Source organism: Saimiri boliviensis, chromosome 16 (genome assembly GCF_048565385.1).
Source record: "Saimiri boliviensis isolate mSaiBol1 chromosome 16, mSaiBol1.pri, whole genome shotgun sequence".
Lineage (NCBI taxonomy): Eukaryota > Metazoa > Chordata > Mammalia > Primates > Cebidae > Saimiri > Saimiri boliviensis.
In genome coordinates, this window is record NC_133464.1 from 70,260,174 (window position 1) to 70,332,262 (window position 72,089).

The following is a 72,089-nucleotide window of genomic DNA, read 5'->3' on the forward strand; positions in this document are numbered from 1 at the left end:
CATGGTGGTGCGTGCCTATAATCCCAGCTACTCAGGAGGCTGAGGCAGGAGAATTGCCTGAACCCAGGAGGCGGAGGTTGCGGTGAGCCGAGATCGCGCCATTGCACTCCAGCCTGGGTAACAAAAGCGAAACTCCGTCTCAAAAAAAAAAAAAAAAAAAATCTCATTTATAAGTATGGGATTTTTAGATCTCTGCTCAAGAAGAAATGAACTTTAGGTGGATTTACCAGTGGTAGGGTTATTCCATTCCACTTTTCTGAGATGACTAGTTGTGGCTAAGGATGTGATTTGTGACTTTGTAGTATGACAGGCTGTTTAATTGGCCTTTTTGGTGTTATCTGCCAATCAGTTGAAGTGTACAGTAAAGACAAGGCAATAATTTCTAGAGAAAATATTATGTGTATTTTCATGGAGGAGGCTCTCAATTATAGCTCTGAATAATAGCCAGAAATAGCTAATTCAGATGGGATTCATAAGCAAATTGACTCTCACGATCTCATCTAGTCCCAGTTGGTTCCATCTTAGAATACTATCAAATTGGGGTTAAGACTTCAACATGTGAATTATAGGGCACACAAATTAGTCCATAGCAGAGAGCAAGAAATATATAAGTGCACTCCTAGTTACTTACATTCTTCTTCATTTAGCAATTATTTTTGAACACTGCTATGGACATACAAAAATGCAAAAATGATTAAGACACACATTTCCTAACCTTAGGTAGCTCATAACTCAGTGAGGAAGTTAGAGAAATCGAAAATTGAAATAAGGTTTGATTATTATAATAAAGATTTGTAAGAGGAAATGTGTCAAGGCTTTATTACAGTTCAGTAGTTCATCAGCAGTCTCTCTGAATTTATTGAGTACCAACTACATACCAGGTAATGTGCTTGGCACTCAGAATATAAAGAAAAATAGAAACATAGAGTACTAGCTCAGCCCAAAGCATCCAGGAAAGATTTTCTAAAGAAAATGGTGGCATGTGCTCACCTGAAATGATGGGGAAAACTTAGCCAGGTTGGTAAGAGGTGAATGGGCATCCCTAGCAATGAGAGGCAAGTGTGCAAACACACAGTGGTATGAAGTACTGGCAGAGAAATAGGCAGTGTGGTGTGGAACATAAAAACGTGTGAGACTGGCCTGGATCAGGGAGGTGGGGATGGGAGTGAGATAAGAAATGGCCAGATTCTGTGTATGTTCTGAAGCTAGAGCTATCCATTACGGTATGTCAGAGAAAAGAGTCAAGCTGACTCAAAGATACCAATTGGAGAAACTGGAAGCATAGATGTATCATTTACAAACATAAAGACTGGTGGAAGGAATGGACGTGTGGGAAGAGGCTGATTCAGAATCAGGAGCTTGGTGACTGTGGAGATTCATTTGCTTCACAAGTTTTGTTTTGTTTTAAGTGGGCTTCCAAGTGAAAGAGAATAAAAGCTTAAGAGTGCTATGAGAGGTAGAACTGACAGAATGTGTGGACTAATTAGATGTAGGCAGGGGAAAAAAAAGGAACAGAGTGGAGTCTTAGATGACTGTCAATGGATCACGAGGTAGACAGTGGGTCATTCACTGTGACAGGCAGTACAGGCAGGAAAGGGCAGTTACCGTAGGGTGATAACAAACTCCAATTTTTCACATTTCATTTAAAGTCCTCTGATACATCAAGGGGAAATGCCACCAGGGTCTCTGGAGCTAGGGAGGGAAAAGTGCTAGAAATGTATCACCCTTTAGCGGCAGAAATTGAAGCTATAGGGTGAATGAGAAAGCATATAAAGATGAGGTACAATGCAAAGAGAAGCAATATAAAGACAAATTTATTGAATGATATTTAAGGAGAAGAGCCCAAAGAACATCAATCCTGACTTAGTTCCAACTTTCCTATTAAGAAAAATACATGCCAGGCGCGGTGGCTCAAGCCTGTAATCCCAGCATTTTGGGAGGCCGAGGTGGGTGGATCACGAGGTCAAGAGATCGAGACCATCCTGGTCAACATGGTGAAACCCCGTCTCTACTAAAAATACAAAAAATTAGCTGGGCATGGTGGTGCGTGCCTGTAATCCCAGCTACTCAGGAGGCTGAGGCAGGAGAATTGCCTGAACCCAGGAGGCAGAGGTTGCGGTGAGCCGAGATCGAGCCATTGCACTCCAGCCTGGGTAACAAGAGCGAAACTCCGTCTCAAAAAAAAAAAAAAAAAGAAAAAAGAAAAATATATGTGATCTGTACAGAAAAGCCATTAGAGCCTTACAGACTAAGTCAGATTTTCATAATCATGGTAAGATAAAGAACTGTGTTTCAAAGATCACAAGCAAGACCAATGAAATAAATTATTATACTCAAGAAATCTAGGCTATCATAATTGGAGAAAATATTTTAAAAAAATTTTAACCTATAGTATGCCTACAGAAAAGTGCACATATCATAGAAGTACAATTAGATTATTTTTCATAGAATGAACACAGTCATTAATCAGAACCAACAAGAAGAAATAGTATATCACCAACACCTCAGATGATGCATTTATCAATTTTAATGTCAGGGACATTTGGGTAGCTTCTAGTGTGAGACTACAAAGGACTGCTAGAAAGATCCTAGAACCTAGCGTTTGGTAAATATATATAGAAGTGGACTAGTTGGATCACAGAATAGCCTATGTTTAGCTTTACTTTTTCAAAGTGGCAGTCCCAGTTTACACTTAAGCAGAAGTGTGTGAGTTCCAGTTGGACTGAAAGTTTTCAAACAGAGGGAAAACTGTTGCAAAGGAGCTCTTCGATGAGAGGAAAATGCCCAAATCTTATAACTGGTTAATATTATATTTTTTTCTCATTTTAATTTTATATGGTGGAAAAGACTAGTGATGGAAATAGAATTTCTCTAGTACTACATATATGCATTTTACTTAGACACTAGTAAGCCACACTCCCCTTGCCTCTCACCTTAAAGCAGGCTTTCTCAAAGCCAAACTCAAATGCAGCCACTGTCCATACAGTTTTCCTTTTCCTCTCAACTAGCAGTAATGTCATTGATTAAAACGTTTTTCCACTTTACACTATTAATGTCCCAATTTGTATCTTGGCCACATTGTGTATCTTACCTCTTCTGACTTATTAGTGGCTTGAGGGTTAAGGACTGTATATATGCATGTCATTATCTATTCCATCTAGGCTTTTTCCATTTACCCATAGAAAGTTTTTCATATAGTTCTTCATAGAATAAATAATTTTCACATTTATTGTGAAGACTCCCGCTCTATTTCCAGTACCACAATGTGTTAGTATCCTTTGGCTTTAGGTAACAAATGACTAAAGAAAGACTTGATTTTAGAAAATTAAACTTTGAAGCTCATCTCTAACTTACGCTGGGGAGCAGGGAGTAGGAAGGAATTTGGAGAGGAGGCAGAAAGTCAAGCAATTTTTATTGTTCAAAGGAATGCAATGCAATATGCTCTCTTGGAGCTCTGGGGATTTAAATATCAGAGGCATTGCTGGCAGCTTGGGTTTGCATATGCAGCACTGTTTGGGAATGCTCATATGGTGTGTGATTGTGCCGTGCCTAGAACTGACAGCGCCATCTGTCCCTTGCTTTATTGAGCAATGGGAATTAGCCTGCCCTCTCCAAATGAGCACATGTGCGAGTGCACACACACACACACACACACACACACGCATAGCCCCGACTCCCACCCCAGCCTAAACAGAATACTTGATCAACTCTCCATTTTAAGCTTTAATCTCAGCAGGAAATTCAGATGAGTCAAGTATCAGAGTATGGCCATGGTGAGATCCTACTCTTTCATGGAGAACTGTGAGGTTCAAGTGACAAGGAAACCGGTAATCATCAGATGCAAAGCTATTCAGTATGGAAGATGAGCTATAATGACAGATGGTACTGGTCAAAAAAAATAGCTCTATGGAAAAAGCATGCTGACAGGGTACCAGGGTATAAGTCAAATATGGACAATGTAATAAAATAGCAATAAGGGATGACAGAACCATTATTAAAGAAATGTTCACAAGAACTGTTTTGTTAAGTATACCTGTACATCTGTTCTCTATTCATCATTTAGAAATAGTAGTTATTTCCTAATATTGTCTTCATCATCATCATCATCTTCATCAAATAAAAGAGTAGAACTCAGTGTCTATAAATGTAGCTGCACTGCAGAAAATATGTGCCCTGAACAGAAATGGAGAAGTTGAGCTATGTGATTCATGTGCTGTAGATGCAAACAACATATGCCCAGGACTTTCTGTGATTGTCTTAATTTTATTCTTTAAAAAAAAATGACAGTGATTGACTAAAGGTGTAACAAGAATTTAATTTTTACACCATTGTCTTTTCGCATGAAAAAGCTGACAAATCAAGAAAAGTTTAGAAAACATAAATATCACAATGATGGCCTTGAGAAAATAAATAATGTTGGTGTCAATGTACACAGGTGGGTAAAGCAATAATCATTTTCAGCACGTTGTTAGAAGAGTTAATCTGAAAAGATAATCCCCATTACAAAACGGAGAGAAATGCTGGATAAAATATAACAAGCACTCCATTCAGTGTTTTAACTGAGTTTATAAGACAGTAAGAAGTAATTCATATGGATCTGAAACGGAAAGGAAACTGGAACCTTGCCAGCAACACTCTAAGCTGACCTTGTGAAAGACGTTTGTTTTAGATAAAGGGGGAGGGTGCTTGATAGTTTAGGTAACCTAAGAACATCAGTTTTATATTCATGGAAGACTAGGCCTTGGGTAGCCTGACGTAAAAGTTTAAGTCCAAATAGGGCATTTGTGTAGTCTCAATGTATCTCCCTTGAAATATGTGGTAATTACAAATGGAAGAATAGTTTACATTAGACATCATCTAAGCCAACGTATCGTGACTAACATTGTAAGTCATACATACACATTGACACGCACCCCTGATAGGACGCATTAAGAAGGACCCATCACTTTTCCAGTATCCTTCCCATTGGTGCGTACCTTCAGCATAATCATGAGAAAACAATAAACAAACCCAAATTGAGGTTGTTTATTGTTTTCTGATAACTGAGCAGTACTCTTGGCAAGTGTCAAGGTTATGAAAGACAAGGAGAGAATGAGGACCTGTTCCAAATTAGAGGAGACTAAGGAGATGTGATAGCTGAACCTAATGTGAGATCTCAGACTGGGTCACAGAACAGAAAAAACAGCATTAGGTGAAATCTAAGTGATTGTAGTTTATTAACTTTAAAAAGCTAATAGTGTTATAACAAGATGCACTTCTTTGTTTTGATCAAGGTATGTGGCTAGAGATGTTAATGCAATGCTGTAAACAGTTGTGGAAGATATTAATATAATGGAAGGATGTATAGGAAATCTATAGTTTTTGCACTGAAGAGTACATTTATGTCAAAAAAAATTAACTGTTCAAAAAAACAGGTACTAGTGACCTCATTGTGGCTATAAAGGGAATCAAGAGAAAGAATAAAGTCAGAAAAAAAAAGGTCATTTAATCATGGCTAGACAATTTATTAAATTCAAACATAATGAGTTAGCAGGGCCTCTTTTTCTTCTTTAACTATTATAAACTGTGTAAGAGGATGTGTGGGCACCGTGCCTATTCACTCCTTCCCACCTACTGAAGGTGGGAAGTGACAAGTCACTGCTCAAGGCAATGTAAACCCCAAAAAGAAGCTGTCAGAGAAGCAGGTGGCTTTAATGTCCCAGGTGGCTTGAAACTTCCTGGAGGCACCTCCTACCTCTTTCAACAAAACGGTGGGCTGAGCATTGTGACTTTAATGAAACTGTAAAAGTAACAAGGCATTCAACAAGCCTGAGAATGAAAAGACGGGAAAAGTGAGAGTGTGGGAATATTTGATGTGAATGAATCAAATCCGACAATTGATACCTACAATCACTGTAAATCAGTTACTCCGGGTTGTATGTTCTTTCATGTCCCTAAGACTTTTTCCTACATTCTAAAAAGACGTTTGAAGCTGGGTGTAGTAGATCATGCCTATAATCCCAGCACTTTGGGAGGCCGAAGTGAAAGGGTTGCTGAAAGCCAGGAACAAAGCAAGACATCATCCATGAGAAAAAAAAAAAATGTTTTTTTAATTACCCTGGTGCAGTGACATGTGCCTGTTGAGGTAGGAGGATTGCTTGAACCCTTGGGCCCTGGAGTTTAGGGCTGCAGTCAGCTATGATGATGCCATTGCACTCTAGCCTGGACAACAGAGCAAGGCCCTGAATCTAAAATAAAATAAAGAAGTTTGAGAAATGGTGAATAAAATTGTGATTATTCTAGAAAGTGCTAATACTTTCCTTGCAATTTATGGGTGAAAAATGAGTGTTAGGGATGGAATTTGGGAACAATCTGACTTCTCATTACAAATATAAATAAGCTCTTCACAATTTTGTGCAATAGTATTTAACATAATGGATACAGATGCAAGGACTGGATATTTTTAAATGGGAAAAATAATCATAGAACATACCATTTAGAGCTGGACAGAACTTTGGAGGTTATCTGTTCCATCTCCTCACTTTTGATGTGAGAAAACTGAGGCTCAGAAGGATGAATGGACTTGTTTATGGCAACACAATGGCCTAGCAGGTCACAGCTGAAAAGTCCTGTCACCTGCTGCACTTTTTTTTTCTTTTTTTTTGAGACTGAGTTTCACTCTTGTTGTCCAGACTGGAGTGCAATGGTGCATCTCAGCTCACTGCAACCTCTGCCTTCCTGGTTCAAATGATTCCCCTGCCTCAGCCTCCCGAGTGGCCATCACGCCCAGGTGTGCGCCATCACGCCCAGCTAATCGTTTGTATTTTTAGTAGAGATGGGGTTTCACCATATTGGCCAGGCTGGTCTCAAACTCCTGATCTCAGGTGATTCACCCGCCTTAGCCTCCCAAAGTGCTAGGATTACAATTGTGAGCCACTGCGCCCAGCCCCTGCGGTACTTCTTAAAAGCAAAGATACAAGTTGCCAGGTGAGAATAATGTGTGGACACCAAATCTGACACAGGCTTTAAGACATAAGTCAAAATACCAGTAGTGACTTCACTTTGTTAATCCTTAATTACAAAGAAAACCCATCATGTTCACAGAGGAAAACTCAATTTCCTTTTGAAGACTTTTAAGTTAACTTCTAAGAAGACACAGAAGATGACCTGATTCACCAAGAACCACATAAGAGACACTAGTAATGAAAAGAAATATGATCTTGGGACGAAGGCAAATGGGAATTCCTTGCATGGCCTTTGGTATTTTCATGCTAACTGTAAAGAAGCACTGATGTCCACACTTTAATGTATATGAGTTTCTTATCTTAATTTTATGCTGTTTATGTAAATAAGCTATGGCTTTTTTGTGATGCATTAAGCTTTAAAATAAGCTGTATATAAGATGTGATATTCTGACAGGAATTAGACTTTATATTCTACAAAACAGTCATAGAAAAGGTGTAACAGAATGACAACAAAGTATTGATATGGTTTGGCTGTGTCCCCACCCAAATCTAACCTTAAATTGTAGTTCCTATAATCTCCACTTGTCATGAGAGTGAACAGGTGGGAGGTAATTGAATCATGGGGGCAGTTACCCACATGCTGCTGTTCTCATGATAGTGAGTGAGTTCTTACAAGAGCTGATGGTTTATAAGGGGTTTTTCCCTCTTTTGTTAGGCACTTCTCCTTGCTCCCACCATGTGAAGAAGGACGTGTTTTTTTCCCCTTCCGCCATGATTGTCTTAAGTTTCCTGAGGCCTCCCCAGCCATGTTGAACTGTGAGTAAATTAAACCTCTTTCCTTTATAAATTACCCACTCTTGAGTACGTCTTTATTAGCAGCATAAGAATGGACTAATACAAGTATGTTGGTAAATCAGATAGAGAGAGACAGAGAGAGAAAGAAAGAGAGACAGAGACAGAAAGACAGAGAGATTAAAAAATAGCTAACATACAAGAACCCAGGCTGAAAAATACAAAGATAGAATAAAATACACCAAAGAATGCTTTTCAAAAAAAAAGAAAAAAGAAAAAAGCTGGCAGAGTAAGTCTTCTTTCAGAAACCAGAAACTTTAAAGCAAAAATCATTAAGAATAAGAACTTTACCATGTTGCCAGAAAAAGAATTCACTAACCATAAAAATAACAATCCTAAACTTCTATGTACATGGTTTCATAGCCTCAAAATATATAAAACAGAAATTGATAACACTCCACAGAAAATCAACAAATTCACATTTCTCCCATTAATTAATAACTCATGGGCAGCAAAATTTTTTGAGTATAGAAAATCAAATAATTAAGTTAGGTAGTTTTATCTAGTGACAACAATTAGAGAAGACTCATTCTTTTCATGCATAAATGAAGCATTTCGAAATTGACCATACACTTGGTTACAAGGCAAGTTTCAACATACCAAATGATCTGTATCAAACATACTACCTTCTCTGTCCACTATGCAATTAAGTTAGAAATCAGTAATGCAAAGATAAGTATAATTCATTATAATTTGTAAATTTAGTAAGACTTCCAAAGATGAATTATTATGGAAATAAGAATATATTTGGAGCTGTATTACAATTAAGATACTACACTCAAAATCTGATGGCCTAACTAAAGTAGTACTAGAGAAAAATTCATAAAATAACAACAACAACAAAAAAAAGAATTAAAAAAAAATAGTGAGCTAAGCATGTACTTAAGTTAGAAAAAGAACAGAATAGGGCCAGGCACAGCGGCTCATGCCTGTAATCCCAGCATTTTGGGAGGCTGAGGCGGGCAGATTATGAGGTCAGGAGTTTGAGACCAACCAGTTCAAGACCAGCCTGGCAAACATGCTGAAACCCCATCTCTACTACTACACACAACTTCCCAGGATTGAACCAGGAATAAATTAAAATCTTCAGCAGACCAATAATAAGTTCTAAAATTGAATTAGTAATAAAAATCCTACCAACCAAAAAAAGTCCTGGACCAGATGGATTCACAGTTGAATAATATCAGACATACAAAAATGAGCTGGTACCTATCCTCCTGAAACTATGCCCAAAAATTAAGGAAGAAGGACTCCTCCCCAACTAATTCATTTTACAAGACCAGCATCATCTTGATGCCAAAAATCTGGCAAAGACACAATGAAAAAAGAAAACTACAGGCCGACATCCCTGAGGAACACAGATGCAACAATTCTCAACAAAATACTAACAAACTGAATCAGGCAGCATATCAAAAAGTTAACTCACCATGATCAAGCAGACTTTATTCATGGGATGCAAGGACAGTTCAACATACACAAGTCAATAAATGTGATTCACCACAAAAACATGATTAAAAACAAAAACTATATGATCATCTCCATAGACACAGAAAAATCTTCAATAGTATCCAACATTCCTTCACAATAAAAGCCTTCAACAAACTAGGCACTGTAGGAACATACCTCAAAATAATAAGAGCCATCTATGACAAACTCATGGCCAACATCATACTTAAGAGCAAATGCTGGAAGCATTTTGCTGAAGAATTGGAATCAGACAAGAATGTCCACTCTCACCACTCCTATTCAACAGAGTACTGGAAGTTCTAGCCAGAGAAATCAGGCAAAAGAAAGATATACAAGTCATACACATAGGGGAAAAAAGAAGCCAAACTATCTCTCTTTCCTGATGATATGATTCTATATTGAGAAAAATGCCAAAGCCTCCACCGACGCTTCTTAGAGCTGATAAACAATTTCAGTGAATTTTCATGATATAATGTGTAGCATTTCTATAAACCAATAATGTTCAAGCTAAGAGCCAAATCAAGAAAACAATCCTATTTACAATAGCCACAAAAAGAATACAATACCTAGGAATACACCTAACCAAGGAGGTGAGAGACCACACAAGAACAACAAATTCTATTGAAATAAATCAGTGATGACACAAACAAATGGAAAAACATTCCATACTCAAGGACTCGAAGAATCAGTATCATTAAGATGGCCATATTGCCCAAAGCAATGTATAGAGTCAATACCATTCCTATCAATATCCCAAGATTGTTTTTCACAGAATTGGAAAAAACCTACTCTAAAATTCACATGGAACCAAAAAAGAGCCAGAATAGCCAACACAATCCTAAGCAAAAAGTACAAAGTGGGGGGCATCATATTACCTGACTTCATACAATATTATAAGGCTACAATAAACAAAACAGCATGGTACTATTATAAAAACAGACACATAGACCAATGAAACAGAGTAGAAAAACCAGAAATAAAGCTGCACATCCATAACAATATGATCTTTGACAAAGTCAACAAAATAAGCAATGAGGAAAGGACTCTCTACTCAGTAAATGATGCTGGTGTAACTGGCTATCCATATACAGAAGAATGACTCCTCTCTATCACCATATATAAAAATTAACTCAAGATGAATTAAAGACTTAAATATAAGACCTCAAACCATAACATTTCTTGAGGAAAACCTAGGAAATACCCTTCTCAACACTGGCCTTGACAAAACATTTATGGTTGTCTTCATAAACAATTGCAACAAAAACAAAAATTGACAAGTAGGACCTAATTAAACTAAAGAGCTTTTGCAAAGCAAAATAAACTGTCAACAGAGTAAAGAGACAACCTACAGAATGGGAATAAACACTCGTAGACTATGCATCTGAAAATAGTCTAATGTCCACAATCTATAAGGAATTTAAATCAATAATCAAAAAACAAATATCCCATTAAAAATGTGGGCAAAGGATATGAACAGACATTTCTCAAAAGAAGACATACAAATGGCCAATGAATAGGAAAATGCTCATCATCACTAATAATTAGGTAAATGTGAATCAAAACCACAATGAAATACCATCTCACACTAGTCAGAATAGCTTTTGTTAAACCATCAAAAATAACAGATGCTGGTGGGGTTGCAGAGAAAGGGGAACACTAACACACTGTTGGTGGGAAGGTATATGAGAGCATCCACTGTGGAGAGCAGTTGGAAGACTTCTTACAGAACTAAGAGCTGAACTACCATTCGACCCAGCAATCCTATTACTAGGTATATAACCTAAGAAAAATAAATCATTCTACCAAAAAGGCACATGCACCCATGTTCACTACAGCACTATTCATTCACAATAGCAAAGACATGGAATCAACCTAGATGCCCATCAATGTTGGACTGGATAAAGAAAATGTGGTACATATACACCAAGGAATACTATGCATCCATAAAAAAGAGTGAAATCCAGCCCTTTGCAGCAGTATGGATGCAGCTGAAGGCCACTATCCTAAATGAGATAATACAGAAGGAGGAAACCAAATACCACATGTTCTCACTTATGAGTGGGAGCTGAACATCAGGTACATATGGACATAAAGATGGGAACAAAAGATACTAGGGAATGTAAGAAGGAGGAGATTGGGAGAAGGGGAGGGCTTAAAAAGTACCTATTACATATTATCCGTACTTCCTGGATGATAGGTTCAATTATACTCCAAATATCAGCATCATGCAGTATACCTTTTAACAAATCTGTACATGCAGCCCCACTCCTGAATCTAAAAGTTGAAAACATGTAAGTAAAAGGCATGATTTTGGTACATAACTGCACTAATCTACTTAATAATACAGTCCATTAATAATCACTTTTATTGCTATTGTTGATAACCAAAGTTTCTTCTGATATCCATAATTTGAAGACAACTATGGAAACATTATAAAATTTCAAGCTGAACCAAAAGTAAATAAATAAATAAAAGCTTTTGTTTTTTTCCAAAGAGTCAATGAGATTTCATTAGATGAGAAATACTTATATTTGATTCTTTGCCATAGCTACAGAAAACTCAGAATTAATTTAATGTTTTATTGTTGTAACTATTATTAATCCAGGTTTCCAATAAATGTACTTTCCTACAAAATGTTTGTTTGACATTACTTTTTCTATTTTAATGTATTCTAATTATTTTATTGTAAGAAAAGTCAATTTCCTTTTGGAGATGGGAGAAACATAATTAGTAAATGGTACAAATAGTAAGAAAAATAATCTTTAATATTCATTACATCAACATACTGTCTACATCAATGTCAAAAGCCATTTAATCAAATTAAGTATTCTTAATAAAACTCTGAGATAAAAAACTTGAATTTGAAAATTACCGAAACTTAATAGCAAATATCATATCATTAATAGTTGGTGTAGTGCTAACATTTCCATTAATATCAGAAATAAGGCAAGGATATCCCCCATCATTCAACATTGTTTTAAATAGTGTAGCTAATGTAATAACATTTTGAAAATCAAACAAAGCAATACAAATATTAAAAGGTGTATATTTTTTCAGTGTTCTACCCATAAAATCCAAATGTCTATAATAGCTAATTAAAATGAGAAAGGTTAATATATAATATATATAAAACAAATGGATTCCTTTTCTCCATATCTCCAATAACTAAATGGAAATGGGGGGAAATCCTATTCTAGTATCAGTAATAAATGCATAGAATAAATATGACACAAAATCTAAATTTGTCATGAGAGAAAGGCACAGGATCTAAATTTTTTTTAAATCTGTAAAATCTTAAAGGACATAAGACATTAGAATGACATATTCCTGGATACAGAATCCTAAAACCATAAAAATATCCATCCTTCTCAAATTAATGCAGTTTAACTCAATATTGTATTTCTTACAGTGTTTTCATCTGCAAGAAAACATTCAACTAGCAGTGGCTTAAGTCACATTTAATTCTCTCACATCAAAAGAAGTCTGCAGAGGGGAAATACAAGGACAATGCAGTGGTTCCCCAACATGCTAAAAACCCAGGCTAAAATCTTTCTGCCTTAGAATTGCTAATTTGTGGCTTCATAGTTCTGAGATGGCTACTGCAACTTCAGGCATCACTTCCAAGTTCGAGGCAGGGAAGAAGGGGATAAAGAAGTGATGCTGTTATTATTATTATTTTTTAATCAACAAAGCAAATGCTTTTCTAGAAGTCTACCAGCAGAATTCCAATTACGCTGCATTGATCAGAGCCACGTCACAGAACTACCTATAGATGCTAGCAGGTCGAGGAAGCGAGCACCCAGCTCTTCCAGTTGGTACAGGAGTGGAAGGGCAAGAAGAACACTGAGAATGAGTATTTGCTTAACCAACTAAGTGTTAATGTATGCCAGGCGTCCCCAAACTACGGCCAGCGGGCTGCATGCAGCCCCCTGAGGCCATTTATCTGGCCCCCTGCCACACTTCAGGAAGGGGCACATCTTTCATTGGTGGTCAGTGAGAGGAGCACAGTATGTGGCGGCCCTCCAATGGTCTGAGGGACAGTGAACTGGCCCCATGTAAAAAGTTTGGGGATGCCTGAGTATGCCATAAATGATAACCGAAATCCCATTTTTCCTCTCAATTTGCTCTGTCTCTCCAACTAGGATGTAAATTATAGAAGGTGGGAGTCTAGGAACCGAGTGGGAGTGGCACAGAGCTGCTAGAGGTCCTGAGAATCTGAGTTTTGGCAAGCAGCCAATTTGGAAACTAATATTTAAAAAATGACCACACCAAACAAGACACCTCCTGGTGCTGATCCTACTGGAGCAGTACAGGAAATTGGGTCACAAGCTGTTTGATCACTCTCATCTTGCAAACCAGGATTTGGAGTGGATCAGTTATAAGATGACAATCTATAAACTTATTAGCAATGAGATGATTCCCTTCATTTAGTGAACATCCAATTCAGAAGAAAAACAACAGTGAAGACATTATGTATTTATGCAGACTACAAATCTGATGAAAGCTATACTCCAAGCAAGATCTCAGAGTAGGAAATAATTCTCACAACCTTCCAGAAATCGGTTCCAAAGGCTGTACAGGAAGCATGGCTGGGGAAGCCTCAGGAAACTTTGAATCATGGCAGAAGACAAAAGGGAAGCAGCAACTTGAATTGGTGGAACCAAGTGGCTGGTTTCATGTTCCCTTAACTGATAATCCTAAGAAGCCAACTCACACACTCATGTTACAGATTGCTGTTCTAGCCAATCATCAAAATGGAGGAGACACCCATATGAGACAAATTAAAATATACACACTGGTAGAAGAGAGCTCCATTGGTAAATTTCCTAGATGTACAGCTATAGATTTCATGATGTATCTTTCAATAAGGTGACAGGTGACTTTAAAATGAGCTGAAAATCATTAAACGTATTTTTGTTTGATCCTGCCTTTCAACAGTATTATCAGGTAACTTTATTTAAAAAAAATCTGTTATTTGTAATTTTACATATGTTTAAAAATATTTTGTTGTAATTTTGGTAAGTAAATAAATTTGGGGTCATATTTTTATTTTCTTTAACATGTAATAAAGCTCACATATTTTACATTGCTAAAAATGGATTTGAAGCCAATCATTTTATTTTCCCTTATATCAAAAGAGTTGAACTGAAAATTTCAATATGTACACAATTATAATAGCTATATAATTATTTCATTAGTGTTCACACATTAAAGTAATAGTTTATTGCTTATTCAGGAAGAAGACTGTATTTTATCAATATGTATCACCTTTAATAGATGAAAATTACTATTTTTTCCTACCCTGAGGAAGTTTATTAATACTGGATCTTTTTAAAAACAGTGTCAAAATAAGCTCAGTGTTATGTGTCTGAGGAGAACCAATCTAATATGGGGAATATAATTATCTCATATTTACCTTCACAGAATACTTACAGCCCTAGGGTTCTCCATATCTTAATGATATTAGTTAAAGATTGCCTCTATAATCTGCCATACATCTCAGTTCTAGCAGAACTCATAGAAGAGTTTCAAATTGTGTCTGACGCTGTAGCATTCCCTAGGCAGTCATATATCTCATAAAACTGTAAAAGCATACTAAATTTATATATATATATATATATATATATATATATATAAAGATTTTAAAGAAATACATGGAAATGCGTCCCCCCACCAATGGTTTAAAATGAGTAGATTTGGTTTTGTATACTTTTTTCCTCCAGATGTATTGCTTTTTTGAGGGGATGGTTATTTAGCCACAGAACTTACCCAGATTCACTCGTTTGGGAAACACTGCTTTCTGTGGTTCCTGCACTGCTGTGTACATGAAACTATTGAATAGTGAATATTATTCTTTAAAAAAGGTGGGAGTCTTTACCTTGCTCATAAATTATCTATTGGATAAATAGCATTAATGCCAATGAAAAATAGCCATGCTTTTTAAAATGGCATTTCTAAATGACAGCTGCTTTAGTGTATTACAGCCTTACTTTTAGTTTTCAATACTGTGACTAAACAGAATTATAGAATAGGGAAGGTCATGTGGCCTCACCATTCTCCCAGACCCTTCCCAAAGGTGGTGATGTGACTGCCATTGTCTGGCTGAAATACCACAGGTGAATCTCTTAAGGTTTGCTGAGTGCTTAGTGAGTGTCAGAGACTGGGCTTAATGCTTTACATGCATGATCTTATTTGTATTCACAATAATCCCAAAAGAAAATATCAATATTCCCATTTCACAAATGAGAAAAAAATGAGGCATAGCAGCTCAAAACAATACAATTTAGTGGCAGGGTGTGGATTAGAACATAGGTCAACCTAACTCTGGATTCCAAGCTGTAAAACACCAAGCTTTACCACATCCACTACTTTAGTCCATTCCACTGCTATAGGAGGGTTCTCTTATTGGGCTGACCCAATGGGCCACTCTATTTGTACTCATTGCCTTAGTTCTGGAGGAAAGTGCAGAATTCTATTCACTGTACTACAGGATCACCCTCTGAGACTTCAGAATTATTTCCAAGCACTGCTATTTTGGTTACCTGCTTATTATTAGGGTTGTCTAGAGAGACAGGACTAATAGAATATATATATAGACAGGAGTTTATTAAAGAGTACTCACTCACACGATCACAAGGTAAAGTCTCACAATAGGTCATCTGCAGTGAAGCCAGTCGGAGTCCCAAAACCTCAAAAATAGGGAAGCTGACAGTGCAGCCTTCAGGCTGTGGCAGAAGGTCTGAGAGCCCCTGGCCAACGCTGGTGTAAGTCCGAACTTGCAGTCCTATGTTCAAGGGCAGGAAGCATCCAGCCTGGGAGAAAGATGGAGGCCAGAAGACTCAGCCAGTCTAATCCTTCCACGTTCTTCTGTCTGCTTTTATCCTAGCCACACTGGCAGCTGATTAGATGGTACCCACCCAGATTGAGGGTGGGTCTACCTCTCACAGTCCCTTGATTCAAATGTAAATCTCCTTTGACAACACCTTCACAAACACAGGAACAATACTTTGCATCCTTCAATGCAATCAAGTAGACACTCAATATTAACCATCACACTGCTTTTGGGTTAGACGGTCAGTTTATAGGACTCCCTTTTAAAATGTAGTATCCAAAACACCACAGAGCTGCTTACTAGGTATATAGACTATCTTGTCCAGGCATCCCCAAACTATGGCCCCGCCCCGCGGGCCACATGCGGCCCCCTGAGGCCATTTATCCGGCCCCCCGCCGCACTTCAGGAAGGGGCACCTCTTTCATTGGTGGTCAGTGAGAGGAGCACAGTATGTGGCAGCCCTCCAACAGTCTGAGGGACAGTGAACAGGCTCCTGTGTAAAAAGTCTGGGGACGCCTGATCTTGTCAATTAAATTGCCATTAATCTACACTTCAATGTTATCTAAGACTGCAACATTTTTCTTAACAAGGCTTGTAATATTTTTGGACAACAAACTTTCTGAAACTTTTTCAAATAATTTGTTGCCAAACCAGGTTTCCTCCCATGAGGACTTACAGTTAGCCATGTAAAATTCAACTGCTTTGATTCAGTTCTTCGACCTAGTTAGGCACAATGCCCTTTAGATGCACATTTATATTTACACATATGCACACAGACTGCATACACATCACCCCCATACACGCCACAAAAAACTGAATACATTTACCTAAATTAATGTTGATTAAAAACAAATATAGTTAGTTCCTTAATCCCTTTAGTTAAGTAAAAATTAGTATTTCAGTTCAACATAGGAAGCATCAAAATACTTAAATACTTCTTTATACACACTGTGAAGAAAAAAAGCTATAAAAACATTTAACTTTGGTGATTGTGACAATTTGTATATAAATGTCCTATAGTAAAAAAAAAAATTTCTAACACATATTATAGTAACCAATTCTAGTTAGAAACAAATCTGAGAATCTGGACCATGCTATTAAAATTTGCTTCCTTTGGTAAAGCAGCTGAAAACTGAAGAGCAAGTTTATAATGTCAATTTGTTGTAACTCATGCAAATTAATCTATTTAAAGGATAACTCATGTAGGACATGCTTCTTTCATGTGTTACAATGAGTTTTTAAATTTATGAATTACATAGAAGCAGAATTAAATCATATTACTTCATTGTTTACAGTAAAAAAATAAGTTTTAAGTAGTGTTATTTTTCATTGCTCAAATTCTATTCAATTCTCATACACAAAAGGAGCATCTACATGTCATTTAGTGTTTAGAGGATTAATTTATAAACTCATGGATTCCATAAAGTATCTGATGAAGAAATTACTTAGAATCTTTGTTAAAAAAAAACCCTCATTTTTCTTATTTGTAAAATAGCAACCACAAGGTGAAATTGGTTTGTTTTTTTTTAAACAACAACAAACACCTAGAAGGGATAAAAAAAATAATTCCCCACTAATACAAATTCATTCCCTATAGTACTAAACTCACACATTCAGATTAGTTTCACCTTCGTTTAAAATAAATTAATTCACTTCTGGCTGTTAGTTTGAATTACTGAAAAAGTTTAAACTTTTCTTTTTAATTGTGGACAAGTCCAGCGAACCAGTAAAAAATTTCCAACAATGCTTGGAAAATGTTTCACCCATAAACCAATTTCTTCAAGATATAAGCAAGTTGCAGAAAAAGAAACACAATAAAAGTATAGTGAACACTGTAGCTTCAATTTAAAAATAAATCAAATTATGAAGATTAGCCCATGTTTGATTTCAAGAATGCTTATCATAAGCAGAACGCTACTGACCTCTTGTGTATCAAGAATGTAACATAACGCGAGTGCCAAAAATAGGACCTCCTAAAACTACTGAAACACAAGGTTTAGGCAGCTTGTTTACCCAACTGGGTAGGGATCTACTAGAGCACAGCACACCTGCCTGAGTGCCTTTATATGTTTGCTACCTCACAACTTTTTACTGAATCAATAAAGCTAATTATTTTGACTTTTTTACTGTTGCTGAAAATATATAGAAGAGACTACAACAAATTAAATGTAGGACTTTTTAAAATTCTCATTTATTTTGGTGAGCCTAAAAAGCAAAAATTTGAGTTTCCAGTTTTAATGTTGGCTATCCAATCTGTTCAGTTTTGAAATCCAAAAGTGCTTAATACCAGCAAAGGCCAAACCAAAGTTGGACTTTACTGCCTTAGCCTTACACTGCATTGCTTGAAGCAGTCTTTCAATCTGTTAAGTGACCTAAGAAAAAACTGTTTAATAATTTGTGGCAAATCTTTGTTTGCCATCAGATTTCATCCAAGTTTTCTCTGATCAATAAATATTCTACTTGAAAGATCCAACCTTACGGGTCTTACAAAGATATTCAGAAATATTTTCAGCAAGTTTTATATGACTCTGATATAAAACAAAGTAAAACAAAACATTTTGAAATGACAAAATAACAAAATGACAAAATGTTAGCACTTCTTGTCCTGGCGTAAAAACAAACCCTGAAATTACTTTCTTTTATCCAAATCAATTGACAATATTAGCTAATTTGCATAAAGACTCTGAGGATACATTTTGATAAATGCTATAAACACAAAATTAAGGCAAATCTGGTAGATATTATAAAATAAATAGCACATTTAGAAAGGCCTTTATTAATAAAATGCTTCCAATGAATCCAGAAGTATAGATATCAAAGGGCAAGTCTATACCTGTGCACATCTGATTCTCACAGCATTCATGAAAGAGGAGACAATGAAGTTCCCATTTCACTAAAAAGAAAATGAAGGTGACCTGTTCAAGGTCATATAGTCAAATCAGTGGCACAAACACATTTATCAATGGCCTTGGAACAGAGTACAGGGCTTCCTGTTGGTAGATTTACCTTCCTAACCACAGGTAAGAGATATGATCCAAGTGTCAAAACAAGTGTGAGTCCCTTTAGGTCTGGAAAATACTCCAGCACAGGTAATGAGCAAAGTCAGCTCAAGATTTGTCATATGCTACATAATTTACAGTAAAACACTGGGGAAAGCAGGAAGCTGATGTGAGGAAGGGGGGAAGAATGATTTGAAAGATTATAAAACGGCAAAGTTCCTCCAGAACCTGTAATAAGCTAAAACAAACTGCAAAAAAGGTCTTAATTGGGAAGCCAATATTCAGATCAAAGGAGGTTTGGGAGGAGAAGATGTAGAAGGAGGAAGGCAGGAAATTATCCGTCTTTTTTTTTTTTTTTTTTTTTTTTTGAGACAGAGTCTTGCTCTGTTGCCAGTCTGGAGTGCAGTGACACGATCTTGGCTCACTGCAACCTCTGCCTCCTGGGTTCCAGAGATTCTCCTGCCTCAGTCTCCCGAGTAGCTGGGACTACAAGCGCATACCACCCCATATCCAGCTAATTTTTATATTTTTAGTAGAGATGGGGTTTCACCATGTTGGCCAGGATGGCTTCGATCTCTTGACCTCATAATCCACCTGCCTCGGCCTCCTGAAGTGCTGGGATTACAGGCATGAGACACCATGCTGGGCCGAAATTATCCATCTTAACAGCTAAAATTATTTGGCACATATCTATGTTATCTAAATATACCTGAAATTTCTTTGAGGTAGACAAATGTTAGGAATAAGCTGAGTTCATGTAAAACAAAAAAAGAATGAAACAAAAAGAAAACAATGAGAAGGAATCGCTACATTCCTTAGTTATTTGTAAAAACCTTTTAGAAAAGTGCTTAGATGCTGGCCATTTTATTCCTACATTTAAAGGCTGACTGATGTTAAGTATCTTACAGGTAATGAACAAAGGCCAAGTTGGGCTTTAAAAAAAAAGCCTACCAAAGTTTACAGTACGTTTCTAACTTTTTATACCTTCTTTACTTGGAAATTATTTTCTCCTCCTTGTCCCTTGCTAAGCTCCTCCTGAGTTTTCAAGTCTGAGCTCAAAGTCACTTCTCCTGTGAAGTATCCGTGATTGCCTCAGTCAAAAGTGCTCCTACTTCTGAAAGTCCCACTATGCTCCAAGCTTGCTTTTGCTGTGTTGTGACTGTTTGCCTGCTTGTCTCCCCACTGGACTGTAAGCTACTCAAAAGGCAATCCTGCTTCTCAGTTTTAAGTTGTCAAGACACAGCACTCTGTGGGTACTCAAATTAATCAATAGTTTATCCTATTTACAGTCTCTCAGACAGTTCATTTTATGTTAGTTGCACAATCTGGAGGTCTGGAGTTCTTCACATGAAATTTAATAAATTATTCTGCAAGCTCACTTTTATTCCCGTTTTTTTTTTTTACCCAGGGAGAATTAGTCTACCAGGGCAAATAATGAGGTTACAACCTTAGTCCCTCTTTCCAATCCCATTTTTAGTTACATTCTTTTCATTAAAATATCCTTATGCACTTCAAGTAAAACTAAGTCTCAAGAGGGCAACAAAACGTATGATTCTTAATGATATAAAAACAAACCGTTCTGATACTAGATCAGGTAAAAATCAATTCTTGTGCTTGAACATCATTTTTAACGATGTGCTGAAAGCACTTAGTGAATTTCAGAATCTGAATTGCCACTTGAAATATTTCCAGGAAAGAAACATTATGAACCAAATGAAGGAACATAACTATTCAAAGGGACATATTTTTGTACTTGTTTTGCTCCAATTTCTGCTACATAGACTGCTCCAGTCTTTCCGTCAACTTCTAGGAGATGCGGCAAAACTTGATCTGCTAGTTGGATTGTGCTGATCACAGAACACTCGCCAATGCTTCCCACAGGGGGTGCTGCTACAACTGAGAGCCTGCTAAGATTCAGCTGGGCCACAATCAAGTACTTCCCATCAGGAGTAAATCTAAGGAGAAAGACACGTTAAATGTCTGTGAAATAGACATAAGCGTATTTTTTTTTTCAACATTTTAAATCCCCTATGGTGCCAAACAACAGTAGGCAACTCCTTGCTGAATGATTCTTTTAAGGATAATTTTAATTTGATCTAATTCTGTATGTGAGGGAGTAAGATGTGCATGATGGTAGGCAAAGCCAAAGATTAGCTTAAATTTTTTAAAAGTATCGATATCGTAGTCTTACACAAAATGAAACTAATGAAGAATTGATGTTAGGCTAGGTTTGAATTTTGTCCTGTGTTTAAAAATTTACCAAGTAAAGGCTAGAGGAGAGGTCTAGCCTACGTTATTTCTTGTTTTCACTTGATCTGACATCTGAAAATATCAGATATCAAATTTCTCTGTATAATTCTATTTTCCCCTAATTCAAAATTAACAATAAATATTGTAAACTTTCAGCTAGCTATTCAGAGGAAGTGAATTCCATACACTAATTAAAACAAGCATTTTGCAATAAAAAGAAACAATTACCTGACTGCAGAAGGTCCCTCTTCCGTGAAACAATTATTCCATGCTCCTAACCACTCCCCAGTGTCTTTATCAAATACTTGGATTCTTTTATTTCCTCGGTCAGCAACCCACACCTGAGAAACACACAAAAAAAGTCAATTGAAAAATATCCATAACATGAGAAGAAAAAAGGGAAAAGAATGTTTATTTTCGTTAGTTTCACATACATTATCTCACTTAATACTCAAGAGGATTCCAAAGAAGGTATTATAAGTCCCATTTTCAGATGAAGGAAAACTAAAGTTCAGAAAGGTTGACTGCCTTCTCTGAAGTGAGCTTACAAGTGGGAGAGGCACAACCCGAAGCTGTCTTAACCCAAAGCTTATATTACTGTCTACTGTTCTAAATGTATGAATAACTAAAAAGCTGAAGTACTCTATCATAATGCAGAGGATCAGTAGATACTAAAAAGTAACAATATTCATTCATTTCCCTAACAAGCATTCATTTTTCAATGACTACTACTGGCTTGTCAGCTCCTGGGCCAGACAACATGACAAAGAAAAGCAGCCTTCCTTCTCAAGAGCTCAAGATAGCAGAATGTGAGGTATTCATTCATACTGCAGTATCATTAAACCCATACCTGCTATTACCAAGATATGTTCAGAGTGCTGAACCAATTAAAGAGGAAGCTTGAGATATTTTAGCAACACATAACGAATGGTAATAGGTTTAATTTAGGTTTGTTGTAGGCTGTAATGGGTTATTAAGGAAATTGTTACATGACATTAAGTGAGATGCATCCTAAATGACATTTCATGGCTACACACAAGCAACTTAAGGCATACATAAGGGGAAATAGTTTTTGGTGACTTGTGGCCAGGACTGTAGAAAGGTATGAAAGAATGGACTGGGGTTGGGTCGGTTCTCTTTACTTCTACCTCCCTGCTTTTGGTCCTTTGGATTTCTCGGGTTTATGGATTGAGAGATTATTTCTTCACAGCTAACCCTGACCACATCTTCATCAATGTGTGTAAATTTTGATAGCCACTGAATTCGTCTCCAATCAGAAACAAATGAAGACTTACTATATAACATTTTAGAAAGGTTGTTGATGCCTAAATGAAGCAATTTCTCAAGGTCTTTTCCTGATCTATGATTCTTTACTAAGGATGGGTTTTCTTAAAGATTTTTAGATTAGTAGCTCAAATGACCAAGGAGGAAATATGGTTTACACCCTAGGATGGAATGATACTTCAGATTGTTAGCATCATCTTTCCTGCTCAACACTCAGTGAATTTTGATTATGGGAAATTTTGTTTAACACACAACAAGTCTTTAACTTTGGAATTGATTAGCCTTTCATACAGGATTGTGCTGATGATTAAATGAGTCAATGATGTAAAATGCTCAGAACAGAATTGTTATTGTTATGAAACACACTTGTGTAAAACTGACAGTCTTTGTTACTCAGGAATGCCAAAGTACCCCCATCAAATGATTTCCAAGGCCTTTTAGAAGGGTGTTCCTCACCGTGATTAATTTACCTGGGTCGAGGTCTTGCATGCTCTGAAATTTGATTTTTTTTCTTAGCACACAATGAGTTACCCATGATCAGGAGGATAATGTGTAAAAGCATAATTCCAACTTTCCAGTTCCCAATTTACATACAAAGTTCACATGGTTGGTTAACATCTTATGGCAGATCAGAAGATTTAATGATCAAAACATTTTCATTCTTGTCAATCAATTATGATTAGGAAGCCAAATCATAATTAGAAGTTTGTTTGCTGAGCACTGAATCAGAAGTAGAAATGGATTAAATGCCTAATGGTATGAAGGCAAGTAGCCTAATGTTTCCATTGTGTGTCAAGACATTTAGTCATTTAATAAATACGTATGACTATTATGTACTAGGCATTAAGATATAAAGCAAAAGAGATTCAGTAAATGCTTTCAAACAGCCTACAATCTATTAGGGGAGACAGACAAATGATTATAACATAGCATGATAGTTACTATGATAGCAAGTACAGGCTGCTATAGGGAAAGAGGAGGAGAAACTAATATACAAATTTTTTTGGTAGGGGGTTTCGTTGTGAAAAGGTAACCTCAAAAAAGTGAGATCTATGCTTAGAAGTTGAATAAAGGCAAAAGAGATAGTAGTGAGTGGGGCAGAAAAGAGAGAAACTGATTGAAATTTGTTAGCTAAAGCTTTCTGTTCCCTAAGCAGAGTGGAGCTAGTGAGAACAAGAGTTTGCCTAGGTAACTCTTTTTTAAACTTCCAAGGTTAACTTCTTCCACTCCACGTTAGATCAGCACATACTTTTCCCTTGAGAACTGAAAAGACATTCAAACACTTTCAGTGGAGTTTTTCTAGTAAGAGGGGAACTTTTTCTTCCAGGTAACTTTATTTATTTTCAGATCCATTATTTGTTCCTTCTATCCTTTAAGTGACATAGGAAACCCATTTTGCTCATTTCTAAATATTTGGGGAACCCCTCACTATAGGACTCAAACATTTGTAAGAAATATGTGTGCACACCCAGCCCCAGAGTAATTACTCAAACATACCCACTAACACACATGTATACCACAATCTATACATACATGCCCAGACAGACACGTATACACACACACATGCACAAACATATTCAGACACATAGTACCAGACACAGTGACACTGTATTTTTACCCGACCAGCTGAATCAAGTGTAACACTGTGAGGGATGTTGAACTTAGCAGGCCCTGTCCCATTTTCTCCATGCAGCCAAAGGATCATGAAATCTATAAATTGTAAAAATATATAGTCAGAGCACATGTAGAATGTCTCATGTATTTGCATATTTTATGAAACAGGTTACAAATAACGATTTAATTACATGACTGGTTCGCTTGACTATGCTTTCTCGGCCTCCTGTCCACATGCCCATTTCTTACAATTTATTTTTTTACAAGTTCCTTCTCTGCTTTAGGCAATTAATCTACCTCTTTAATTATGATCTCCACTTGTATTTTTCATGACTGCTTCAAAATCATTGTTTAAGGTTTATCCCATCCTCTCCCTAAAACTGGTTCCCCTTCCCAACTTACCTGGTGTTCTTTGATATTAGTATTCCACAGACCTTAAAAATTCACATTATGATTTTACCATCTGTCTCCTTCATTACCCACTATGGTGGGTTCAACTGTGGTCCTTTAAAGAGATGTCCAGGTCCTAACTCCTGAATACCTGGGAAAGTGATGGTATTTGGAAATCCTTTTTGCAGATAAAATTAAATTACAGAGCTCATGAGATCATCCTGGATTTAGGATGGGCCCTAAATCCTTGTTGAGAGAAAGAAGGAAAAGACTGAAGTACAAAAACACACAGAGAAGGGGCCATGATGTAAATATGGAGACCAGAGTTATGTTGCCACAAGCCAAGGAGTGCCTGAGCTGCCAGAAACTAGAAGTGGCAAGGCAGGGCCTTTAGAGTGAGCATGGCATTACCAGATTTCTGACTTTTGGATTCCAAAACTGTGAGAATACATTTCGGTTGTTTAAAGCCACACAGTTTGTGGCAATTTGTTATGGCAACCACAGGAAACTAATACACCCATATTCAATCTGTCTCCTAGATTTGGTAATGACTTTCGCTGAAATTTTTGGATTCTTGCTTTATCCTTACCCTACCTCCCTTTTAACTTTTACCAACCAAATTCAGTTACTAAATGATAAATTGACTACACAGCCTCCAAATGACAGAGCCCAATAGATCCTGATAGAGCGTCTTATAAAAACTGCTACTGTAACATCACTTTCCTACTAAGAAAACCTCAAAAACTCTTTATAGGCAAAAACATGGCTTTAAAAATCCTCAAATAAGCTTTCAAAAAATCCCAAATCATATTTTCTGCTGCTGAAAAAGTGCATCTTTGCCTTCTTTCCTGCTAATAACTGCCCATAGACCATGCATGATAAACTCTCCATGAATGTTCCATCCATCCTTCCTTCCTTCTCTTCCCACCAAAACCAGTTTAGTTCAATAACTACTTCCTTCATGACATTTTGTTCTATTTCTTCAGGCAATTTAGTTTCTCCTCCTAAGTCCATTTTGCTTTAAGAATCAATAACACAGACTACATTTCATTGTTTCATATATAATAGATCTGTACCTCCTGACACTAGAGAGGACACAGAGAGGGCACTCAATAAAATGTTTGCTGATTAACCAGCCTGTAGGACACCTGACTCTGGGATTCTAGGATTCTAATTTCTACATTCTTAATTGAATAGGATACACACTTATCTCCTGAGTCCACCGTAAATTCTCATGCCATTGCCAGTTACTTTAGGAGGAATTTCCTGGCCTTTGGTGAAGAATAAGTTGGCCTGTTATCAGAATCATTTATTGTGGTCAATTATACCTATCTGTTTTTCAGTTGTCTCATAGTAATACACTTAGCTCTTTACATACTGCTTCATACACAACACTTAAAACATTATACCAAGTATCAAACAAATTAAATCCAATTTATTTTTATAATACCATAAACAAGTCATGTACCTTGGGACAGTTTGATCAATCTGTTATTCAATCCTCCATCTCCATCCACAATGTAAATATCTCCTGTGTCCTCTACATATAATTCTGCCGGGTTATCAAACTGCAGGGGATTCAAACCAGTGCCTTTTTTGCCTGGAGTACCCAAGACTTGAACAAGATCACCAAAGGAACTATATTTTTTAACAGTATGACCATAGAATCCTATAAAGATAGATATGTATACCTCACAAATAATATCACCATACAAACATTCAGATTTTCAAGTAAGCTAAGAGCAAAAATGTGATAGAATTAAACAGTAATACATCGTCGAAAAATTTGATAGAACTAAAGCGTAATAGGCTTAGGAAATTACATATTATAAATGACAAGCACTATAGCTTCTTCGTAAATTACAACCTAATGAATTAAAATCTCCATTAGTCCAAAATAAGCAGGTTCTAAATTAAATAACATTCATATAATTGACTCATTACACAGAAAACTGAGGATGTTAACAAATTATTGGTGCACCATTTTCTTTTTTAATCTTATGACCTTGAATAAGCATTGCTTATAAAAGGAAATCAAGAAGAAAATGCAACAACTTATATTTGAAACTGTTATTTCAATCATACGTATACAGATCTTAAACTTCAGTAAGTCAACAAAAACTTTCTCTATGGTACAGATTTTTTTTAAACTGCATTTTCACCTTGTGGAGGAATTCAAAATTCAACCCCTCAACATTTCTTTGCTAAGAAGAAAATAATATTTCTAAATCTTGAGTGTCTTATTTTCTCATGTTAAAATTTCTTCAAGTTAAAATATCTTACAAGCAAGAAAATAAAGCAGAATATTAGTAAGTGAATATCATAAAGCAGTTAACAGAAATCAACTTGAAGATACATATACCAAATTAACTGATAAACTAGACAAACTAGATACACTGAGTTTACCAGAAAGTGAATCAGCTTGCATTATAATTCTATCTTAAATAATTTATTTATTATTATACTTTTGGACAGTTGAGCTAAAGTTCATAGCAATAAAAAACACAGAACCCTCAAAGTTTCTAAAAACTAGCAAGAAAGACTACAAACAAACAATTTTTTTTAATTTAAAAAAGGGCTAATTTGTAGCCATATTTTTCATTACAGGAAATCTATTCCTTTGGGAAATAGGAACATAAAACTCTTCAGATCTCTGGGTAGAAAATTAGCTGTAATGGAAAGAATGGATTGTCTGTGCTCTATTTCTGGAAATCAATTAAGTCTTATTTTTAAAAATTACATGAATAAAATGAACTAAAAGGTCTTTAACAGTGGATCTTCAGGAAAAAAGTAAAAATAGTAAACTCTCATTACAGTGTTACAATTCACTCAGTGATAATGTATAGATTTTTTTGGTTTAACCAAAAACCTTACCATCTAAAACACAGCATGAAATAAATGGGTCATCAGCTGAGGCCCAGAAATTTTATGGGTTCTGAGAACAGCTGTGATAATGGCACTACTTATAGAAACTGAGACCTCATTATCTCTAAAAAAAATGGCATCTGAGGCCGGGCGTGGTGGCTCACGCCTGTAATCCCAGCACTTTGGGAGGCCAAGGTGGGCCGATCATGAAATTAGGATATCGAGACCATCCTGGCCATGGCGAAACCCCATCTCTTACTAAAATACAAAAAGTTAGTTGGGCGTGGTGGCGTGCGACTGTAGTCCCAGCTACTCAGGAGGCTGAGGCAGGGGAATCGCTTGAATCCGAGAGTGGGAGGTTGCAGCGAACTAAGATCGTGCCAGTGCACTCCATCCTGGCGAAAAAGCAAGACTCCGTCTCAAAAAATAAAAAATAAAAAACGTATCTGAATTAGCCAGAATTGTAGAAACAGGATGTCCTTCAATTCAAGACCATAACTGGGCCAAGGAATACTAGAAATAGTCTTTATAATCCCATTTCTTCCTGAATTCCTGGGGTAATGCCAGGATAGCTGAGCTATTGCCTTGTCTTAAGCTACAGCCACAGGTGAATTGTTTCTCTGAAAACTTTCTCCATAGCTGCACATTCAATTGTGCTCACTTCATTTTTCAGCTTTTTCTATTAAAAATATTTGATGGCAGAAGATTTCAGATACGCTTTGGTCAGTAGAATTTCAAAAACATTAACACCCAGTTTCTGCAATCTTTGCACTCTGAGCAACAAAGCAGTTAAGATTTCACAATCTTTTATGAAAGATAACTGGAAAAGAAAAAGAAGACTCAAGGACTCCAGGCATTGCTTTTAGAGACTGCCACTTTACTTGGCTTTAGTGAAGATGGTTTAGAGTTATTTAATCTGAGAAAAGCAACTGATGCTTTAAAAAGTCCCTAGACAAGTTCAAGGAAAGATCATACTAACAGGCTCCTTGTCAAATATCTTAATTCCACAGAAGTACAAGATAAAGTTAAAAACATGATTTCCTGAATCGTTAAAGAAATTACAATTACATTCGGCAACTCTGATTTTAAACAATACAACCAATGGCATGTGCAAAGATGCGATTTCCAGCAAGATAATTTAATAGATATTACCATACATACCACTTCCTACATCTGTGATCCAGACGGATTGTTCATATTGTGTACTTGCTGCAAATATACCATGAGGTGTGTCAACTGTATAATTCCAGGCTCGTAGAAAATATCCATCCTCTGTGAACACTAATATCTTTGGGATGTTATCCCCTCTCTGAAGGTATACAAAAAATAACTTCTTAAGATTAGTTTTAAGGAAAGGTCATCTGTAACTTGGCGAAGAAAAAAATTAACTGAGAATTTTACTAATGTTCAAAATCTAACATATCTTTCACATTCGAAACCAAAATACTTGAAACCAACTCAAAAATAAATCGCACAATTAGCATGATATAAACGCATATGGTCAGTTACTACAGCAAGACTGGAAGGCTGTTGTGTTCTTTGTGCTCATAATTTTTTGTTAATCCCAATTTTACTTACTTGAGCTACGTAAACCAATCCGTTGAGGGAGTCAACTGCTGCACAAAATGTTGCTCCAGTAAAATACTCTGGGTGCTTAGGCCAACCCACATCCAGCCGGTAAAGAACTTCCTCAGTTCTCCAGGATACTGCAAAAGTAAAGGTCCTCAAAACCTTAAATAAAACCGGACAATTCAGATTTAGTTTACCCTCTAGGTAACGAAAAAAAGAGGGGGAGGGATAACGAGGCTTATTGTTAAGCATGCCTTGACAACTAGGAGTTTGCTAGACTGAAAGAATTCCAAAGAAATGGGCTTATATACCTAAAGACCAACACGGCCACATACAAGTCAGAAATTATTTGAGGGTGTAGGAGGAGTTGTGAAAGACAGGAAAATGGCGATGTAACACATACAAATTTTTAAACTTAAAGAGTCAAGCAGTTCGGACCCAGATGCAGGCTTTGAAACAAGCTACCGAGGGAACCAGAGCCTGCCTCCTCCATCCCACGACCCGGGCGACGCCTCCCAACAGGGCCATCCGCACACCCGACAGTCATTTCCTCACTGCCCAACTCACTGGAGAGCGACAAAAACGCGAATGCAAAACCAGAAATGCAAGAAAGAAGCCAGCACCGGCTACGCAGACCCAGAATCTCGCCATGACCAGACGGGAAGCCAGGCGAGGGAGAAGGGTCCGCAGATGTCTTGGGGAGGCTGCACAGCCTCAGGCTCGAACGGTTCGTTGCGGCTCAGAGGGTCACCCCCGGGCCCGGGGCCGCATCTCCAATTTCCCCTCCCCGGAGGCACGAGCTCTGAGTACGAAAAGGAACAGAGACCAGGGCGAATGAAAATCAAAGAAGACCAGTTCCGGATTTCGTGTGCATTTCGGGGTCCCCGCCCTCATGTCAGATGCTTCGGACTGACCCAGTGAGCACCCTTTCCCGCCCTCCGGGGAGTCTGCGCCGCTGACTTCCAGTGGCCACCAAAGTATGGGCGCCCGTAGATATGCCTTAATCACTCGCCTTTTATTCTTTTTAATTCAGACCGCAAAATCCAAACATCGCACACTCCAACACGACGTGTAATGGGGATAACATCCAAAATAATGAGTGCTAGACTTCGGGAAGGATTTTTGCCACATCCTTTTCCTATCATCCAGGCATCCGCCATGGATGCCTATGTTCCCACACCAGGACCCCACCTCTGGCTTTCAGGAAAGAGGGGCCCAAGCTGGCGGCGCAGTGTTGAGTTGACTTGAGCGCGACTGGCTTTATCGTAGGTCCCCGTGAGCTGGTGGGGGTTGTAGGGGTAACCAGGCAGGGCGCCCGGCGCTGTCGGGGCTGCGTTTTTCCGGAGTCCCCCTATGCGAGGCCGTGCCCCTCTTCGCCCGGCTCCCGGTGCTCTCCAGCCGCCGGCCCGTTCCCGGAAGCCGCAGCAGCTGGTAACAAAGAGCCTGCCGGGCCGCCCGCTGCCGGGGCCGAGGTACCCAGGAGTCGGGCGGAGCGGCTGGGGATGAGTGCGAACCGGGCCAGGTGTCCGGGTTCGCGGCGGTGAGGGGCGCGGCCGGCGGCCGAGGCGCAGGTGCGAGTCGTCAGACCGGCGCCTCCCTCCCAGCCGCCCGTGGGACTCCGAGTGCAGGTGCTTCTGCTTTGCCGGCCGATTCACCTGGAAAGGCGGCTTCAAGAGCTTCCTCTCGCGGCACCTTGCCCTCCGCTGCAGGGAAACGGCGCTCAGCCCCGCCGCCGAGCCGCGGGTTTCTCTGCAGGTCCAGAGGACCTGGCTCTTGCCCGAAGTACCCTGAAGCATTGTGTGAATACGCTGGGGACGCCTCACTGGAGTAATTTTTGCTTTTAATGTTTAAAAAGTTTTTCCGAGTCTCAGTTTTGAAAAAAAAAAATTCTTTTTTTTTTTTTTTTTTTTTTTTTTTTTTTTTTTTTTTTTTGCGAAGTTTGCAATACTTTCTACCTCTTCGCATCCTCTCTTGCTCGTGGAGTCTTTTTCCTCCTCAGCTATAAACATTTTTACTATCGACGGAGCAGACCAGAGATGAACGTGTTGTAATTGCAAGTATAACTGTTAAAAACCACGTCGGGATAGTAGTCAAGATGGATAAAAAGTCCTTTGAAATGGTGCTGGATGAAATTAGAAAGGTAATTACACTCGATTCCATGAATTATTTTATGAGAGATGAATTCTCATGGTTTAGATTCTCTTTGAGGTACTGTGTAGTTTGTGCAGAATAAGGGTCCTTAGGATTGCCCGATTGGTTTGAATTCTCACGTGTGATGGCGGAGTTTGTATCTTGATACGTTTCCAATATAAATAGAAATTAAGTTACTTTAACGCTAAATTTGAGACTCAGCATGGTTTTGTGGGAATTATACTCCGACGGCCCTCCGTTCCGAAGCCGGCTTTACAAATCCTTAATAGCGCTGTACTTTTGGGTAAGTAATTGAATATTTTTGAGTTTATCGTCTTTTAGTAACACAGGAGTGACTGAAAACGAGAGGTAATACGCAGGAAGTTTCTTTTATGGTAGTTATGATGGAGTTTTCAAATCTAAGCATTAGGTAGAATATATTTGTTGCGTTGGCCATGCAAAATTCGTGTCCTGATGATAACTTTAAAGGCATTAAGTTTAAAGTCACGTTCCTAGGAATTGGCCGTCAATAACGAGTTTCAAAACTTTTTCTCTCCTGCTTTCTAAGTTTTTGCTGCTTTTTGAGGCTGCTGTGCGGATCCCACCTCCCAGAGTGAACCAGACAGCAACAATTCTAGAAGGTAGTCGAGCCTAATAAGTATCTCAAGCACAAGAGAACCGAGAAGTTACTTATTTTAAAATGTAGGGACTTGATGTACCATTTTTACATCAACACCCGCTGCTTTCCTTCGACCTTCCGGGCAATTATTCTTTCGTCATTTGCATACCTTTACGACCCTGGACTGAAACGGAAGGAATTGTTCCCGTGTGCCCTGGTGCTTATTTATTTCAGTTTACAAAGCGGTTATTAAAATTGTCTCTGGGCTTGCTGTCTTACTTTGTATTTATACAGCTTTTTTCTTTTTTCAAATTGACGTGTTTAATTTTTCATATTTGAAAATACTGAACGTTTTTGTGAACAAATTCTGCTTTTGCAAACCCAATGTGTCCAATTAATGTTTGAACTAAAATGTTGCTTTACTAATTACATGCCTAGAAATTTGTCACAATTTGTTCTCGAGCTGATTTTTAATTACTTTTCATGAGAAAATAATTTGTGAGCCCAAGTAAACCAGCAGATTTTTACTTCTGGAAGATAAAGGTTGTCAGTGTGCACATTCTCTTCCAAGTGTCTAAAAATGTCACGGTAAATTCTCAAGCGGGGAATAGGAAATTTTTCAGATATGAAAGTCCTGTTCACATGAGATGGCAGCTTAAGTCTGCATTTCTGGTCTGCAGATATAATATGTCTTCTACTGGCTTTGCCAAATGATTGCATAATCAACATTGTCATCGTCTATTAAAATTGAATAAAATATTTGCATGTCTAAATATGAGCATTACTACTGATTTTTAAAAAATTGCTCTGAGACTTTTAAATGTAAGTCAGTTTAAACCAGGTCATCTCTTGTGTATCACAGTGAGTTTATATAATAGATAATACTGATTGTCACTATTGTCATTTAAAACAGAGGCTTGTAGGAAGCCACTTGGAGAAGAACTAGGAAGGGGAGTAGAAAGGGGGAAAAACAATGCTTAATTAGTTCTTCAATAAGGAGGGAATGATAGCTATTAATTGCTGAGCACTTACTTTGTGAACCTGTTTTTAAGCACTTTCTCCAGTCGTTATTTCTTTTGATTCTCCTTACAACCCCTGAGGTAGGCATCATTTACAGATGGTAGCCTGCTTTCTGTGAGGTTAACTAGTCAGCTCAAGTCTCCCCAGCTGGTAAGTGAGGAGGTCTAGTATTCAAACTCTGCCTGCAGAACACTGTGCTGTCCTGCCTGGGGTTACAGCTGAGCCTCTCAGGATATGACTTGGCATCAGTACAATCCAAGATTTTATTCAGAAACTTGTATTTGACTGTGTCCGATTATTATATTGATAACCAAACTCCTAAGTGAACATTATTTAGAATGCCATTTTTTCCCATTTCAGTGAAAATTGAACTACTGAGCACCCAGCGTATGTCAGTTGACTGGTCATAATACTTTTCTCCTAGCAGAATGATATATGTGAGAAGCACAATTATTATAATTATTTTGTAGTACAAGCAAAGGAATTAGTTCATTTTTAATGATTTGTGTCTACCAATTTGGGATAGCTGTTTCCATCTCTAAGCTGGGCAAATAGCTGCAAGGGGAGCACATGTGATTTAGTGGACTCTAGATAGTGCTGCATCAAAGCCACCAACTTCTCACTCACTGACAGGTCCCATAAAGGAAAGGAACCAGCATTTACTGAAGACCTATTATGTGTCTGATCTAATGTCCACTGTTATAGTTCTCATAGTAACTCTTTGAGGTTGGCGGTAAATAGTGTTTCCTCTGTGAGCGAGGAAACTCTAAGAGAATTAAAATGCCTCTGGAAGTCTACAGTGCCAGTTAGTGGCAGACACAGACATTGATGAGTAACATTGTTACTCAGATGAGTAACAACATCTGTTAGGTTTAATCTTAAAATCTTAAAAATGAGAATTTGATTGGATTTGGGATGTTTTGAAACTCTTTAATTACATATTTAGGAATTCTATATGTAATGTCTACTAATGTTGAATTATATCTATTACAGTTTTATTCCCTCTTTTTGTAGAAGTTGGTAGGGAAGCCCAGATCTTCCTGCTTGCTCAGTGTTTCCCTCACAGTGTGGAACCTGGAAATGTGGAAGGAATGTCTTTTCACCTCGGTGACCTTGGTTCCTCTGCATGACAGGGCTGAAGTAGACCTGCCACTGTTGAGTTGCTTAGGCAGTTTTGATAAATGCATATTACTGTGCTGCTTACATATATTAATGATGTTTTACTCTGTGTGTGTGTGTGTGTGTGTGTGTGTGTGTGTGTGTGTTCTTTTTTAGGCTGTTTTGACAGAATACAAATTAAAAGCAATTGAATATGTGCATGGATACTTTTCTAGTGAACAGGTAGGTATTCCTCATTATTTGTTTAAACAAAGCCTTCTTTTTACACCAGTATTCTGGTTAATGTCTATTTATCTGCTGGCCAAATGCAAAATTGCTTTTACCTTTTTGCTCTATTTATTCGGGAACTCAAGAACCTCTCAGTTTTGACAGAAAACTTGACAGAATTTGTAATTCAGGGACAATCACCTCTTGCCTTTTACCCCAATTCATATGCAAAAGTAATTTTAAATACAGTCTCTTAAAGCAATTCAAAGTGGTGTTTATGATTCTGGGGATGATATCAAAGATTTAGAAACTTGTAATGGTAAATTTGCCCAAATTTGTATAGTTACATGTAAGACAATAATTACAAAATCATCATGTAATAGAAAACGTGAACAAATAATGAAATAGGTTTTTATATGAAGCCACCACATAAAAATTTTAACAGTAAGAAAAAAATACAATGTTTATTTCTGTAACTGCCAGAATACTAACATTTTAAGCATGATAGTGAAAACTCATTCCACCTTAAGGGAAATATTCTAATTAAAATATATATGTGTGTATATACACACACACATATACAAGGGAGCATGTTTCTGAGGGATAGTTGGAAAATTCTTGATACAGAAATCAGACATAAATATTAATAGAAATCTTCCACTTTGCTGAAGTCATTAAAAAGTTTATTAAGCCACTTTCTAAATGAGCTTATTAAAGATTTTCCTATGTTAGATATAGGGGCTTGTAAATTTTTATGGTTGGTAAAATATAGCATTTATTAGATATTAAAAACATTTTCATAAAAGTAAGAACATACACGCTTACCAAATTAACTGGAAAGTATACATGATATTTATTTGCTATATATGTATCGCTTTGTAAGAAGTAAAAATTATTTTACTCTCTTCACATACCACTCTAGTTTGCACCATTGACCTTGCTTTGTAGAATAATTGAAACCTTAGCATATTTTCAGGAACTGTCTTCTTGTATCACTTTTTTCTCCCTTTGGAACATCTTTGGAGGCAGTGAAACAGTGGTGGTGATCATGCTGAGACTTCAGTGTCCTGATGTTTATATCCTGTGCTCACCTCATACTGGCTGGCCCACAATGCTGTTTGAAGTTTGGAGGTGGTGATGGGAGCTGGTCTGAGCTGTACGCTCCGAGCGCTCATATGATGTTATCATTTAGGGGCTGCTGGAGTAATTCATGTTGATTCTTAACATTTTTAAGGGACTAGGTTTATGACTTGAGTTTATGCCCTCCAGATTCAAGTTGAAGGGCCTACTAGGACTGAAGTTAGTAGACCTACACTAAAACATACCACTGTTGCCCTTGCGCGTGCTGTTCTCCCCTGAAATTGAAACGTTTTCCATTCACAGTACATCTTCATGTTCCTAAGCCAACATTTTATCCCCATCTAGTACTTTTCAACCACCCTTTTCTTATTAGGATAGTTTCTTTTTCCTATATTATATATATATTTTTTCTTTCCAGACCAGTGCTGTCTAGTAGAACTTTTTGTGATGGTAGAAATGCTCTTTATTTGCAGTGTGAATATTGTAGTTAGCAGCCTCACATAGCTCTTGAACACTTGAAATGTGGCTTGTGTCACTAAGGAACTGAATTTTTTTATTTGATTTTAAGTGATTTAAATTTACATAACCACATGTCACTATTCTGTTAGCACAGTTTAGACATTGATGCCACATATATCATCTGGGCCTGGGCTGCACATGTTGAATAATAATTTCAGGTACTGAAATAAATCTTACAGAAATGTTTGCAAACATGCTGATATTAGAGCTAAGTTAGTTGTTTGTTTTCAGGTGGTTGATTTGCTGAGATATTTTTCCTGGGCTGAGCCCCAGTTGAAGGCAATGAAAGCATTACAGCATGTAAGTATTTATTTTTTTCCTTTAGATTGTAGAATTTAAGGATTTTTAATTCTCCTAGTTGTCTGTAATTTATTTCACTTATAATTTATTTGCATCAGAAAAGCTGACTCTTAAGTGTTATTGTACTTTGATTCAAAATAGTTATGTTAAAAAATTAAAATTTTCCAAATGTAAATTTAAATTGTATGCCACAGTGTCCTGATTGGCAAGTTAGAGAAACACTTTACTGGCAAGCAAAATACAGGATTTGAACTCTTAATGAGTTTTTGTAAATACAGGATTTGGACTCTTAATGGGTTTTTGTACTTCTGTTTTTTAATATCCATCTTCACCATCTTTGCCTTAGAAGAGTTAGCACTGTCCAAATAAATTTTCAGTGATGATGGAAATTTTTGTGTCATTGTGGTAGCCACTTGAATGTGCCTTGTCTGAGGAACGATCTATTTAATTTTATTGTAATTAGCTCCAATAGGTACATGTGCTTAGTGGCTGCTATATTGGATGGCACAGCTCTAGAGCCCAGGTCAGCAGGGGCATCTAGATCACACAGGAGTGTCTGGCTGTGTAGGAAGTTTTTGGAGCAATGTCAGGTGTGGATATCTTCAGTGGAATCAATTTACAGATCCTTGACTTTCTAAACTGATGAGCTGAAGAAAGTATCTGGGTCTGTTTAGTGCTGCTTATACTTGCTTTTTTACTGCTTTGCAAGAGTTATCACGCCTGTTCTCTGGGGGTGAAAATGTTTCTCCATGTTCCAAAAGGACAGTGTTTTGCTCTTAAGAGGTAAAGCAAAGCAAAGAGAGGCTCTATAAGAAATATTGATAACAGGCTTGGGACGGCAGCTAAGCCTATAATCCCAGCATTTTGGTAGGCTGAGGTAGGAGGATTGCTTGAGACCAGGAGTTCTGGATTAGCGTGGGCAACATAGCAAGACCCTGTCTCTAAAAAAAAGAAAAATAAATAAATCAGTGGGGCATGGTGATGTGTTCCAGTAGTCAGTCCTAGCTACTCAGGAGACTGAGGCAGGGGAATACTGATGAAGGTTTTGCTTTATTTTATCAGGACAGCAAACTCATGACAGCTCTGAGGCCTGCTTGCCTGTCTCCCTATCTTAGAGTTAAAATTCAGAGGTGAGAAAGGTATCACAGGGACAACTCAATATACTTACTTGAATTAAATTAAGTCTACCTTTTCTAACAAAGTCAGTTTGATTTGATTTGTTTTCACAGTGAAAACTGATTTTGCCAATTAGGTTACATAATGAATATTTCCTTAAATTAAATGAGTTAAACTAGTAGTTTCAAAGTTCTTGCAGTTACATAAATGTATTTAAGAAAATTGACCTTTTCTGAGTATTTAAACTTCTGATAAAATCATTAGATGTCAATTTGAAAATATGCAAAGGGTCATCCAGTTTTATCAAGTGTGGTAGTACATAAATAATAGTATGTGAAAACCACTACTCCAAATTTTAAGAACTCTTGAATATTGCTTCTAACCAATATTCTTATATTGACATTGCTTTTAATTTTGCTTCACTGCTAACATAAATCTCCAAATTGGCCACATCTTCTGGATGTTCTTCAAAAATAAAGGTACCCTGGTCAAATAATTATGTAACATTTCACACCGTCTTGGTGCATCACAGTGCACGTTAAGCTAAAACTTAAAGTTCTGCAGTAGAGAAACCTGTTTTATCCGGCTTTTCCTTACCTTATAGAGCTAGTGTAACCTTTTTTGTGTAATATGTTTAACATCATGGAAACACCGATCTGTAGCATCCTTAGCCCCTAACTGAGGAGGACAATAATATTTTTCTAACCTTTGAACCAATTAATCTCCCATATGTGTGAGTATCACCTTTTTATATAACCTTTCTGAGGAAAGTGATACTTCTAATTTTTTAAATTCTGTAAGTGAACACATTGAGAAATGTGGATTAAAAAAAGAGCTTGCAGGAGAACTTAGATCTTTATTAGATCTTCAACTAAAATGATTACATTGAAAGAGCATTAAGTATAATTCATTTATTTTTTAACTTCCTTTTGAGCAAGTGGTTTTCACAGAAAATGTGAAATCTTTTATCTGAAATGTTTACATTAGAGCATTTAACTATACTTCCAGAAAAAGGCAATTTCTGGCATGAAAATTTAACGTTAATAAAGTTATTTTTTATATTAACAGAAAATGGTGGCCGTCCAGCCAACAGAAGTGGTCAATATACTCAACTGTTTCACTTTCAGTAAAGACAAACTAGTTGCTCTTGAACTGTTAGCCTCGTAAGTATTTCTTTTTACTTTATTGGGAAAAAACATGGAAGCCTTTTAAGTGTCTAATTAGTGTGTTAATGTGTCAAAATTCTAATAGTCAAATGGAACTCTAACAAAATACAGTCAAAAGCATAGTGATACGTTCTGATTTCTTCATGTGAATTAGTATCCAGTGTGCTTATTACACACGTTGTAACTTATAAAATGAAGGGGCTTACCAAGATTGATTTTTTTTTTTTTTTTTTTGAATTATTTTGGTCATTTGCTTTGCCTTCCTACCCTGAAAAGACAGGAATTTAAGAATTAGAGATTCTTCCACTTTGGCAATATGCTTATTTTTTCTGAGCCTTATTTTACTCAATTGTAAAAATAAGTCTCCTAACCACTTAATAGGGTGATGAACTTTAAATACCAGAAAATCTGTGAAAGTGCCTACCACAGCATTTGACAGATGACCCTAATGAATGTAAGCTCAAAGAGAAAAAGACCTAATTATTGCATAATTGAAGAGTGTATAAGTTATTTATATGTAACACATACATTTTTAAGTCTTTTTTATATTCATAGGTGTCCATAAAAGCAGAAAATTAAAATAAAGCACAAGGTAAAACTTTATGCATTTAGCATAAAATGATTTTTATGCATTTAGCAGGAGTTCGTTCTATTACCATAGCCCTTCTATCATCTAAGAGAGTGTATTTTGAAAAATCTCAATGTAGTCATTTTTATTTACAGTATTTTTTTACTTTTCAGTAATCAGATAAACCTCAGTTATTGTATTTATGTTAACATGTTATTTAAATTGAGCTATTAAAAGTAAATAGTCACACTTTTCTCCCTGTGTCATGGAAAAAGCTTACGCAGATATGTTTTTGTGGTAAACAAAGATTGCTTGCCTCAATGTATGTTCAGATTTTTCAACAAAAAGCCAAATTGTGTTTTCTTGGTAGGAATATTATTGATGCACAGAATTCTCGTCCTATTGAAGATTTATTCAGGATAAATATGTCTGAGAAGAAACGGTGCAAGAGAATACTTGAACAGGTAGTTTTCTAAAGATTGCCATGTACTCGGTATGCTGGTTTTTCTGAATTTTGAAGGCGAAATAAGTACCTTTCTTACTAACTTTGGTGAATAACTTGAATGCTGTTGTACAGTGGGTTAAAAATGAACATCCCTAGTCTATGGTGTGGAATGGAGTTGGTTGATGAGGACACTCAGGGGAAGAGATGGCTGGCTTGAGAGTGAGAAGTCAGTTGGCCACTCAGCTTGAGCCTCGTGGAAATGTTTGTCTTGGTCCCTAGGTACCTTTGCCATGGCTTCAAGTTTTGCCTTAAACTTTATGTATTTAGGAACTTGTTTTCAAATTTGCTTTGTTATCCAGTTTATTTTGAATCTGATTCATAAGAGATGAATATTAAAGCCAGTTTATTAAAATTCTAGTTTATTAGTTAAAAATCTGTAAGAATGGGAGAAATAGTACCTGTCAACCCTAGAACACCTGATTTGTCATCTACGGTAGTTACTTCTAATGTAGGCTTGTGATGGCTGGAAGCTGAATTAATAATTAGGTTAATTATTATGAGCTTGGCAGCTCAGTTGTATTTAATCTCACAAACTCCTTTAAGCCCAGAGATGGTAGGCATATTCGTCATAGTCATACATGGTTGTAGAAGAGTTAAGATTTGAGCCATGTTTCTTTACTTCAATAACTTCCTTATCAGTTTTCTTGACTAAAATGTTTAAGGCAACATTACTGCTGTAGTTTCCTTTCTAATGAAGTGTTTTGATTATGTCACTTTCCTTCTCAGAAATATCCTGGGCCTGAGTGTTCTGTAGAGTAGGTCCTCTGGTCATTGTAAATTAGTACAACTTTTGTAGAAGGCAAACTTGAAGACCTTTTAAAATCTTTATACCTTTTGGCCCCAAAGTTATACTTTTAGGAATTTATTCAAAGGAAATGTTGAAATATACAAATTTATATATAAGGGCATTCACCCCAGTACTCTTTATGATAGCTAAAAATTATGATTTTCAAGGTTAGGGTATTTAGTAGGGGCTGGATTATATAGCTAATATACTTATATGTGTTGAGAATGGATTTATAAGACCAATATATTACAAAATATAACATTGTACATACTTGTAAATACAGCTATATATATATATATATATATATATGCTGTATATTTCTATAATATAGTATAGATGCATTGGAATATACATTGCCTAATACAATGTTTTTTCATGTATTAATATGTATTGAGCACTAACTCAGTATGTGTGAGGCGTCATTTAGAAGTTCAGGATGCAGAAATAAACAGCCTAGACCTAAATCCCTTCCCTCACTGTTTCTCATAAATATGTAGTATTATGTTGAACATTGTAACTTGGTTTTTCAATGGTATATAGCTCTTCGGACCACCCCATGTCATGTTATTTATGTCAGTCTCCACTGGGTTATAAAGAGCAGAGACCATGTTTCTTTCTTTGTGTCCTCCTTTCCTGAAATGTAACATGACCTTGGCGTTTGTAGATTGGAACTGTAATTTCTTGGTAGTTGAAGAAATGGGAAAGATTAGATAATGCTTTTTTACACAGTTTACAAAATCTACTGTGAAGACATCTTTGTATGAGTCTGTTAGTTGCAACATTAACATTATGTTACCATTTTAATTATTCCATTTAAGTCAAGTAATTTTACTTATTACTGTTGGTCCCATTCACCACTGTTAAGTGCTGAATGATGTATGAGCAGATTGAGAATAATCCTGTTCCTTAATTCATGTTTTTTCTTTGCTGAGCTTCCCAATGTCCAGAATACTTGACTCTAAGAATTTTTTTTTTAACTACCATCTTCTTTTTTTATGTTACAGGCATTCAAGGGGGGCTGCAAAGCTCCTCATGCTATGATATCTTCTTGTGGAACGATCCCAGGAAATCCATATCCCAAAGGAAAACCTAGCCGCATAAATGGAATTTTCCCAGTAAGCATACTTCTGTGGCTTTGTATAAAACTTCTCACGGTTAAGTATGAAATGTAGAATAAGTTAATGATATTTAAAGGAAAGGAATTTATGTCAGCAGCGTAATTCATAGGCTCACCACTGATTTAAAGTTCGTCTAAACTTCATTAAAGTATTGAGGGTATTTATATAAAATCTATAGAACAAGACAAATAGAAGAGAGGATGATTTTGTTTTGTTTTATTTTTCAAAGTACTTTAAAAGCACTGATTTACATTTAATGAAGGAATAGTTCTCAAATTCTCAGTATTCTTACAGTCTCAGTTTCATTCAGAGAAGTGTGTCTGGGAAACTTTGCCTGCAGTGTTTCCTTCCTGGAGAATCACATTGCATATAAAGGCTCTGGGAAGTACTATAAAAAATAAACTTGTTTTTATATCATCTAATGTTCCTTGAACCTCTTTGTAAAACAACAAAGAATGTCATATTCTATTGCTCTGTAACAACCCCACAGCTTAGTGGTTTAAAGCAATAAACGTTTATTACCTCACATAGTTTTTATGGGTCAGGAATATTGGAGCACTTAGCTGGGTAGTTCTGTGTCTTCTCATGAGGTTACATTCATCTGAAAGTTTGACTGGAGCCCAGGAATAGGGCCTCAAGGTGACTCGTTTATATACTTAGCAAGTTAGTGTTGGTGGCTGGCAGGAGACCTTTGTTGCCCACCACAAAGACTTTTCTGTAATGTTGCTTGAGTTTCCTCATGATGTGGCAGTAGACTTCTACCAGAGCAAGTAATCCAAGCAAGAGAGGACAAGTAGAAGCTGCCTCGAAGTCAGATGCCATCATTTCTGTAATGTGTCATGTGTTATACAGGTCAGCCCCATTCATTCTGGGAGGGAGTGATGGAAGACCACATAGGAGATGAGGATCAGTGGGGGACATCTTGGGAGAGTTGGTGTCCATGCTAGTATATACCATTTAGCAACACTCATATTAGGGTGATGACACACTGTAATTATCTATCAACTTATTCTGATCTGTTAATTTTAGCAGTCTTGAATAAGATCTCATTTACCCTTGACAATATAAATAATCACCCTTTATAGAGAATGGCATTTTTCTTATCTGTTTTCAACTGTAACACAGGTACTCTTATTTTTTGAGGAGTATACATATTGTGGTATTGGAAGTTCATTTCTGATTGCTCCTTTTTATGGAGAAAAGAAATTAGAACATACTGTATTCAAAAAATGCAATATAATAAAACAATGCAGCATAACAACTATTTACATAGCATCCACATTGTATTTGGTATTATAAGTAGTCTAGAGATTATTTAAAGTATAGGGATGGATATGTTTAGGTTATATGTCAGTTCTATGCCATTTTATATAAGAGACTTGAGCATCCATGTATTTTGGTATCTACGGAGGAGGTAGATACTTTATCTTTTCCTGTCATCCTCTCTGTATTTTGCATGTTCACTTCTGAATACCTTTGCGTGTGATATGAGAGTTCCATAGCATAGGAGGGTTGAGGACCTTATCAAGGTCACACTGCCAGGCAGTGCAGAATTAAAAAGGGAATGCAAGTCTTTACATTCTTACCAAGTCCTTTTCTTCAGTGTAATACAGAGAAGTTGGTTATTACTCACTTCAGGGTTTTTTTTTAAGTTTCAATTACCTTTCTCTCTCTCTTTTTTAATAGGGAACTCCTTTGAAAAAAGATGGTGAAGAATGTACCAATGAAGGCAAGGGAATAGCTGCACGAATTCTTGGACCATCCAAACCAGTATGTTTAGAAAATGAGGAAGCAAGCCCAAACTCCTTCCTACATAAAGTTTTCCTTTTACTCAAAGCATACATTTTATTTCTGTGTTGTAAATACGTTTGAAGTATTCTAGAAATTGTAGGAGAGTGGGGAGTGGAGTGGTTGAGGGAAATATAAATATTTAACATTAGTAAGAGCCCTTTTGAGGTTAAAGTAAAATCAGTCAAATGATTTTTATTTTTAAGTAAAATCAGTCAAATTGCTTTAATTTTTTTTCTCTGGACACATTTAGCTGCTCAGCTGCAGATACGGAGTGTGGAGACTTTGTTTTAACTAAGTTTGTAGTTTAACTGAATTAGTGTTAGTGAAACCACAGTGAAGCCAGGAAGTTGAAAGTATTTACAAGATACTGATTATAATGATTACAATGTAAACTAGACAGAAGACAAGCCCGTAGGTTGAAGGATCTTTGGAGTTGACATACTACAGACCTGCATACAACCACTTTGCAAAACCTGCCCGTCCACATGGCAAGAACTCCAGGGGAGTTGTTTATCACAGAATAGTCACAGATGATAGTCCTTGCACAAGACTTCAGATAGGGCCCCAATTATGGGAGCTGAAAAGAATCTGCCTCCCTTACCACCAGTGGATCCTTTCCCCTGCCTCACAAGCATGCACAGGCTCTCTAGGTAACAAGTACAGTATTTTGCTTAACTTCTGGTACTTCTAGTTTTCTAAAGACCAGTTCTTTGAATGCTTTGTGTTAGATAAGCTCCATCAACTGTAAAATAAATATTTGTGGATTTATGGATTTCAAAAGACAGAACAACTAAAATACTGAATTCCCAATTCCAGTCTACATTCTACTAGAAGTGTCAGAAAGCCTAATGCTAATGCAAACAGTGCTTTTTTCTTCCAAAAGGAGAAAAGAGGATGGGATTGAGAGAATGAATTCCTGTCAGTTTAGGACGATGTCACCATTGGGAGGTCTTGTGTAATTTGAGATTGTAAAACCTAGAACGTTTCTTGTCTTTGTTACATAGGAGGAAACAGGAGTTCTTGGATTCGTTTAGGCTGGACCTGAGAGGAGTTTGCTGTTTAGGATGAGGTCTGACCCCTTATTGGAGATTATTTAAAAAATAAATACCTCCATGGCTGTCTTTGGCAAGATCTACCTTTGGAATTTAATAGCAACCACATTTATTAAAGCAAAAAATTTACCTCATTTGTGGCATGTAGTCCAGTAGTATTTGATACGCTGGGACATTTTTAGCCTATTAGGACTAAATATTTTGAAAGACAGGTTGCCAGGAGACAGCTTACTTGTTTCTCTTCTAACTACTATATTTTCCCCCATCATTTAGCCTCCTTCAACTTATAATCCACATAAACCTGTTCCTTATCCGATACCTCCATGCCGGCCACATGCAACTATTGCACCAAGTAAGGAGTTCCCTTATTTTTTGCTTGTTTTTCTTTTTTACTGTTTATTTATTAGATCGAAAGTAAGTGCTTGGGAGAGCTGTAGCACTTACGAAATGCTACAGTGAGCTTAATTACGCACATAGTTAGCTATTGGCATCCTGGTCTGCAACACTGCAGCAGACCAAGTTTATTTAGGATGCTTTCTTTATGATAAATTAATTATAGATTATTTTTAGTCATTTGTTATAATTTATGGGGTTTTACTTTGGTAAATCATCTTGAATTCCTTTTTTGGTAGTTGGTATTCAGAGGCATCATTAATGCATTTCACTAAAAAAGGTCAAATATGGGTGTTTGGCAGAAAAGACAAACAATGTTTAAGTATAGCAGGTTCTGCCTACTGTACCATTCACTGAGCTTATCCCTGCAATGAGCATGCAGTGGAAATAGGAATCTCTGGTTGATTCCTGTTTTAGGAACTGAGACCTATTCCCTTTGGTCTCAGTTTTCACTTAACTCTAGACCTGAACCTCCATCTAAAATTCAACTCTATTAAGTAGGAGTTTTTAAAATAAAAATGAATAACTGCATTAATACAGTTTGAACTCCTAGGACAGTATTAATCACAGAACAATACTAAATTATATTTTTTTCTATTTTTATTTTAGGTGCTTATAACAATGCAGGTCTGGTACCATTAGCCAATGTCATAGCTCCAGGTGTGCCCCCTCCACCTCCATATACTCCTAATCCTGTAGGAACAGGTAAAGTCATGTTATTTGCAGGCGTTTAAGTAACTTATTCTTACACAAATGTACACTTGAAAGGGACAGTTGTTCAACATGACATACTCTAATAGACGGAGAACAAGCTCAAGAGCCTGAAGGATCTGGAAGTGAATCCTTGGTAACAATTGGACAGTTTTTGTAGTCTTGATGGACTTCACTTTCCCTATTTGTAATAGAGGATAACATTTTAATATTATTTGTTCAGTAACATTTAATGAATATTAGACGATCCTGTCACCTGCTGTATGCTGTGGGTACAAAGCTACACAAAGTCATGTTTGCAGAGAGTTTAGTGAAAAAATCCAGATGGGGAAAGAGAAGCCCATTTCTACATATTCTACATCATTAGTTCTGAATTGCACATTTTTTAGTTTAATTTCTCTGAAATCGGAATGTGGTTTACATCAAGTGGCATTGTAGATTCAAAGAGAGAAGTTGGAATGATCAGTGTTTCAGGGTGCTATTGGAACCTTATAGAAGGGGCATGTAAACCAGCCTCACTCAAGTAAATATGAGCTGCTTGCATGATATACTGCTAAAGGTTGTTGCCCCAATAATGAAGTTGCCATTTAATTAAGTTGAGGAAAAAGCCGGTAAAAACAGACTGATAATGAAATACGAGGAATGACATGGTAACAATGTGGTGGTTTCTCTGTAGCCTAGAACTACCCAGGGCACTTTTAAAAAAATATCCTTAGTTCCCCACTTGTAGAGAGTCTATTCAGTGTATTGTGGGGGGTGCCTGGTATTTTTATTTTTTTAATGATCTACTGGTGGTTCTTCAAGCAAGTTCGGGGAATACTAGAATTTGTGCACAGAGAACCCAAGAGAGATCAAAGGATCAACCTTTTTTCAAGGATCTTTATTAAGTGTCAGATTGAAGAGATATGGGGGACTTCCTGCCTCCGAACTTTTGTTAAGAATCTTTGGACACTAGGCTAGGCATCTTTCTGACTCAGCAAGCTGAGAAACTGAAATTGAGCTGTCAGAAACTGAAATTGATGGATGAATATGTATGGAGTTGACAGCAGAGTAGCAAAGAATACTCTGTCCAAAGGCAGTTTATCACATGGAGATGAGAAGAGTAATTACTTGGGGAGGGGGCCTGGCGGAGGTAGGAAGGGAGCTGGAATTCAGCCCACTGTCGCCTCAGTTCCGCTGCCAGTTGGCATGGTTGTCTCCCCATTCACTTTGCTAATGGCATGAAGACTCCATTCGAGTGGCCTTGGGCCACATATGTGAACACAGGCTAGTTATGGGAAAAAGAACCGTTTCTCATGAGTAGTAAAACTTTGACATGCTATGGAGAAATGTCATTACTTAATAAATGCCATCATTTGGGTAAATTACTCCTATCATGGAGAGGAAGGGCTTATTAAAAAGCAGTGAGAAGGACTAAAACTCCCCAACACTTACCAGGCCGACCTTTTTCGTTCGGTCTTTGGTAACATGGGATATGAAGAGTAAGTGGTTCCCCGTATATTGTCAAGCTATTCTCCAAAAACCCTTTACCAGTTTATACCTGTCCATAACAATATGTGAGAATGGTTTCTTCACACCCTTTCAACATGGAAGATTTTCTGTTTTTAACTTTGCCAGTCTGGTAGACTAATTTAGCTTACATTTTTGTATGTGTTTTTTTTTTTTTTTTTGTAACAGAAATTTAACTTTTATTTGTGTCAGTTGTTGTTTGTTTGACTCATGAGTTTTTATCTTGCTTAGGAAATTCTTCCTCACCACAGCAGTATGAAAATACTATGTATATTCTCTAATTAGTTTTAAAGTGGTTCTTTTAAATGTATAGCTTTTAGTTCGACCAGCCTTCATATTTTTGTATATGTGTGCAGTAGGAATAAAGCTTAATTATTTTCTTGCCCTTCCTAGAGACTTTTTAAGTTGGTTAATAATATATAATTCTGTTGTTGTTGTTGTTTTACTAGGCAGGAGTTGAGTACACTGACTGATTAAAGTTGCAAAAGATTTTTTCCAAAATTATCATTTTATTTCCTGCCCTTTTTTATAGCCCTTAGAATTTTGAGTTTTATGCTTTTGCCTAGACAAAAACAGGCTATGAAGGCAGACCTGGAACCAAGTTGCCTTGGTTAAGATCTTCTTATCCTGGGGTGGTTTAGATATTCTAGGTCTTACAAGTTAACTCCATCTGGAATTTCATTTCATGAAGGGGATGAAATAGAGGTTCATCTTAATTTTTCCCCAAATGGTGGCCAGTTGTGCTAGCCCCACATATTAACTAATCTGTCTTCCCCACTAGTTTGAAATACTACATTTATCTTAAGTCTCATACACACACACACAGGTATGAGTTCTTTATTAAAATTCCACTGTCATTACTTTATTTTATGATTATATTCATATTAATTTTACTAGCAGATTTGTAGTGTGTCCTAGTATTTCATAAGACAAACTCCCACCTAAAATGTTTTTATATTTTTCTTATTAGAAATCTTGTATCTGAATCTTAAGATCATTTTATGCAACTTAAAATAACAAGTGTGGGGGGAACGGAGAGAGAGAGAAGAGCTCTGTGTAGTAATTTCAGGAGAACTGACCTTTTTATGATAGTCTTACCATTCAGTCATGTGTGTATATCTTTATATCATGTCAAGCTGGTAGTGTTTTCTTCTCCAGGGTTTATTTTATTCCTTTCAAGAAGATACTGTAGTTGTCTACCCGTAGATTCTATGCCTTAAATCTGTATCTATGGAATTTGGAGATTTTTTTGGTTACAATTATAAATAGGTTATTTCAGTTCTAGGTGCTTATTACTAATTACTCTCTCTAGTTTTTTTTCCTTTTTTAAAAGTCTCTTAAGTTTTCTAGATATAAAATATCAACTGAGTTATAGTCTAACTATAAAACATTTCTTTGTTTCATAGGCCTTATTGAGTAATAATATTATTCTGACTTATTTTATAAAAATTATTTTGCCTGTATCTTTATTTCAACTTTTTTCCCCTATGATTTTATTTGGTGGATTGTCTTGGTTTGTAAATTATATATGACTGAATTTTTATTTTTAAACCTGTTAGACTTTTAATAGGAATTTTAAATAATAAATATTACACATTTGTTCTTAGTCCTTCCATTTTATTTTTATTCTTTTATTAGTTTTTTTTCTTACCTTTGCTAAATTGCATAGGTCAAATTGCCATTTTATTTTTTTAACAACTGTTCTCTTCTTGACCCTACCCAATCTTAGAAATTTTCACCAATGATTACCTTCCTGTTCTTAATGGTTGTCAGTATACCAAACTTAAGACTGTTCTATTCATCATTTTACTTCCATGTTCTCTCCTTTTTAAAATCAGTTTGTGTGTTTGGTTGGGATACTACACATTTTTGCTTCTGATATTTAATTTCTTTAAAATTGCCTTTGATCATGACTTCTTGTTTCTTCTGTTGTTTTATTCTTTGGATATGCCAATTTTTTTTAGTAGAAAATGTCTTTAAGAAATTTATTCAGAAAGGACACTTGTATAGAGTTGTAGATGGGAAACCCAGTTCCAGATAATTTTTCTTTATTGGGAACTTAGTCTCTTTCTTTAAGCTTACAAAGAATGTTTCTTATCTTTGGATTTCAGAAATTTTACCAGGATGTTCAGGTGTACAGCTTGTTGTTAATCTTTTCTGTCACTCTGTAAGTTGTTTGGATGTAAAAACTTAAGTCTTTGAAGCTTAGGAAAATTTTATTTTTATTCTTTTAATTGTTGCATTTTCATCTGCTTTTTTTCCCCTCCTTCCTCTACTCTTATTTTACATGTATTAAATTTGCCTTCTAAGCCTGATACTTATTCATTTATGACATCTTTTCCCTTAAATTTTTTGTTTTTATTTTTTGACATTCTAAGTGGTATTTGTTTCATTTCTAACCATAGCTTTTAGGCATTTTATTTCTAATTTTTATTCTTTTCATTTGTTAATTTGGAATCAGATTTTTATATGTAGAATTCTTCTCTGCTTATTTCCTAGTATAGAGGGGTGTGTGTGTGTGTGTGTGTGTGTGTGAGAGAGAGAGAGAGAGAGAGAGAGAGAGAGAGAGAGAGAGAATTACAGGTTTTAAAAGTTCTTTAATGTAATCTCCATTGTTTTTGTGGTTATTTGTTGTCACCTTGGTCAAACTTGTGAATTCCTTAAACTAGCTGTACTTTGTCTTTGCTCATTATACCAAGGCATGGAGGTTTCTTTTACACTATATGCCTGTCACAGTATTGGTTTCTTGGGCAGTTATTGTCAAACTCTTAAGAGGGTAAATTTTTCCCCCTTTATATCCTTTGCTAATGAGTTGGTTGGATAGATCCTTTCCCTCGAGGGGTGTGCTTTAGGTTGTCAGTCTCAGAGACTTCAATTCAGCCTCCACTACCTAATATAGGGCCTTTCCCAGAGCTGAGTACAGCAAATGGGCAGAGCAATTTCTTTCTGTTGGCTTGGGCAATTCACAGTGAATGGCAGTGAATTCTATCCAGCTGCCACCTTTCACTTCCCAGTCTTCCCACTCCTGTAGATGCTGATGCTCAGAGGAGCCGTCAGCTCAGCCAGTGACAGTGGTCCTCTGCACTACAGCTGCAGAGTGCACTTTCTTCTGGATGACACCCTTGGGCCAGCATCTTTCCAGAAAGTGTTCTTTAATACAGTGTATAAATAAAATTCACAATGTGTATTTAAAACTTGACAAGCTGAGATGGAGATGCTAGGGGAGAAAAGAGTACTTGCTCAGTTGCTTATACTCCTCTTGATCTTCAGATAGAGTAGTAAAGTAGTAGTAGTAATAGTAGAGTTACTACCATTTTTCTTTTGTTTTCTTTTTCCATATGTGTACATTTTGTTTCCTAACACAATATACATATGTATTTATATCTTGCGTTTTTCCTTTTATCCAAATCTGTTTATTGTGTTGGCAGATTTTTTATTAAATTTTAAAATGAACTTTTATTCATTTTTATATAGAGAGTGAAGACCTTTCCAATCAGTCAAAACCTATGCAGAATCAAAGTAAGTACCAAATTTGATTCAAAGGTGATGGATATCTGTCATGGTTGTCTGCTCTGTTATTCACTGAGAATAATTTGAGTTGAGTGTATTTGGCATTGTTATGTTTTAGGAAAAGTTTCTAGTTAAAGAATATCATTAACGCTTGTTAAAAGTGGTTTGCTAGTGCTATATTTTATATGCCTAACATGAAATGCACATAGTAACTGGATTTAAGATTAATCTTAGGACCTTGTATGCAATTTGCAAAACTTGCAGTCTAATTTAAATGCTATGTAGCATTACGTCCACATTCACTTTACATTCTGTGATACTGGAAACCTCATTTCTTTTTTTGATATAAACACATGGGGTGATAAAAATCCTTTTTGGCAAATGCTAGTCAGATTCTATTTTTTGATTTAATTATTTCAATAAGTATTATTAAGCATATCTTAATGTAGAAAAGAACAGAGCACCAAAGCAGAAAATGGAATTGAGAAATAAAAATGAAGTGTGTCCTACATAGTGCCTCCAGATGGCAGCAGTGCTGCAACGTTTGTTCTGTTTTTTCCCTAGATAAAGATCTGTGTGGTCAGGAAGGAGAGGCTTCCTTGTATGAGACAAAAACTGACATCAATTCTTGTGTAGCAAAGTAGCACATGAGTCTAACCATTGTACATGGTTAGGAGTCTCAGTGGGAGAATTCCATTCCCTGAGAACAGTGCTTAGCAGGTGCTTTTGAGCTGGTAGTTTCTAAAGGAGGTAGCATAGCGGATATGAAGAACGCTAAGTGAGGTGTCAGGACACTCAGTTTCTTATCCTGCCTCTGGCACCACCTAGTTTTGTGACCTTATACAGGTAATTTAACTCCTGTGTAAAGGAGATTAAGGAAACTTCAGCTTGTATGTTCAACTTCATTATTTTATGTTCAAATGTTTTTGAAGGGTGGTAATCAGGTTAGTTGTTAAGTACCATTGGCAGGAATAGCGTATTTCGTTTTCCTATGTTGTGTGATGTTAGCATGATTAAGATTTTATTTTTTCCTTTTGGAACTAACTATTAAGAACAGAAATTAAGATAAACTAGTATAGCAGTTAAAGATGTCAGTCTGAAAGATCCAGGTTCAAGTCTTGGCTCCACCATGTAGTAGCAGCATGATATTTTACCTAGTTGCTTAGTCGCAGCAAGCCTCAGATTGCCCGTCTATAAAATGAGGGTTAGTTTCTATCTCAGAGGGTTATTGTGAGGACAAGTGAAATCATGGGTCTGACTTAGCACAGGGTTTGACAGACAGATCATGTTTTATGGCTAAAAACCACATTAGACGACAGAAAAGTGCTGTTTATTATGGTATGTGGTTGGGATTTTTTTATTTTTGTTTCATTTTTACCTGCAAGTGCTATGATTAATAATGCATAGCTTTTGCTATATTAAATAAAAAGATATCCAACAGAGGCTCCTATAAAGAACACTCTAGGCTCTAGGACTACTTGGTTTTGCCTTAGATTTGTCATTAGCTGCATGGTCTTCAACATGTAGTTTAATAAGATAGTGAATTCTCAGATGGTAGCCAACATCTATGGACTTAATACCTTTTTGGTACATTATTTACAAACAAAAGATTAGGTATATATTCCTTATGCTTCTAGTTCTTCTAAAAGAAATTAAATACAAAAAAGTACAAATCCATTTTTGTAAGTATTCTAAGTGTTAAATGATAGTCATGATAGTCTTATTTTGCTGAAACCAAATCACTGCTTACAACCATTAATAGGTTTCAGATGGCCGGACACAGTGCTTCACGCCTGTAATCCCAGCACTTTGGGAGGCCGGGGCAGGCAGATCATGTGGTCAGGAGTTCGAGACCAGCCCGACCAGCACGGTGAAACTCTGTCTCTACTAAAAATACAAAAATTAGCTGGGCTTGGTGGTGTGCACCTGTAATCCCAGCCATAAAGGAGACTGAGGCAGGAGAATCGCTTGAACCAGGAGGCGGAGGTTGCAGTGAGCCGAGATTGCACCGCTGCACCCCAGCCTGGGCGACAGAGTCAGACTCTGTCTCAGAAAAAAAAAATTCATCCAGGCTTAAGGACTTTTGAGTTTGCAGTTTATGTACTCTAATATTACTGCTTGTCAATTTTCGAATCATATTTTTTTTCTAAAACAACTACAAAATTTGTTCAGCCCAGTGTGACACCCTTTGGCCTGCACTTAGTGCAGATGAGCTGTGTATGCGTTGTTTACCTCCATTTTCTTCATATCGTCCCTTCCCATCTATGAGTAGCATAGTGTATTCATTGACCATGTCAGCTTTCTTATATCGAAAGAGTCAATTAGACATAATTTTTAAATGTCTTAGTCCATGAAAATATTTCTCAGTTGATTATCACTGCAACAGGAACATTCTCTGTTTATAACTGAAACAATTCGATATGAGTACAGTATCAGATGATAGTTGTGTTTATGACGTTAGCTACCTAAGTCATAGTTTCCCTTGACGCCAAGATGATCACAGGTGGGAGAACATTCACAGAGGAACCCACATCATCCCCCAAAATGCTTATTATTTGTAGAGTTTGTCAGCATAAAAATACTGTAGTAAACTCTAGAAATAGTGTTGAGAATAGTCCTTGAGTGGGTTTGGGAACTGCAGTTTGAGGTAATCATGATATATCCAGCATAGCAGACACTCATTAAGTATGCAGGTGCTGTGTTCTGCGCTAGGTACTAAGACTATAAAGATGAATTAGACACAGCTTGTGCCCCAACGAGTTGCCCGGTGAAAGTTGGGGGTTAATGTTGTGTAGAGTGGTCAGTATGAGCAAATGTATGGGGGTGGGGTGAGGCAACTGTACGGGTTAACGATCTGGAATATTAGATTCAACTCACAGAGTGGCAACAAACTATACTTGAGAGATGGGCATGAATCCTTGGAACCCTTGTTTGGCCCTGCAAGGGAAGCCATGTTGTGAAAGCTCCTATGAGAGGGGCTGACTTGTGTTTGTTTATTACTCTAGATAAACAGATTGAAAGAATTGGAGGAAAAGTCAGTGAAGTAGCACTAATCACAATTAAAATAAATGCTTTGAATTTTTAAAAAGTGGAAAGATGAAAGGACACTTTGCAAGCTTCTCAAGAGCAGAATGTAGACAACAGCTGGATCTGACTGGCTCCAGAGTAAAGCTCCAAGAATTGAACCCAGCAGTGTAGATATTATAAGAGCCTATTATTCCTGTCATTTTTTCTTTGGTATTTGTTACATATTAGAAAAAATGATTATGCTTTTTTTTTTTTACTTAAAATTTGACTTTTCAGCATAATGATGCCTTCTTGCCTTTTTCCCTTTTCTGTATAGCATTTTCCACCCCAGCAAGTCAACTCTTTTCTCCTCATGGTTCTAATCCTTCAACACCTGCTGCAACGCCTGTTCCTACTGCCTCCCCAGTCAAGGCAATCAGTCATCCATCAGCATCAGCAGCTGCCACCATTTCTGGAATGAACCTGCCGAATACTGTCCTTCCTGTGTTCCCAGGGCAGGTCTCCTCAGCCATTCACACACCTCAGCCATCAACGCCAAACCCAACAGTTATCAGAACCCCTTCGTTGGCCTCTGCACCTGTTACATCCATGCACAGTACAACCACCACTCCTGTTCCTTCCATTTTTTCTGGCCTAGTGTCACTGCCAGGTCCTTCTGCTACTCCTACCCCCGCCCCTCAGGCCACATCTACACCAAGGTCCACTCTTGCTTCCAGTGAAACATTTGCTTCTACTTCTGCCCCTTTCACTGGCCTCCCCTTTTCCACCAACTCTGCTGCTGCTGCCACCAGCAACCCCATTTCTGCTCCATTGTCATCAGTTTTTGCAGGGCTCCCTCTGCCCTTACCACCAACATCCCAAGGCTTATCCAACCTGACTCCTGTGATTGCTGGTGGTTCCACTCCCAGCGTTGCCGGTTCACTTGGTGTGAACAGTCCCCTTCTGTCTGCTTTAAAAGGCTTTCTGACATCCAACGACACCAATTTAATCAACTCCTCTGTTTTGTCCCCTGCTGTCACAAGTGGGCTGGCTTCCATGTCTTCTCTTACTCTTCAGAACTCTGACTCTTCTGCTTCAGCCCCTAACAAGTGCTTTGCTCCATCGGCCATCCCCGCCCCACAGAGGACTTCCACTCCAGGGTTGGCCCTTTTCCCAGGCCTGCCATCTCCTGTGGCTAACTCAACTTCCACTCCCCCGACTTTGCCTGTACAGTCTCCTTTAGCCACTGCTGTATCGGCTGCCACGTCAGCACCAGTTAGCTGTGGCTCCTCAGCCCCCCTTTTGCATGGCCCCCACCCAGGTACCTCAGATCTGCATATTTCATCTACCGCTGCTGTAACAACTCTTCCTGTTATGATCAAAACTGAGCCCACGAGTCCTACTCCCTCGGCCTTCAAAGGTCCGTCTCATTCCGGGAATTCCTCTCATGGCACTTTAGGTTTGTCAGGGACATTGGGCCGCGCATATACTTCAACATCCGTGCCCATCAGTTTATCTACTTGCCTTAATCCTGCATTGTCAGGTCTCTCCAGCTTGAGTACTCCCTTAAATGGTTCAAATCCCCTTTCCTCTATTTCCCTTCCCCCACATGGTTCCTCCACTCCTATCGCACCAGTATTCACTGCCCTTCCTCCTTTTACTTCATTGACCAACAGTTTTCCTTTAACTGGCAACCCATCTCTTAATCCATCAGTATCTCTCCCAGGGTCACTAATAGCCACCTCGTCTACCACTGCCACCTCCACGTCCATCCCTCATCCCAGCTCTACGGCGGCTGTTCTCTCAGGGCTTTCTGCTTCAGCGCCAGCCTCAGCAGCACCTTTCCCCCTCAACCTGTCTACCGCTGTTCCCTCCCTTTTCTCGGCTACTCAAGGACCTCTATCATCCTCAAATCCCTCCTTCCCAGGCTTTTCTGTCTCTAATACCCCGAGCGTTACCCCTGCTCTTCCCTCATTCCCGGGGCTGCAGGCGCCCTCTACAGTCGCAGCTGTCACACCACTGCCTGTGGCTGCCACAGCCCCATCCCCGGCTCCGGTCCTCCCAGGATTCGCCTCAGCATTCAGTTCCAATTTCAACTCTGCTCTTGTTGCACAAGCCGGGTATGTGGCTACTTTGGAAATGGGGTAAAATTATTTTTCACCTAACTTGTAGTTCACAGTCTTATTTTCAGTCATCCAAATGAATGTCAAAATCTAAATGATGTTTTTCTGGGCTGAAACTTTAGTACTCCAGACATCTTTTATGAACCATGTTAAGGTAAATGTATAAAATATTAATGCCTGTTGACGTAAATTTTGGATTTGTATTTGGTAGTTATTTATAGGACAGAAAGGATATATTTATAAGCAGAAAGGATTATATGCAAAACAGGCTTACTAATTTCAAATAATACACTTTACAGTAGAACGTCAGTTTCATATCAGTGAATGGCTGACTTTTATGGCCCTTCCAAAAGAGGAATAAATTCTAAGGGATTTTTTTGTCTTTAATATCTTAAGATTGTATTTGGCAAATATGGAAGCAGTGGCTTTTATGTCTTATCTGCAGTTAACTTTTTTTTCTGTCAATTGTTTTAGTTTATCATCTGGACTTCAAGCTGCAGGCAGTTCTGTTTTTCCAGGCCTTTTGTCTCTCCCGGGTATCCCGGGGTTTTCCCAGAATCCTTCACAATCATCCTTGCAAGAATTACAGCATAATGCAGCTGCACAGTCAGCATTGTTGCAGCAGGTAAGCAAGCAGTGGCTGTCATAAATAACATGGTAACATATATAACTAACTTCTGTACCGCTAATGTTGCCAGTATTATTTGCACTACCCAACACTGGCAAAAAATGGCTCTTAGCAGAATGGATAGAGATTTGATGATTAGTTCTCCCCAAATTGGCAAATTATGCTTGCCTTTCAGGAGAGTAACAGGCGTGGTAGGATATAGTCATCTGTACAAATTGTTTTTCCTGCTTATAGACTTTACTTAATAAAGTTTAAGAATCTATTCATGACAGTTAACTGCTAACTTGTTTTCTATAATTTAAGCTAAAATGATCGACTGTTAAAGCAGATTATCTGTAGAAAACCTATTGACTTTTGAGAGAATATTAAATGTTTTAATGACAGTTCTATGCATCTCCTTCACCTGAAAAAATTTGAGCATTTTCTTAAAAATTTTAGGTGACTGAGCAGACTTTATTGTGCCTCCGAGTTTTGTCTTTCTTTCCTATTCTGGATATCTTTGTGTGGCATCAGCAAGCAAGTGCAGGCTTGATTGAACTTGGCACTCTGCTAAATCACACTCTCTTCTTTCCATCAGGTCCATTCAGCTTCGGCTCTGGAAAGCTATCCAGCTCAGCCTGATGGGTTTCCTAGTTATCCTTCAGCGCCAGGAACACCATTTTCTTTGCAACCAAGCCTGTCCCAAAGCGGGTGGCAGTGAATACTTTTAACTTTTATTCTCCTTCGGAGCAACATCAGAATTGCCTAAGAACTGCAGTGAACAATCTGACAAATGTGAAGGTGGCCGAAAGTCAGAAAATGAGAATGAGGATAATCCTGGAGAAATTGTGACAACAATTTGAAAATTGTGATTGCATTTTTAAAAATGGTTTTAAGTATGAACACTCCCCTATGTAAATATGCTGACAATAAATTGTATGGAGAATGGTTTTTAAAAAGTGTTTGGAGACTTTTCACCTCCTGTCCTATAAAATTTTGAATTGTGTATGTGATCTACATAGAAGAATATTGAAGAGTAGATTGAACTCTTTATAGCCGAATACAGCCTTAAGTATGCTTGCATAGCATCCACTGACAGAAGTAATAGTTGTGCCTCAGACTTAGGGGTTGCATGTGGCCCTGGGGGAGTTACTACCCTTGATATGCATGAGCGGTTTCTGTTAGCATCAATGGGAACTCAGTACTCTATGTATCCACAAAAGGGAACTTGAGACCCACAGTTGTTTTTAATTTGTGATGTTAAACATACTGCTGAATTTAACTCAATATATTTCAGGTAAGTGAAAATGGTGCTTAATGTAGTCTTCAGAATGACTTTCAGGTGTTTTCAACTAAAAATATATATCCAGAACTGCGTCCTTATAGAAATACAAGTAAGACTTAACGAAAATTTGCCTTCAAAACAGGTTTTCTAATCTCAGCAGTATCCAATGAGTAAAGAACACTTGACTGACTCTTGGGCCACCTCTATTACTTAATGTACTCTGGAAGCTCTTGGTGAATGTTTACAATTATGGGATGTAGTATTTCTATTTGTACTTTAAGTCAAATGCTTATATGAAATATGTGACAACAAATAGAGAAGACTGGCTCTGTTAGTAATTACGCAGTATGTACTCTACTTAAGGATCTGTGGTAGTATAACATGAGAGTGTCATTAATTTAGGAGTAATAACTGCCACATGTGGGGCGTAGGGGAGTAAGAAGAATGAATTCCAATCCTGTGATGGAAAGTGTACACTATAGACTCTACTGTAGTACATTTCAGGATCTAGAAGTTTTTACTTTTATAAAGATGGTGTCTGGAAGATGTTGCTAATGTATTTTACTTCAACATAGGGAACAAACTTTTTAAGTATATTAATAAACCTGTATGGTTAGTTTTTAACAGTTTTTTAAAATAAACTTTATGGACATGACAAATATTCTATGTGTGTTGCTAAGTGCTTGAATAGGCTTTCTAATTTTGTGCATGTGCTAAGAGTTAATATATTGAACATTTTAATCCAAATTTAGTTGTAACTCAGTTTATACTACAGATTTCTCATTCATTTAAATGATATCTTGTGAAAGTCATAACCAACATATGAACAGACTGATTTATGTCTTTATCTTTTTTTTTTTTTTTTTTTTTTTTTTTGAGAAGAGTATCACCCAGGCTGGAGTACAGTGGCATGATCTTGGCTCACTGCAGCTTCTGCCTCCTGGGTTCAAGCGATTCTCCTGCCTCAGCCTCCTGAGTAGCTGGGATTACAGGCACGTGCCACCACACCCGGCTGATTTTTGTATTTTTAGTAGAGTCACCAGGTTAGCCCTGATGATCTCGATCTCCTGACCTCGTGATCTGCACTCCTCAGCCTCCCAAAGTGCTGGGATTACAGGTGTGAGCCACCGCACCCAGCGCATGTCTTTTATCTTTAAACAGAATGTAAGCTGTAGTTGAATCTGATTCTGGTTGCTAAAAGTTGTCATTTGTTTTTTTTAAATGTATACTCATAAAACTTTTTAAAAAATGATACTGTGTTTTTAATATATGTTGACCATTCAGAAAGTAATTATTGAATGAGTCATCTTGATACAATGTGATGCCGCTACAAAGTGTCTTTCTGCTTTTTGATCAGCCCCTTGAGAGGAGCTATATCCTGTTCATCTTGTAGATCCCTGTCCTCACACATAATTGGGCACTCAAAGGTATATATAAAAGTGAATGTTGCCGGGCGCGGTGGCTCAAGCCTGTAATCCCAGCACTTTGGGAGGCCGAGGCGGGTGGATCACGAGGTCGAGAGATCGAGACCATCCTGGTCAACATGGTGAAACCCCGTCTCTACTAAAAATACAAAAAATTAGCTGGGCATGGTGGCACGTGCCTGTAATCCCAGCTACTCAGGCTGAGGCAGGAGAATTGCTTGAACCCAGGAGGCAGAGGCTGCGGTGAGCCGAGATTGCACCATTGCACTCCAGAGGGAAACTGCATCTCAAAAAAAAAAAAAAAAAGTGAATGTTTTTAGAATCTTTACACTAATTCCTGGAGGCTAGTTTTATGTAGATGTTTCCCAACTGTATAGGATAAGTAACCTAATTCACTAAAGAATCCAAGATATAAGTCATATGGTAAGTCGTAAATCTGAATCAAGCATCTACTATGAATACCACTACCAAGTGTTAAAACATGAGAAGTGAGGGAAATACCTTACTACCTGAGGGAATCTAGAAAGATTTCTCAAGTGACATGAAAGTCTTAAAGAATGACTAAGAATTACATGATTAAAGGCACAAAATACGACAATAGCATAACAATACAATACAACTGGATGGAGCATAGTAGTTTGAATGAGGATGAAAAGCAAGAGAGGTACCTGATCATGAAAGACCTTTAAACCATACCATCATACCGGGGAACTGGGGATTTGTTCTGTGGTTAAGTTTGGAAATGTATTATAGTGCTTTAGAAAAATCACTTAGGCTGCAGCATGGAGGTTGGATTAGAGGTTATTGGAGAAACACAAAAATGAAGGTTGTGTTCCTCTCTATCCCCTTTATGTAAAGGCTAGTAATGTATATAAGATTTGCGAAAGCTGTTAGTTAATTCATATAATTGATTAACTTTAAGCCTCACCATTTGATTTGCCAGATAAACTTAGTTTGTATATTTATAAAATATAGTTGGTTTCAGAATTGCAGAAAAGACTCCAAATTTAATGAGGACTCCAAGTTTTTGTGTTTTTAGAGGGGACAGCATATTGGCAAACAGTATATAATTCGGTCACTTAAAAGGCTAAATACTGAACATTAGCAAGTAAGTTGGGAAGGGTAATCCAAATTGCCCCGGATAAAAACTTAAGCCAAAATAAATTTAAAGGAGTTTAATTGAGAATGAACAATGTGCAAATTGGGCAGCCTCCAGAATCACAGCAGTTTCACAGACTCAAGTGCAGCCACATGGTGGAAGATTTATAGACCAAAAAAAGGAAACAATGTACAGAAACCGGCAGTGAGGTGCAGAAAAAGCTGGATTGCTTACAGGCTGGCGTTTGCCTTATTTGAACACAGTTTGAACATTTGGCAGTGTATGAGTGCTTGAAGTATGGCTGCTGGGATTGGCGGAGACTTAGTTACTGTTACAGGCACATACTCCTAAATTAGGTTTTCGATTTTGGCTGACTCTTAAGCTCGGTTACAGTTCATCCAGAAGGACTCAAATATGGAAGTCCAGAGTTCTTCTCAGGCCGTATTTTGTTTGCTTTAACATCCCCAAAGACCTGTAGTCAGATGAGGCATGATACTCATTCTTGAAGTGTCTCTGACAATTTTATGGTAAGAGCTAAAAGTCAGTGGTGTTTATAACTCCTAATTTGTAGACTGCATCATTGGAATAAGCAAAAACATAGACAAGAAGAAAGGCACAGAGACGTGTAAGAAATAAGTACACGGTAAGACGTTAGTTATGCTTTCCTGTACAGTATGTCTTCATTCGGGTCATCAATAGGTTTTTGGAAACTGCGACTTTAAGAGTAACTATACGGAAACCATTTTACTATAGGCTAATTGATGTAAGCAAAATTAAGTTCCTATGACATGTTTCTGGCCACAGAAACTACCAGATGTCTAAACAAAGATCCAAACACTTCTAATTAAACATTGAAAGAAATGGGAGCTAAACAAACATTTAAGAAAGATTAATAAAAACTAGATAATTACCCAACTGTCAGTCAGTGAGGGGTGGTGGTCATGGTGGTGAGCTAAGTCAAGCGATACATGTACGTATCCTTTACAAAATGAAAATTGTCAGGAGCACCTCCTACCACCACAAAGTTCAAAAACAATCACAAACGTGGCAGGCTCGCTGAGCGCTTAGGCACCGCATCATTTACTGTCATGCATTTGTATGATTATCGTGGACTTTACAAACCTTTATTTTACAATTTGTATTCATTTTCTAACCCACTTATTCCAGTTCAGAATCACTGGTGGCTGGAGCTGATCCTTGCAGCTCAAGATGCAAGGCAGGAACCCGCCCTGTACTGGAGAGCATCCCATCCCAGGGTACACTCACACACCCATGCTCACTCAGACTGGGACAATCTAGACACGCGAGTGAACCTAACAGGCACTTTGAGATGTGGAAGAAACTGGAATACGTGGAGACAAGAGATAGAGGGAGAATGCAAACCACGCAGAGAGAGGCCCCAGCCAGCAGGTTATAATGAAACAATGTTGAATGAAAGAATGTTATGTGAGGACCTCCTATGTTCGTAATCTCAACACTTGTAAATGGAAAGGAAACTGTCGGAAGGCTTTTCTGAGTCCTGGACTTTGAGGGATGGATCGTTTCAACATACAAACTCTTCCAATAGAAAGAGAGAGCACTCCTCAAGTCATTCTTAAAGACCAGCTTAACCGTGATACCAAAACTCAGACAAGACTAGTATGAAAAATAAAAAATATGTGTCAGCTTACTCAAGAGAATAGCACAAAATCATAAATTGTTAGCAATACAAGTGGAGCATTTTTTTAAAAAAAGATGACACGGCATGATCCAGTTGTGTTTACATCTGGAGTGCAAGGGTAAAATAACATGAAGAAAACTCAAAGTGAAATTTGCCACATAGACAAAAAACATTCTCAGTCTATGCATCAAAAACATTAAACATTTCATAAAATTCAACCACCATAATGGCTAAAAAAAATTTTTTTTAAATACCTTAGCAAACTAGGTTAAAAAAAAAAAAAAAACTACCAGGTAAAAGAAATCTGTGAAAGTATTTATGGAACACTTTATTTTTAATTATGAATTGCTAGAAATACCCCTTTAAAATCAGATTATCAATCAAGGAAAGTAATTTAGCATTATATTAGACATCCTAGCTAGTGCAGTAAGGTACAAAAAAAGTAAAAAGTATAAGGATTGGAAAGGAAGATATAAAGCTGACAATATTCAGAGATGACAAATTATTAGAATTAATAAAGCTTAGTGAGACTCAGATACATTGTATTCAAAGGTCAGTTGCATTTAAAACATGATGAGCTCAATAACGTATTCTTTCCTTTTTTTCTTTCTCCTCTCTCTCTCTCTCTCTCTCTCTCTCTCTCTCTCTCTCTCTCTCTCTTTCTCCCTCCCTCCCTCCCTCCCTTCCTCCCTCCCTCTCTTTCTCTCTTTCTGGCACAGTCTCACTCTGTCACCCAGGCTGAAGTGTACTTAAGCAATCATGGGTCACCGCAGCCTGCACCTCCCTGGGTCAGGGAATCTTCCAGCTTCTTGAGCTGGGACTACAGGTGCATGGCACCATGCATGGCCATTTTTTTTTTTTTTTGTATTTTTATGTAGACAAGGGGTTTTGCCATATTGCCGGGGCTAATCTTGAACTCCTGGGCTCAGGCAATCCACCCACCTTGTCCTCACAAAGTGCTGGGATTACAGACATGAACCACCATGCCTGCCTGGCCAGTATGTTCTTTTCAGAAAAAGAAAACAGTGATATGTCACCTAGGAATAAATCCAACAAAAGATGAGTAAGAATTTTATGGTGAATTTGTTTTTAAACGTCATAAGCATCATTAAAGAAAACCTACTTAAATGGAGAATACACAATGATCATGCTTATGAATCATAGCCTTAGAATGTAGAATATCTCAATCTCCAAATTCCACACAATTCCAATCAGAATTGCAAACAAGTTTTAAATAAGGTTTACAAACTTATTCTAAAATATATGGGTGACCAGAGGATGAAGAATAGTCTAAATTCTTCTGAAGAGAATGAATAAAGCAGAGAGACCTTCTCTACTAAATATCAAAACTTGGTATTTCAGTCTTTAAGACCTTAGGAAGGGAAGGATTTTTAAACAAGGCACACCAAGCACTAAATATATTGAAAATTTATTTATTTGATATCAAACACATCATCAAAAAGGTGACAAAACAGGTGACAACTGGAAAACTATATTTGTTATTTATGTGCTGTCAAGTATCAAGTGTACTTAAGTATATACAATGTAGAAAGTATATATATACACCCACACATTGTGTAGGTGTGCATGTATTTATATACATGTTGAATATCCCTAATTCAAAAATCAGAAAATCCAAAATCTGACACGCTTCAAAATCTGAAACTTTGGGCACCAACATGACACTGCAAGTGGAACGTTTCACACCTGATCTCATGGACAGGTCACAGTCAAAATCCAGGTACACAATACAGCTTCCTCAGCATCCCCAAGGAGAAAAAGACCTCCTCAGCTTTTTTGAGATACAATATATCTTTTCCAGGCATCCTGAGTCCCCACTCAAACATACCACCAAAAGGAATAAAAATAGCACATGTACAGGCCAGACCACCAAAGGCAGAGTCTCCATGATGCCCCACATGAGGCCAAGTGCTACGTGCCTGACTCACTTATTCTCTGCTCTGTGGTGTAAGGATATCATTGAAGATGTCAAATAGGCCTGCAGACACCCCATGAGCAATAAGAAAATAAGGAAGCACTTATGTTTATCTATAGCTTGACAGAAAGCCAAGCTGTTGGAGGAACCGGACTGTGGCGTAAGTGTGGGACATCTTTCAGAAGAGTATGTCATTGGAATGACCACCATATGAGACCTGAAGAAACAGAAGGATAAACTGTTGAAGTTCTATGCTAAAGGTGATGAAAAGAAACTAATGAGAAATAGAAAAACACTGCATAAAGCTCAAAGCGAAGACTGGATTGTTTATTGGAAGAGTTGATTTATCAGCGTTATAGTGAACATATGCTGCTTAATGGTATGTTGATCATGAAACAAGCAAAGAAACTGAAAACTGATGGGGACCATGAATGTGCAACAGGCTGGTTGCAGAAATTTTTTTTTTTTTTTTTTTTTTTTTGAGACGGAGTTTCGCTCTTGTTACCCAGGCTGGAGTGCAATGGTGCAATCTCGGCTCACCGCAACCTCCGCCTCCTGGGTTCAGGCAATTCTCCTGCCTCAGCCTCCTGAGTAGCTGGGATTACAGGCACGTGCCACCATGCCCAGCTAATTTTTTGTATTTTTAGTAGAGACGGGGTTTCACCATGTTGACCAGGATGGTCTCGATCTCTCGACCTCGTGATCCTCTCTCCTCAAGAGAAGACGTGGCATTCCATTTTTAAACCTTTGTGGCAATAAAGCATCTGCTGGTCACAGGTCAGTGAAGAAATTCATTAATGAGTTTGTCAGGGTCATCACTGATGAAAATCTGATGCCAAAACAAGCCGATACTGCTGATGAACATCACTGTTTTGTCCTTAATGCCCTGGAAGGCCCATGACTACAGCTGATGAGACAGCCCCTGCAGGGATCAAGGATGCCAAGGACAGCATAAGTGTGCCAGGATGTGCTAATGCAGCAGGCACACGTAAGGGTACGCTTGCTGTGATAGGCAAAGGCTTGCATCCCTGGCTGTTTCCAAGAAGTGAATTTCTTACCAGTCCATTATTCTGACACACACACAAAAGGCATGACAGTCAGGAACATCTTTTCTGATTGGCTTCACAGTTATTTTATATCAGCAGCTCTTGCTCACTACAAGGAAGCTAGACTGGATGATGACCACAGGATTTTGTTATTCCGTGATAATGATTCTGCTCATTCTGCAGCTGAAATTCTCATCAAAAATGTTTGTGTCATGTACTTTCCCCTAAATGTGACTTTATTAATTCATTAGCCATGTGACCAGAGTATCCTTAGATCAACGAAGAGTAAAAATTAAAACACTTTCTTGACCAGTATGCCAACAGCGGTGAAAGGACGCATGAGTGTGGAAAGTTTTCAGAATGGTTGTGTCATGGCAGATGCCATATATGCCTCTTGCATTCTCTTGAAACACAGCACTAAGGCCACAGTGATGTGTGCCTGGTACGACCTCTGGCCTGTGACTATGTTCAGTGAAGGTGACGAACAAGATGGAAACTTCAAAGGATTCCATATGTCAGATGAGAAAAAAAAGTCTGACTTCCTTATATATGCAAAAAAATTCTTTCGGAGTCTGTCAATAAGCTGGATGAAATTGATATTACAGAAGTTTGTACCTTCAAGAATGAGGTTCCACTTGTTCATTCATTGACAGACTGTGAAGTAGCCAAAATGGTTTTGAGTCAGGGTGATCGTGATAATAGTGATGACGAAGATGATGCTGTTAATGCTGCAAAAAAGTGCCTCTAGGCAACATGATGAAAATGTGTGATGGGCCTATTGAAGGGATAGAGCAGTATTCATTTATAACAGACCAGGAAATAATGTAAGCTTATGAAATCCGAGAGCGGTGACTAAGACAGGAACCACTGTTAACGAGGCAGATGACTCTGGAGGAAACAGTTTAAAAGGCCTTCCAGCAGAGGGGCTCCTCATCCCTAGAGCACACACACTTCCTTGTCCTTCAACTGCTTCTGATGTTTCTTCTCACCTAAAAAAATAAAATACAGTATATCATAGCTTTTTAATCAAAACACAAAACACAACATCATAGGCAGAGGCCGAAAGCCTGCTGTTGCTTGTCGTTGCTACTGTTTAACAGCTATCCCGGGTATTCTGGTGATGCTACTGTGTGGCTGAGTTACCCTGAACACATTATTTTTTCACTGTGTTAATGGTGTGTCTTAACAATATGTTTTATTGTTATGTAATTTTGTGTAAATAAGAAAACAATTGTTTATTGGTAGCACAGAAATTCGGTCGGGAGTGAAACAACCTCAGGCTGTCCACATGGGTTCAATGTACACAAACTTTGTTCCATATAAAATTATTGTCTTGTATAAAGTTATCTTCAGGTTATGTGTATAAGGCATATATAAAATGTAAATGGATTCAATGCTTAGATTTGGGTGCCAACCCCAAAGTATCTTATGTGTATGCAAATATTCTCAAATCCAAAATCTGAAACACTTCTAAGTCCCAAGCATTTTGGATAAGAAGTGCTTGACATGTATATAGCAAGTCTACATAAGGACTACATATTAAATTAGCAAAAAGAAGTCCAAAATAAGAGGAAAGGACATGTATCGCACATATGCACACAAATTGTGAAAACACAAATTGCGAATGATCATGTGAAACTTGTTCTGCCTTATTAAAACTCAGGGAAATCTAAAGTCAGATTTATAATGAAATACTATTTTACTCTGACTAGATCGTCAAGTATTCACAAGTGCCATCAGTGATTTGAACAAAGGGAATACCTGTACACTACTGATAAGATTAAATTGACATAAACCACTTTGGAAAACAGTTTTACCAAGTTATTTACAATAATCTCATAAAGTTGAACATAAAATATAACAGCTCATTTCTGGATGTATGTATCTGGATTGTAGGGCCTTAGAGAAACTCTCGCACATATACACACCAGAAGACATATACAGGATGTTCATGATAGCATGATTTGTAATAATGAAAACCTAGAAGTATCCAAATTAATAAGTGAACTGTGGCCTATTTACCCTTCGATGTATCAAATAGCACTAAAAATTAAAAAGCAATAGCTTCCTTCAACAATGTGGATGAACCTTAGATACCTAATATGGAATGTCAAAAGAAATTGCAGAGCACTACGTGAGTATTTTTAAACAAGGCAAAAGCAAAACTAAATCATATGTGTTTTAGAAATGTATATATATAATTTAAAAAGTTGTTTTTTTAAAGCAAGAGAATAATCAACAAAATTCTAAATTGTGGTTTTAGTGAGGTGAGGATGAGACCCGGGAGGAATTCTCAAGCAGCTTCAATGGTATTGGCAATGTTCTAGTGCTGCTGTTGTGTGGTATACTGATGGTTGTTTACTTTATTCAATAAATACATACACTTTAAATGTATCAACAGAATTCCATGATACTGATGCCTTAATTCAATAGGTTGCATTCTAACGTATAGAATATTTAATTGGGGGGACACCCAAGTAGAGATGTTTTATAAGCTGATAGTTAAAAATATCTATTATTCTGAAAAGAGGTCTAAGCCAGAGCTGTAGCTTGGGGAGTTATCATTATAAATATCTTTACAGATTTGGAGACCAAATTTCTCATTTAAAAATGTGGGAATTCAGCCGGGCGCAGTGGCTCATGCCTTTGTAATCCCAGCACTTTGGGAGGCTGAGGCGGGTGGATTGCCTGAGGTCAGGAGTTCAAGACCAGCCTGGCCAACATCGCGAAACCCCGTCTCTACTAAAAGTACCAAAAAAATTAGCCAAGTGTGGTGGCATGAGCCTGTAATCCCAGCTACTCAGGAGGCTGAGGGAGGGGAATTGTTTGAACCAGGGAGGGTGGAGGTTGCAGTGAGCCAGGATCACACCACTGCACTCCAGCCTGATTGACAGAGCAAGGCTCATCTCAAAAAAAAAAAAAAAAAAAAAAAAAAGCAAATCCAAGAATTGAATAAATGAAAATGGATAAGCTAAAATGTATGACGTATATCCGTAAAGAAAAAGAAAAAAATAGTCAATGAGATCAGAGAACTTCAATTTAAAGGAACGGGCATGTTTTTTTAAGAGAGCAGCCACTGTCCTGGAACACCTGGGCATCTCTTAACAAGAAAGGATGGTGAGAGATGTCTGAAACCAGAAGCTTAGGGAAGGAAACAGGCAGACGCCCAGAAAGGCCTGTCTCAAGAGAGGGCTTGTGCTGTAAGATGAACATTCAGGGAAAAACAAATATACATACTTAAGGACAGACGTCCTGTATGGCAAGAGTGGGAACAGAATTAGACCTTTTGAAAACATAGCTGTCTATAGCGGCATTGGCACCCTGCTGTAATCCCAGAGCTTTGGGAGGCTGAGTTGTACGGATCACTTGAGGCCTGGAGTTTGAGAGGAGCCTGGGCAACATGCAAAACTTCGTCTCTACTAAAGACACAAAACTTAGCTGGGCATGGTGGTGCACGCCTGTAATCCCAGCTGCTTGGGAGGCTGAGGCATGAGAGAACTGCTTGAAGGCCGGGGGCAGAAGTTGCAGTGAGTCGAGATTGCCTGTGTGACAGAGCGAGACTCTAGCTCAAAAAAAAACATAAGTTCTCGTCATCTCAGTACTTTCACTAGTGCAGAAATGGATAGAGTAAAAGTGTAGAAACACTGAAAAAAATCTTCATCCGGAGCATCTTCCAGAAATTCCCCTATCGCCCTTTCATCCTCTGGGCTTACTACTTTATATTTTACAGACAAGACAGGAGGAAACTTGAAAATGAGCTTGTGTTTCAGTTCCTGAAACCCTGCTGTGGGGATTCAGTTTGTCATAGGTGCTCATTGCTTGCTGAAACCCTTCTTGCTTTAGGCTGAGACATTTGAAACTTTCTGTAGGAAGAAAAACACTTGCTTAGTCATATTCCAAAGGGATGGACCGCAGCAAGCACTCTTGAGGCTCTTTGTAGTGGCTCCCAGGGAATAATTATTGTTTCTGTTGTTTTGAACCTTGCTTCTCAGTGACTGGCAGTCCTGCGTAAGTGGTACTTGGCTAATATTAAGAGAAAGTGTATTTAGAAATAAGCTAAACCAGCACCTCCAGAACACTTTGCCGCATGACAATGGCAAAGCATCCGATTCAAAGGGAAGGGGACTTTTCTTTGTCTTAGGCAAAGATTGTCTTTGGCTTAGGTCTGGAGAAATGATGGAAACAGGAAGTTTTTCTGTTGCTCTTTCCATGAGAGAGCATTCTCACGGAAAGAGCAACAATTTTAGTTACGAAGTGACAATGACGTGGTGATAAAATAAAGGCCAGGAAGAAACAGGATGGAAATTACAATTAACAATACAGACCAGGAAATGGGCTTTGAGTTTTCAAGTTTATAGCAAATTAAGGTAGCACTAGATCAGGGAGAGAGGAGAGTTGATAAGTGTATTGACATACCAAATCAATCTATATCTGTCTTGCTTTCATTTGAAATTAGGAGATAAGGGAGACATTGTAAAAAATAACCCAATATTGCCATTGTAGAGAAAAGTTAACTGAGTCCTGAGAAACACAGCTCAGCTTCCATTCATGGCAATAATAGTTACCATTTATTAATGTTAGTCATTATTCTGAATATTTTACTTGTAATTTTCGTAAGATTCTCATATAGGCAACTCTGTTTGGTAAATACTATTTTACCATCCCTATTTTACAGAGGAGAAAAACAAAACAGAGAGGTTAAGTAGCTCACCCAATGTCACACACTGGTTTATGACAGAGCAAGGTTTTCTGTATATCCAGACGGTATGAGCCCAGAGCCTTCTTTCCTGCCAGCTGTGCCTCCGGCAACATTTCTGCTTGGAACTGTAGTGCGGCTGTTTAAGGGAGATACAGAGAGCAGACAGTTCCTGACTGTGTACACATCATGCGTGTCTGTTTCATCTGTGTTCTGGTGTTCCTAAATTTCTAATAGTCTGTATTAATTATTGCAATTACAAGCTGTGGATGACAGCCACAGTGGTTATTCCCGCAATTTGAGTTTGTGGAGAAGGCAATTAAGATTATCAAGTAGTTGGTATAAGTAACCCCCAATCTGGAAAATGTGTTACTTTATTTATTTTTATTTTTTGAGTTGGGGTCATGTGGTGTCACCCAGGATGGAGTGCAGTGGTGCCATCTTGGCTCAATGCAACCTCTGCCTCCAAGGCTCAATCAATCTTCCCACTTCAGCCTCCAGTAGAGCTAGGACTATAGGTGCACGCCACCATGCCTGGCTAATTTTTGTAGAGATGGGCTTTTATCATGTTGCCCAGGCTGGAATCTAAGACAGGAAAAATGAACTTACCCACAAAGTTCTCTTTATCCTGCTTTTCAGGTGAAGATACCCCAGAATCCGTCTCATTCTTGAGAAGCTTTTTTTTTTATTTTATTCTCATTCTTGAGAACATTTTTTTTTTTTTTTTTTTTTTTTTGAGACAGAGTCTCACTCTGTCACCAGGTGCCAGGCTGGAGTGCAGTGGCACAATCTCGACTCACTGCAACCTCCACCTCCCAGGTTCAAGCAACTCTCCTGCCTCAGCCTCCCGAGTAGCTGGGACTACAGGCACATACCACCATGCCTAGCCAATTTTTTTTTTTTTTTTTTTTTTGTATTTTTAGTAGCGATGGGGTTTCACCATGTTGGCCAGGATGGTCTCGATCTCTTGACCTCGTGATCCACCCGTCTCAGCCTCCCAAAGTGCTGAGATTACAGGCTTGAGCCTCTTGAGAACGTTTTAAAGATGAAGTTACTGAGAAGAAAATAACCAGGTGGTTGGAAGAAGGAAAACTAGAAAAGACAAGATGGCCAGGGGGAGATCTGAGTTTTTTTCCATTGTTTTGTTTTCACAATATAATATAGTAAATGCCATGCAATAAATATAATAGCATACAAAAGAAAAACAAGATGTATTTGGAATATTGATATGAGAGAAATGAATATCAGAAAGTTAGAGAGTTGGTGTTCTCAGTATTGGAATACCGAAAAAATTGTCCTTGGTTCTAGGTGGTGTAATGAAAGAAGGAATCCTAATACAGGATCCCAAGGATCTAGATTTGAGAAAGGGCTTTGCCATTTGAGAGCTATTTTCATTTGTGAATTATTTATTCATTCATTCAGCAAGTATTGTTCAGTATCAGCCATGTGCCCATATGTTCTAATTATTGCAGATGCAATGGGAAATGTTAGACCAAGTCACTCTCCTCATGGAAATGTTTGTGAAGGGACAAACAGTAAATATTTTAGGCCTTACAGCTTGTATGATCTGTGTCACAACTACTCATCCACAGGTTTAGTGCAAAAGTGACCATAGACAATTCAAAAACGAAAGAGCTGGGCATGGTGGCTCGTGTCTGCAATCCTGACAGTTTGGGAGGCCGAGGCTGAAGGATCACTTGAGCCCAGCAGTTTGAGGCCAGTCTGGGCAACATAGTGAGACCTCATTTCTACAAAAAAAAATTTAAAAATTAGCCAAGTGTGATGGTGTGCACCTGTAGTCCCTGCTATTGGGGAGGCTGGGCCAGAAGATTGCTTGAACCCTGCAGGTCGAGGTTGCAGTGAGCTGTGATGGTGCCACTGCACTCCAGCCTGAGCAACAGAGTGAAATCCTATCCAAAAATAAATAAAAGGACATGCTGTGTTCCAATAACACTTTATGTTTTAAAAACAAGTGATCGATCAAATTTAGCTGGCAAGCTACGGTTTGTCAATTCTTGGTCTAGAAAAAGAAACAAAGTCAAATAATTATGAGTATGATAACACATGCAAAGATCTATGGCAAGAAGACACGTCAAGCTTTGGAAGGACTGATAGGAGACCAGAGAAACTGCTTCAGGGAGTGGCACATAAGTGAGGCTGGCAAGGGAGGGAAGGGCAGACCAGCAGGGTCATGTAGGACACTTAGGAGTTTGGTCTTTACAATACTGACAGTTGGCAGTATTGGACTTATTTTAAGCAGGATGGTGATGTGATCAGATTTGAGTTTCAAAAGATCACTCACTGAAATGTGTGGAATGAGTTGGGTTAAATGTTCTCATCTGAAACCTGAGGATGGATTCACTTGCCCTGTGTTTGAAACAGGTCATTGTGTAATCAGTGATCACACAAGATTATAGAAGGTGCATAGAAGTGTTTTAAGACATATAAGAGCTATAGAAAAATTACACAGTGATATTTTACAGGATTCAATCCTCCTAGATGGTCATATTCTTTCAAGTTTTCTCTGTGAACAAAGGCATTCTGAACTCATAAAATAAATCTTCTCGTTTGTGTTACCAGGCTTCCCTCACCAGGGGAACTACTCCTTGGGGGGTTCACTAAAGAGAAGGAACGTCTCTCCCTCTCTCATGCTTTCTCCTCTCCCCTCTCCCAAGAACATCTGAGTTGCTGCCTGGACTTCACGCTCAGCCCCAAACCCATGAAAAATTGCCAAGTATAACAGCTTCTCAAGAATGAGATGGATTCTGGGGTGTCTTCACCTGAGAAGCAGGAAAAAGAGAATTTCGTGGGTAAGTTCCTTTTCCTGTCTTAGGCTTGTTTTTTATATATATATGGCAAAGCAGGAGTTATAGCATTATTGGGAGGTATAGAGTAAGCATGAGATATATTTGCAGAAATTG

At 37.7% G+C, this 72,089-nt stretch overlaps 3 protein-coding genes and 1 pseudogene across 4 annotated transcripts in view; 3 read left to right on the forward strand and 1 right to left on the reverse strand.

Moving 5' to 3' along the window:
* Positions 1–13,522: 13,522 nt before the first annotated feature.
* On the forward strand, positions 13,523–14,136 carry LOC101031698 (anaphase-promoting complex subunit 10-like; annotated as a pseudogene).
* A 1,712-nt stretch (positions 14,137–15,848) lies between these two features.
* Positions 15,849–30,029, reverse strand: NHLRC3 (NHL repeat containing 3). 2 transcript variants are annotated; one of them, XM_010344946.2, is made up of 7 exons: positions 29,634–30,027; positions 29,076–29,228; positions 28,659–28,806; positions 26,101–26,301; positions 24,247–24,338; positions 21,573–21,685; positions 15,849–21,049 (listed from the first exon to the last, which is right to left on the reverse strand). In XM_010344946.2, exons 1-7 carry the CDS (start codon positions 29,715–29,717, stop codon positions 20,797–20,799), a joined length of 1,044 nt encoding a protein of 347 aa, XP_010343248.1. In that variant the 5' UTR covers positions 29,718–30,027; the 3' UTR covers positions 15,849–20,796. The 2 variants fall into 2 exon arrangements, with proteins under 2 accessions (XP_010343248.1, XP_010343249.1); XM_010344947.2 differs by lacking the exon at positions 26,101–26,301 and having other exon boundaries at positions 29,634–30,029.
* A 234-nt stretch (positions 30,030–30,263) lies between these two features.
* On the forward strand, positions 30,264–57,969 carry PROSER1 (proline and serine rich 1). Its single transcript, XM_003934398.4, has 13 exons — positions 30,264–31,206; positions 34,111–34,176; positions 35,992–36,060; positions 38,245–38,339; positions 39,281–39,374; positions 41,207–41,317; positions 43,007–43,090; positions 44,437–44,515; positions 45,166–45,261; positions 50,251–50,295; positions 53,630–55,412; positions 55,890–56,040; positions 56,621–57,969. Exons 1-13 carry the CDS (start codon positions 31,162–31,164, stop codon positions 56,741–56,743), a joined length of 2,841 nt encoding a protein of 946 aa, XP_003934447.2. The 5' UTR covers positions 30,264–31,161; the 3' UTR covers positions 56,744–57,969.
* A 13,847-nt stretch (positions 57,970–71,816) lies between these two features.
* The window catches only part of STOML3 (stomatin like 3), a 19,586-nt gene continuing 19,313 nt past the window's right edge, over positions 71,817–72,089 (forward strand). The window contains exon 1 of the mRNA XM_003934400.4: positions 71,817–71,978. Within this exon, the coding sequence (XP_003934449.1) occupies positions 71,927–71,978 (52 nt within the window). The 5' untranslated portion in view covers positions 71,817–71,926. The remainder of the gene's footprint in view (positions 71,979–72,089) is intronic.

Excerpts from the sequence above, each read along its gene's own strand:
- NHLRC3 (XM_010344946.2), bottom strand. The coding sequence starts at position 29,717 with ATGGCGAGATTCTGGGTCTGCGTAGCCGGTGCTGGCTTCTTTCTTGCA. Across the intron at positions 29,229-29,633 it reads CGCGTTTTTGTCGCTCTCCA|GTTTTGAGGACCTTTACTTT; the intron begins GTGAGTTGGGCA and ends GTTTTATTTAAG. Across the intron at positions 26,302-28,658 it reads GATCACAGATGTAGGAAGTG|GATTCTATGGTCATACTGTT; the intron begins GTATGTATGGTA and ends CTATCTTTATAG.
- PROSER1 (XM_003934398.4), top strand. The coding sequence starts at position 31,162 with ATGGATAAAAAGTCCTTTGAAATGGTGCTGGATGAAATTAGAAAG. Across the intron at positions 39,375-41,206 it reads GCAAGAGAATACTTGAACAG|GCATTCAAGGGGGGCTGCAA; the intron begins GTAGTTTTCTAA and ends TTTATGTTACAG. Across the intron at positions 55,413-55,889 it reads GCTCTTGTTGCACAAGCCGG|TTTATCATCTGGACTTCAAG; the intron begins GTATGTGGCTAC and ends CAATTGTTTTAG.